The sequence below is a fragment of the Aegilops tauschii genome, chromosome 6 (assembly GCF_002575655.3).
Source record: "Aegilops tauschii subsp. strangulata cultivar AL8/78 chromosome 6, Aet v6.0, whole genome shotgun sequence".
Taxonomy (NCBI): domain Eukaryota; kingdom Viridiplantae; phylum Streptophyta; class Magnoliopsida; order Poales; family Poaceae; genus Aegilops; species Aegilops tauschii.
The window spans coordinates 165,757,184-165,829,272 of record NC_053040.3 but is presented as its reverse complement, the minus strand read 5'-3'; the positions used below and the strand labels follow the sequence as shown (position 1 = coordinate 165,829,272).

The 72,089-nt window shown below is 45.1% G+C and overlaps 1 protein-coding gene across 1 annotated transcript; it reads left to right on the top strand.

The window, feature by feature from the left end:
* Positions 1-35,714: 35,714 nt before the first annotated feature.
* LOC109754623 (subtilisin-like protease SBT3.9) lies at positions 35,715-42,490 on the top strand. Its single transcript, XM_020313541.4, has 10 exons — positions 35,715-36,325; positions 36,427-36,518; positions 36,649-36,746; positions 36,838-37,002; positions 37,111-37,727; positions 40,582-40,649; positions 40,754-41,020; positions 41,108-41,224; positions 41,289-41,461; positions 41,542-42,490. The coding sequence occupies exons 1-10, from the start codon at positions 36,110-36,112 to the stop codon at positions 42,078-42,080; spliced, it is 2,352 nt and encodes a 783-aa protein (XP_020169130.1). The 5' UTR covers positions 35,715-36,109; the 3' UTR covers positions 42,081-42,490.
* Positions 42,491-72,089: the final 29,599 nt, after the last annotated feature.

Genomic DNA, 72,089 nt, shown 5'->3' with positions numbered 1-72,089 from the left:
TCCTAATATTTTCCAAGAACGAAGAAGAACATGCTGAACATCTTCGTCTTGTGCTGGAAAAGCTACGAGAACATCAACTATATGCCAAGTTCTCTAAATGTGAATTCTGGCTACCGGAAGTAACCTATCTGGGGCATGTCATCTCTAAGGATGGTATTGCCGTCAACCCCGAGCGAGTTCAGGCTATTCTTGATTGGACTCCTCCAAAGAACGTTAAGCAAGTCAGAAGTTTTCTCGGTCTCGCCAGCTATTGCCGTCGATTCGTCGAGAACTTCTCTAAGATCGCCAGGCCTCTGACTAACCTGTTGCATAAGGGTGTCAAGTTCCAATGGACAGACAAATGTCAGGAAAGTTTCCAGGCACTCAAAGACAAGTTGACTTCTGCCCCAGTTCTAGCTCCACCTGATACTAAGAAGGACTTCGTCATTTACTGCGACGCTTCCCGTCAAGGGTTAGGCTGTGTCCTAATGCAAGACCGCAAAGTGATTGCTTATGCCTCTCGACAATTGCGCCCTCACGAAGAGAACTACCCAGTTCACGACCTCGAACTTGCTGCAGTCATTCATGCGCTGAAGCAGTGGCGACATTACCTTCTCGGTAATCGTTGCGAGATCTTCACTGACCACCAAAGTCTGAAGTATCTGTTTACTCAACCAGATCTGAACCTCCGTCAACAGAGATGGATGGAGCTCGTTGCAGACTTTGACTTGGGTATTTCCTATACGCCAGGCAAGGCTAATGTAATGGCTGATGCCTTGAGCCGCAAGTCTTACTGCAACCACCTCCAGTTTCACAAAGTTCAGCCCTCGCTTGTTGAAGAATTCAGGAAGCTGAACCTCCATATTGTTCCTCCGGGTGCACTCGCTCCCCCTCCTAAACAATTTGGCAAGGTGAACCTCCACGTTGTTACCCAGGGTTCCCTCAATACCCTAGTTGCTAAACCAGATCTCGAGGACAGCATCAAAAGACTACAGAAGTATGACTCTGAAGCCTACAAGATTAAGCGCTACCTCGCAGAAGGAAAGCCCTCATTCTTCACCATTTCTGAAGATGGCGCCCTATACTTCAAGGGCCGCCTAGTGGTGCCATGTGCAGAGAAAAACCTGGATATGACACAGGAAGTTATGAAAGAAGCTCATGATACGCCTCTGTGTATCCATCCTGGTAGTACAAAGATGTATCAAGATATCCGTCAGAGATTCTGGTGGACTAATATGAAGCAAGACATTGCTCGTTATGTTGCTGAGTGTGACGTTTGCCGTCGTATCAAAGCAGAACATCAAAGGCCTGCTGGAACTCTGCAACCTATCTCTATTCCTGAATGGAAATGGGACCATGTTGAGATGGACTTCGTCACTGGATTTCCCAAATCGCAGAAAGGTAATGATGCTATTCTTGTCGTCATTGACCGGCTTTCCAAAGTTGCACATTTCCTGGCAGTCAAAGAAACGATCACTGCTAGCCAGTTGGCAACGCTCTATATGTCCAGGATTGTTTCACTCCATGGTATTCCATTGGTTATCAGTTCAGACCGTGGCAGCTTATTCACTTCAAGATTCTGGGCAAGTTTCCAAGAAGCTATGGGCACTCATCTGTCATTTAGTACTGCGTTTCATCCTCAATCGCAAGGACAAGTTGAACGCGTCAATCAAGTTCTCGAAGACATGCTTCGAGCTTGCGTTATTTCCTTCGGCAAGAAATGGGAGGAATCTCTCCCGTATGCTGAGTTCTCTTATAATAATAGCTATCAAGCTAGTCTGAAGATGGCCCCCTTCGAAGTGTTATATGGACGAAAGTGTCGAACCCCCTGAACTGGTCAGAAACTGGGGAACGTCCACTCTTCGGTCCGGATATTATCCAAGATGCCGAAGAACAAGTCCGCATTATTCGCGAGAATCTCAAGACTGCTCAGTCACGTCAGAAGAGTCAGTATGACCGTCATCATAAAGACATGGTCTATCAACCTGGCGAAAAGGCTTATCTTCGAGTCACACCTATGAAGGGTGCTCACCGCTTCGGGATCAAGGGCAAACTAGCTCCTCGCTATATTGGCCCATTCACTATTCTCGAAAGGCGTGGAAAAGTGGCATACCAACTGGAGCTACCGCCGAACCTTTCTCAGGTTCACGATGTGTTCCATGTGTCCCAGCTCCGCCGTTGCTTCAAGGATCCAATCCGAGCTGTGGATCATGAAGTGCTCGAATTACAGCAAGACCTCTCCTATAAGGAGCATCCGGTCCGCATTCTCGACCAAGCTGAACGCCGCACACGTCAGAAGGCGATCAAGTTTCTCAAAGTCCAGTGGTCGCACCATTCTGAAGATGAGGCCACTTGGGAACGAGAGGATCGTCTGCGCGATGAATACCCCGCACTGTTTCCTTCTACCTCCTAAATCTCGGGACGAGATTTCTTGTAGTGGAGGAGATTTGTAACACTCTGAGAATCATGCTATAGTAACCCCCTGTGATTAAGCTAATCATGTTGCTAAACAGGGCTTGATCACATTTGAACCACAACCTTGTCAAACTCCTAGTTCAAACTTCAATTAAATTTAAAAGTGGAAAATAAAAGTTTTCAAAAATTCAAACAAAAATGTTCAGTGGGTGCTAAATAATACACTGGTAATTATGGTGGAGGAATCACATTTTTATAAAATACCTAATTACTTTTAAAAGAAATAAAACAGAAAAGAAAATAAACAAATAAAAGGAAAACAGAAAACAGATCACAGAAAGAAAAAAGAAAAAAGAAAAAGGAAAAGCCCTTTTCCCCCCCACTGGACCCGTGGCCCGTCTGGACCGAACCCCGGCCCAAACTGGGCCGCCACCCGCGCCCCGACCCCGGCCCAGCCCAACTCACCCCCGCGTCCCCTTCCTGTTCCCCCGACCGGGTCGGAACAGGGGCGCGCTGCCGCCCGACCACCTTGCCGGCACCGACGCCGGAGGGGATAAGGGCGCCAGCCCCCGCGCCTCCTCGGGTCTGTCTCCCACTCACCCCGCTCACTCTCGGCCCCTGCGCCTCCCTCATCCCCTCTCCTTCGCGCCGCTCCGTGCTCCCCCCCCATCATCCCGAGCGCCTCCGTCGCCGTCCGCCGTCGCAACCGCGCAACCAACCTCGCCTCGCCTCGCCAACCTGTCCAGCAGCTCCGCCGTCGTCGGCTTCCTCGTCCCCGTCCACGAACGCAAGCCGGGGAGCACCGCAGGCAGCGGATCGAGCCGCCCCCTTCCGCCTCGGGCGTCGGTGACCGCCGTCGTCTCCGGCCACCTCTGCGCTTCTAAGCTGTCGCAGGCTTTACGTAGCCGCTCGGTGAGCTCCTCCCTCCCTCCATTCTCCTCCTCGCACTGCGTGAGCCTCCCTAGCTAGCTCGTCGCCGTTGCTTTGAGCTCGCCGCCGCATATCACCTCGCCGCCGTGGCTACCGTGGCCTGAGCTCGCGTCCGAGCTCGTAGTCAAACTCCTGGAGCTCCCAGGAGCCCAACGAGCCCACGCCCGTGCCTCCCCGTGCCTCCTAGCATAGCCTCCGTTGAGCGCCCGAACGCGCTGCCGCCTGCGCTCGTCGCCGGCGTGCCTCCGGTGACCAAATGGTCACGGGCCAGCGCCCGTTGCATTCGCCTCCTAACGCACGTCCCACCTAGCCTCTCCGTTCGCTCGCTAGCATGCTGCGTCGCCCTTTCCTCTGGCGTCCGACTCCGGTCGTCCGCCGATGAGCTCGCCGCGCTCGATTCCGGTCACCCCTGCCGCCACAACCACCACCGTTGGATGCGGCGCAGCCGTAGCTTTCGAACGCGACCAAAAACTCCCTGAACGGTGCCCTGTACGTGGATTCCGGCGAGGTCCCGAGCGCCTCCGCCGTGTTTTCGGTCGCCGGCGTTGCTCCGGCGCCGGCCGCCGACGTGGCACACCTGGGGCCACCCCTGGGTCACTGCCAGTGGCCCCACGGGCCCCAGTTGACTGGGTTGACCCAGTCAACTGCTGACTGGGCAGGCCCAGTCACTGACATGCGGGCCCCGCCGCAGAAATTAAAAAAAATAAAGAAAAAGAAAATGTTTTATAAATAAAAATAATTAGTTTAGCTAAACACTCACTGACATGTGGGGCCCATCCCTCTAATTATACTGTTAGATTAGTTTAATTAAGTATTAGACTAACAAAGGCTGACATGTGGGTCCCACTGGACCCACCTGTCTGGTTTGACTGGTCAGCCGACCTGTTGACTTGCTGACGTCAGCATTGCCTCATGCTGACGTCATAATTCATTTTTCTTAATATAAATAATTCCAAAAATTCAAATAAACTTTGAAAATTCATATCTTTTAAACCGTAACTCGGATGAAAATGTTTTCTATATGAAAGTTGCTCAGAACGACGAGACGAATCCGACTACGCAGTCCGTTCATCCACCGCACCTCCCTAACCTATCGAACTAGCAACTTTCCCCCTCCGATCCGTCTGTCCAAAAACGCGGAACATCGGGCATACCTCCCGGATGTCCCCCCCCTTCACCGGTACCACCTACTGTCGCGTTAGGGCACCCCTAGCACCGCTCATTGTCATGTCACGCATCGTCATGCTTATGTTTGCATTGTATTTACTGTTTCTTCCCCCTCTTCTCTCCGGTAGACTACGAGACCGACACTGCTGCTGCCCAGTTCGACTACGGAGTCGACGACCCCTCCTACTTGCCAGAGCAACCAGGCAAGCCCCCCCTTGATCACCAGATATCGCCTACTCTCCTCTATACTGCTTGCATTAGAGTAGTGTAGCATGTTACTGCTTTTCGATATCCTATTCTGATGCATAGCCTATCCTTGCTACTACTGTTGATACCTTTACCTGCAATCCTACATGCTTAGTATAGGATGCTAGATTTCCATCAGTGGCCCTACATTCTTGTCCGTCTGCTGTGCTACACTATCGGGCCGTGATCACCTGGGCGGTGATCGCGGGTATATACTTATATACTATATACATGACACATGTGATGACTAAAGTCGGGTCGGCTCGTAGGAGTACCCCGCAAGTGGATCTTTGTGGCGGAGCGACAGGGCAGGTTGAGACCGCCTAGGTAAGAGGTGGGCCTGGCCCTGGTCGGCGTTCGCGGATACTTAACACGCTTAACGAGATCTTGGTATTTGATCTGAGTCTGGCCATTTGGTCTATACGCACTAACCATCTACGTGGGAGTAGTTATGGGTATCCCGACGTCGTGGTATCAGCCGAAGCTCTTTTGACGTCAGTGACTGAGTGGCGCGCGCCGTGTTGGACCGCTTTGACGTAACCGCCGTGATCGTGTGGGTTGCTAGGTCTGCTCGCGGCCGCGTTCGCAACGTGCAGGTGTGCATAGGGCGATGGGCCCAGACCCCTGCGCGCATAGGTTTAGACCGGCGTGCTGACCTCTCTGTTGAGCCTAGGTGGGGCTGCGACGTGTTGATCTTACGAGGCCGGGCATGACCCAGAAAAGTGTGTCCAGCCAATTGGGATTGAGCGTGTTGGGTTATGTGGTGCACCCCTGCAGGGAAGTTTATCTATTCGAATAGCCGTGTCCCTCGGTAAAAGGACGACCCGGAGTTGTACCTTGAGCTTATGACAACTAGAACTGGATACTGAATAAAATACACCCTTCCAAGTGCCAGATACAACCCGGTGATCGCTCTCTAACAGGGCGACGAGGAGGGGATTGCCGGGTAGGATTATGCTATGCGATGCTACTTGGAGGACTTCAATCTACTCTCTTCTTTATGCTGCAAGATGGAGATGTCCAGAAGCGTAGTCTTCGACAGGACTAGCTATCCCCCTTTTAATTCTGGCATTCTGCAGTTCAGTCCACTGATATGCCTCTTTACACATATACCCATGCATATGTAGTGTAGCTCCTTGCTTGCGAGTACTTTGGATGAGTACTCACGGTTGCTTTTCTCCCTCCTTTCCCCTTTCTATACCGGATTGTCGCAACCAGATGCTGGAGTTCAGGAGCCAGACGCCACCGTCGACGACGACACCTACGGCACTGGAGGTGCCTACTACTACGTGCAGGCCGCTGACGACGACCAGGAGTAGTTAGGAGGTCCCAGGCAGGAGGCCTTGCCTTTTCGATCGTTGCTACTTTTGTGCTAGCCTTCTTAAGGCAAAACTTGTTTAACTTATGTCTGTACTCAGATATTGTTGCTTCCGCTGACTCGTCTGTGATCGAGCACTTGTATTCGAGCCCTCGAGGCCCCTGGCTTGTATTATGATGCTTGTATGACTTATTTATGTTTTAGAGTTGTGTTGTGATATCTTCCCGTGAGTCCCTGATCTTGGTCGTACCCATTTGCGTGCATGATTAGTGTACGGTCAAATCGGGGGCGTCACAAGTTGGTATCAGAGCCGACTGCCTGTAGGAACCCCCCTTCCACACTCCTTGGCCGAAGTCGAGTCTAGACATTGCAAAACTTATACTAACATGGCTGTGCGGCTTACGGGCCCACGTCGCCATTGGGTGGTACTAGGATCTTTTACTCCTCGATCTTTACTCTGGGACTCTGAACTCTCTTCTACTCGGGTTAAACGAATTTACTAACTCTGACACTAGGATCCCGTGACCGCGTTCACCCCAAAGATGGATAAGCCTTAGTTGTTTCTTAGAATACCGCGCAAAACTGATTCCGAACGACAGTTACAGACTATTTCTTGTGTAGTTGCATTCGATTTTTTCCATTGTACTTCACTAAACATCTCCATATGAGATTCAATTACTTGTAGGGAAATGCAAGAGACCTCAGTTATGATGATGCACTAGGTCCATAGCTGGGACTTTGTGTATGTTCTCGAAATGCATTTGTCGAGTGCTCATTAAGAAAGTTTCTATACAAGTTTCTGAACGAACTCCCTAAGATAAGTTCTCCAAAAGTTCCCTATGAAAGAATCATTTGAAGCATATGGTCGTCACAAATGTTTTGACTACTTGTGGAGCCAAAACGGACACCGTATGAGTCAGATATCCATGTTTCAGTTAATACTGCGCAAAACTGATTCCGAACGACAGTTACAAACTAGTTCTTGTGTAGTTGCATTCGATTTTTTCCATTGTACTTCACTAAGCATCTCCATATGAGATCCGATTACTTGTAGGGAAATGCAAGAGACCTTAGTTATGATGATGCACTAGGTCCATAGCTGGAAATTTGTGTATGTTCTCTAAATGCGTTTGTCGAGTGCTCATTAAGAAATTTTCTATACAAATTTCTGAACGAACTCCTTAAGAACAGTTCTCCAAAAGTTCCCTATGAAAGAATCCTTTGAAGCATCTAGTCGTCACAAACGTTTTGACTACTTGTGGAGCAGAAACGAACTCCGTATGAGTCAGATATCCATGTTTCAGTTAACACTGCGCAAAACTGATTCCGAACGAGAGTTACAGACTAGTTCTTGTGTAGTTGCATTCGATTTTTTCCATTGTACTTCACTAAACATCTCCATATGAAATCCAATTACTTGTAGGGAAATGCAAGAGACCTCGGTTATGATGATGCACTAGGTCCATAGCTGGGACTTTGTGTATGTTCTCGAAATGCGTTTGTCGAGTGCTCATTAAGAAAGTTTCTATAGAAGTTTCTGAACGAACTCCTTAAGAAAAGTTCTCCAAAAGTTCTCTATGAAAGAATCATTTGAAGCATCTGGTCGTCACAAACGTTTTGACTACTTGTGGAGCCAAAATGGACTCCGTATGAGTCAGATATCCATGTTTCAGTTAACACTGCGCAAAACTGATTCCGAACGACACTTACAGACTAGTTCTTCTGTAGTTGCATTCGAGTTTTTTCCATTCTACTTCACTAAACATCTCCATATGAGATCCAATTACTTGTAGGGAAATGCAAGAGACCTCAGTTATGATGATGCACTAGGTCCATAGCTGGGACTTTGTGTATGTTCTCGAAATGCGTTTGTCGAGTGCTCATTAAGAAAGTTCCTATACAAGTTTCTGAACGAACTCCTTAAGAAAAGTTCCCTATGAAAGAATCCTTTGAAGCATATGGTCGTCACAAACGTTTTGACTACTTGTGGAGCCAAAACGGACTCCGTATGAGTCAGATATCCATGTTTCAGTTAACACCGCGCAAAACTGATTCCGAACGACAGCTACAGACTATTTCTTGTGTAGTTGCATTCGATTTTTTCCATTGTACTTCACTAAACATCTCCATATGAAATCCAATTACTTGTAGGGAAATGCAAGAGAGCTCAGTTATGATGATGCACATGGTCCATAGCTGGGACTTTGTGTATGTTCTCGAAATGCATTTGTCGAGTGCTCATTAAGAAAGTTTCTATACAAGTTTCTGAACGAACTCCTTAAGATAAGTTCTCCAAAAGTTCCCTATGAAAGAATCATTGGAAGCATATGGTCGTCACAAATGTTTTGACTACTTGTGCAGCCAAAACGGACTCCGTATGAGTCAGATATCCATGTTTCAGTTAATACTGCGCAAAACTGATTCCGACGACAGTTACAAACTAGTTCTTGTGTAGTTGCATTCGATTTTTTCCATTGTACTTCACTAAACATCTCCATATGAGATCCGATTACTTGTAGGGAAATGCAAGAGACCTCAGTTATGATGATGCACTAGGTCCATAGCTGGGACTTTGTGTATGTTCTCGAAATGCGTTTGTCGAGTGCTCATTAAGAAAGTTTCTATACAAGTTTCTGAACGAACTCCTTAAGAACAGTTCTCCAAAAGTGCCCTATGAAAGAATCCTTTGAAGCATATGGTCTTCACAAATGTTTTGACTACTTCTGGAGCCAAAACGGACTCCGTATGAGTCAGATATCCCTGTTTCAGTTAACACCGCGCAAAACTGATTCCGAACAACAGTTACAGACTAGTTCTTGTGTAGTTGCATTCGATATTTTCCATTGTACTTCACTAAACATCTCCATATGAGATCCGATTACTAGTAGGGAAATGCAAGAGACCTAAGTTATGATGATGCACTAGATCCATAGCTGGGACTTTGTATATGTTCTCGAAATGCGTTTGTCGAGTGCTCATTAAGAAAGTTTCTTTAGAAGTTTCTGAATGAACTCCTTAAGAAAAGTTCTCAAAAAATTCTCTATGACAGAATCATTTGAAGCATGTTGTCTTCACAAACGTTTTGACTACTTGTGGAGCCAAAACGGACTCCGTATGAGTCAGATATCCATGTTTCAGTTAACACTGCGCAAAACTGATTCCGAACGACAGTAACAGACTATTTCTTGTGTAGTTGCATTCGATTTTTTCCATTGTACTTCACTAAACATCTCCATATGAGATCCAATTACTTGTAGGGAAATGCAAGAGACCTCAGTTATGATGATGCACTAGGTCCATAGTTGGGACTTTGTGTATGTTCTCGAAATGCGTTTGTCGAGTGCTCATTAAGAATGTTTCTATACAAGTTTCTGAACGAACTCCCTAAGAAAAGTTCTCCAAAAGTTCCCTATGAAAGAATCATTTGAAGTATATGGTCGTCACAAATGTTTTGACTACTTGTGGAGCCAAAACGGACACCGTATGAGTCAGATATCCATGTTTCAGTTAATACTGCGCAAAACTGATTCCGAACGACAGTTACAAACTAGTTCTTGTGTAGTTGCATTCGATTTTTTCCATTGTACTTCACTAAGCATCTCCATATGAGATCCGATTACTTGTAGGGAAATGCAAGAGACCTTAGTTATGATGATGCACTAGGTCCATAGCTGGAAATTTGTGTATGTTCTCTAAATGCGTTTGTCGAGTGCTCATTAAGAAATTTTCTATACAAATTTCTGAACGAACTCCTTAAGAACAGTTCTCCAAAAGTTCCCTATGAAAGAATCCTTTGAAGCATCTAGTCGTCACAAACGTTTTGACTACTTGTGGAGCAGAAACGAACTCCGTATGAGTCAGATATCCATGTTTCAGTTAACACTGCGCAAAACTGATTCCGAACGAGAGTTACAGACTAGTTCTTGTGTAGTTGCATTCGATTTTTTCCATTGTACTTCACTAAACATCTCCATATGAAATCCAATTACTTGTAGGGAAATGCAAGAGACCTCGGTTATGATGATGCACTAGGTCCATAGCTGGGACTTTGTGTATGTTCTCGAAATGCGTTTGTCGAGTGCTCATTAAGAAAGTTTCTATAGAAGTTTCTGAACGAACTCCTTAAGAAAAGTTCTCCAAAAGTTCTCTATGAAAGAATCATTTGAAGCATCTGGTCGTCACAAACGTTTTGACTACTTGTGGAGCCAAAATGGACTCCGTATGAGTCAGATATCCATGTTTCAGTTAACACTGCGCAAAACTGATTCCGAACGACACTTACAGACTAGTTCTTCTGTAGTTGCATTCGAGTTTTTTCCATTCTACTTCACTAAACATCTCCATATGAGATCCAATTACTTGTAGGGAAATGCAAGAGACCTCAGTTATGATGATGCACTAGGTCCATAGCTGGGCCTTTGTGTATGTTCTCGAAATGCGTTTGTCGAGTGCTCATTAAGAAAGTTCCTATACAAGTTTCTGAACGAACTCCTTAAGAAAAGTTCCCTATGAAAGAATCCTTTGAAGCATATGGTCGTCACAAACGTTTTGACTACTTGTGGAGCCAAAACGGACTCCGTATGAGTCAGATATCCATGTTTCAGTTAACACCGCGCAAAACTGATTCCGAACGACAGCTACAGACTATTTCTTGTGTAGTTGCATTCGATTTTTTCCATTGTACTTCACTAAACATCTCCATATGAAATCCAATTACTTGTAGGGAAATGCAAGAGAGCTCAGTTATGATGATGCACATGGTCCATAGCTGGGACTTTGTGTATGTTCTCGAAATGCATTTGTCGAGTGCTCATTAAGAAAGTTTCTATACAAGTTTCTGAACGAACTCCTTAAGATAAGTTCTCCAAAAGTTCCCTATGAAAGAATCATTGGAAGCATATGGTCGTCACAAATGTTTTGACTACTTGTGCAGCCAAAACGGACTCCGTATGAGTCAGATATCCATGTTTCAGTTAATACTGCGCAAAACTGATTCCGACGACAGTTACAAACTAGTTCTTGTGTAGTTGCATTCGATTTTTTCCATTGTACTTCACTAAACATCTCCATATGAGATCCGATTACTTGTAGGGAAATGCAAGAGACCTCAGTTATGATGATGCACTAGGTCCATAGCTGGGACTTTGTGTATGTTCTCGAAATGCGTTTGTCGAGTGCTCATTAAGAAAGTTTCTATACAAGTTTCTGAACGAACTCCTTAAGAACAGTTCTCCAAAAGTGCCCTATGAAAGAATCCTTTGAAGCATATGGTCTTCACAAATGTTTTGACTACTTCTGGAGCCAAAACGGACTCCGTATGAGTCAGATATCCCTGTTTCAGTTAACACCGCGCAAAACTGATTCCGAACAACAGTTACAGACTAGTTCTTGTGTAGTTGCATTCGATATTTTCCATTGTACTTCACTAAACATCTCCATATGAGATCCGATTACTAGTAGGGAAATGCAAGAGACCTAAGTTATGATGATGCACTAGATCCATAGCTGGGACTTTGTATATGTTCTCGAAATGCGTTTGTCGAGTGCTCATTAAGAAAGTTTCTTTAGAAGTTTCTGAATGAACTCCTTAAGAAAAGTTCTCAAAAAATTCTCTATGACAGAATCATTTGAAGCATGTTGTCTTCACAAACGTTTTGACTACTTGTGGAGCCAAAACGGACTCCGTATGAGTCAGATATCCATGTTTCAGTTAACACTGCGCAAAACTGATTCCGAACGACAGTAACAGACTAGTTCTTGTGTAGTTGCATTCGATTTTTTCCATTGTACTTCCCTAAACATATCCATATGAGATCCAATTACTTATAGGGAAATGCAAGAGACCTCAGTTATGATGATGCACTAGGTCCATAGTTGGGACTTTGTGTATGTTCTCGAAATGCGTTTGTCGAGTGCTCATTAAGAATGTTTCTATACAAATTTCTGAACGAACTCCTTAAGAAAAGTTCTCCAAAATTTACTTATGAAAGAATCCTTTGAAGTATATGGTCGTCACAAACATTTTGACTACTTGTGGAGCCAAAACGGACTCCGTATGAGTCAGATATCCCTGTTTCAGTTAACACCGCGCAAAACTGATTCCGAACAACAGTTACAGACTAGTTCTTGTGTAGTTGCATTCGATATTTTCCATTGTACTTCACTAAACATCTCCATATGAGATCCGATTACTAGTAGGGAAATGCAAGAGACCTAAGTTATGATGATGCACTAGATCCATAGCTGGGACTTTGTATATGTTCTCGAAATGCGTTTGTCGAGTGCTCATTAAGAAAGTTTCTTTAGAAGTTTCTGAATGAACTCCTTAAGAAAAGTTCTCAAAAAATTCTCTATGACAGAATCATTTGAAGCATGTTGTCTTCACAAACGTTTTGACTACTTGTGGAGCCAAAACGGACTCCGTATGAGTCAGATATCCATGTTTCAGTTAACACTGCGCAAAACTGATTCCGAACGACAGTAACAGACTAGTTCTTGTGTAGTTGCATTCGATTTTTTCCATTGTACTTCCCTAAACATATCCATATGAGATCCAATTACTTGTAGGGAAATGCAAGAGACCTTAGTTATGATGATGCACTAGGTCCATAGCTGGGACTTTGTGTATGTTCTCGAAATGCGTTTGTCGAGTGCTCATTAAGAAAGTTTCTATACAAGTTTCTGAACGAACTCCTTAAGAACAGTTCTCCAAAAGTGCCCTATGAAAGAATCCTTTGAAGCATATGGTCTTCACAAATGTTTTGACTACTTCTGGAGCCAAAACGGACTCCGTATGAGTCAGATATCCCTGTTTCAGTTAACACCGCGCAAAACTGATTCCGAACAACAGTTACAGACTAGTTCTTGTGTAGTTGCATTCGATATTTTCCATTGTACTTCACTAAACATCTCCATATGAGATCCGATTACTAGTAGGGAAATGCAAGAGACCTAAGTTATGATGATGCACTAGATCCATAGCTGGGACTTTGTATATGTTCTCGAAATGCGTTTGTCGAGTGCTCATTAAGAAAGTTTCTTTAGAAGTTTCTGAATGAACTCCTTAAGAAAAGTTCTCAAAAAATTCTCTATGACAGAATCATTTGAAGCATGTTGTCTTCACAAACGTTTTGACTACTTGTGGAGCCAAAACGGACTCCGTATGAGTCAGATATCCATGTTTCAGTTAACACTGCGCAAAACTGATTCCGAACGACAGTAACAGACTAGTTCTTGTGTAGTTGCATTCGATTTTTTCCATTGTACTTCCCTAAACATATCCATATGAGATCCAATTACTTGTAGGGAAATGCAAGAGACCTCAGTTATGATGATGCACTAGGTCCATAGTTGGGACTTTGTGTATGTTCTCGAAATGCGTTTGTCGAGTGCTCATTAAGAATGTTTCTATACAAATTTCTGAACGAACTCCTTAAGAAAAGTTCTCCAAAATTTACTTATGAAAGAATCCTTTGAAGTATATGGTCGTCACAAACATTTTGACTACTTGTGGAGCCAAAACGGACTCCGTATGAGTCAGATATCCCTGTTTCAGTTAACACCGCGCAAAACTGATTCCGAACAACAGTTACAGACTAGTTCTTGTGTAGTTGCATTCGATATTTTCCATTGTACTTCACTAAACATCTCCATATGAGATCCGATTACTAGTAGGGAAATGCAGGAGACCTAAGTTATGATGATGCACTAGATCCATAGCTGGGACTTTGTATATGTTCTCGAAATGCGTTTGTCGAGTGCTCATTAAGAAAGTTTCTTTAGAAGTTTCTGAATGAACTCCTTAAGAAAAGTTCTCAAAAAATTCTCTATGACAGAATCATTTGAAGCATGTTGTCTTCACAAACGTTTTGACTACTTGTGGAGCCAAAACGGACTCCGTATGAGTCAGATATCCATGTTTCAGTTAACACTGCGCAAAACTGATTCCGAACGACAGTAACAGACTAGTTCTTGTGTAGTTGCATTCGATTTTTTCCATTGTACTTCCCTAAACATATCCATATGAGATCCAATTACTTGTAGGGAAATGCAAGAGACCTCAGTTATGATGATGCACTAGGTCCATAGCTGGGACTTTGTGTATGTTCTCGAAATGCGTTTGTCGAGTGCTCATTAAGAAAGTTTCTATACAAGTTTCTGAACGAACTCCTTAAGAACAGTTCTCCAAAAGTGCCCTATGAAAGAATCCTTTGAAGCATATGGTCTTCACAAATGTTTTGACTACTTCTGGAGCCAAAACGGACTCCGTATGAGTCAGATATCCCTGTTTCAGTTAACACCGCGCAAAACTGATTCCGAACAACAGTTACAGACTAGTTCTTGTGTAGTTGCATTCGATATTTTCCATTGTACTTCACTAAACATCTCCATATGAGATCCGATTACTAGTAGGGAAATGCAGGAGACCTAAGTTATGATGATGCACTAGATCCATAGCTGGGACTTTGTATATGTTCTCGAAATGCGTTTGTCGAGTGCTCATTAAGAAAGTTTCTTTAGAAGTTTCTGAATGAACTCCTTAAGAAAAGTTCTCAAAAAATTCTCTATGACAGAATCATTTGAAGCATGTTGTCTTCACAAACGTTTTGACTACTTGTGGAGCCAAAACGGACTCCGTATGAGTCAGATATCCATGTTTCAGTTAACACTGCGCAAAACTGATTCCGAACGACAGTAACAGACTAGTTCTTGTGTAGTTGCATTCGATTTTTTCCATTGTACTTCCCTAAACATATCCATATGAGATCCAATTACTTGTAGGGAAATGCAAGAGACCTCAGTTATGATGATGCACTAGGTCCATAGTTGGGACTTTGTGTATGTTCTCGAAATGCGTTTGTCGAGTGCTCATTAAGAATGTTTCTATACAAATTTCTGAACGAACTCCTTAAGAAAAGTTCTCCAAAATTTACTTATGAAAGAATCCTTTGAAGTATATGGTCGTCACAAACATTTTGACTACTTGTGGAGCCAAAACGGACTCCGTATGAGTCAGATATCCCTGTTTCAGTTAACACCGCGCAAAACTGATTCCGAACAACAGTTACAGACTAGTTCTTGTGTAGTTGCATTCGATATTTTCCATTGTACTTCACTAAACATCTCCATATGAGATCCGATTACTAGTAGGGAAATGCAGGAGACCTAAGTTATGATGATGCACTAGATCCATAGCTGGGACTTTGTATATGTTCTCGAAATGCGTTTGTCGAGTGCTCATTAAGAAAGTTTCTTTAGAAGTTTCTGAATGAACTCCTTAAGAAAAGTTCTCAAAAAATTCTCTATGACAGAATCATTTGAAGCATGTTGTCTTCACAAACGTTTTGACTACTTGTGGAGCCAAAACGGACTCCGTATGAGTCAGATATCCATGTTTCAGTTAACACTGCGCAAAACTGATTCCGAACGACAGTAACAGACTAGTTCTTGTGTAGTTGCATTCGATTTTTTCCATTGTACTTCCCTAAACATATCCATATGAGATCCAATTACTTGTAGGGAAATGCAAGAGACCTCAGTTATGATGATGCACTAGGTCCATAGTTGGGACTTTGTGTATGTTCTCGAAATGCGTTTGTCGAGTGCTCATTAAGAATGTTTCTATACAAATTTCTGAACGAACTCCTTAAGAAAAGTTCTCCAAAATTTACTTATGAAAGAATCCTTTGAAGTATATGGTCGTCACAAACATTTTGACTACTTGTGGAGCCAAAACGGACTCCGTATGAGTCAGATATCCCTGTTTCAGTTAACACCGCGCAAAACTGATTCCGAACAACAGTTACAGACTAGTTCTTGTGTAGTTGCATTCGATATTTTCCATTGTACTTCACTAAACATCTCCATATGAGATCCGATTACTAGTAGGGAAATGCAAGAGACCTAAGTTATGATGATGCACTAGATCCATAGCTGGGACTTTGTATATGTTCTCGAAATGCGTTTGTCGAGTGCTCATTAAGAAAGTTTCTTTAGAAGTTTCTGAATGAACTCCTTAAGAAAAGTTCTCAAAAAATTCTCTATGACAGAATCATTTGAAGCATGTTGTCTTCACAAACGTTTTGACTACTTGTGGAGCCAAAACGGACTCCGTATGAGTCAGATATCCATGTTTCAGTTAACACTGCGCAAAACTGATTCCGAACGACAGTAACAGACTATTTCTTGTGTAGTTGCATTCGATTTTTTCCATTGTACTTCACTAAACATCTCCATATGAGATTCAATTACTTGTAGGGAAATGCAAGAGACCTCAGTTATGATGATGCACTAGGTCCATAGCTGGGACTTTGTGTATGTTCTCGAAATGCATTTGTCGAGTGCTCATTAAGAAAGTTTCTATACAAGTTTCTGAACGAACTCCCTAAGATAAGTTCTCCAAAAGTTCCCTATGAAAGAATCATTTGAAGCATATGGTCGTCACAAATGTTTTGACTACTTGTGGAGCCAAAACGGACACCGTATGAGTCAGATATCCATGTTTCAGTTAATACTGCGCAAAACTGATTCCGAACGACAGTTACAAACTAGTTCTTGTGTAGTTGCATTCGATTTTTTCCATTGTACTTCACTAAGCATCTCCATATGAGATCCGATTACTTGTAGGGAAATGCAAGAGACCTTAGTTATGATGATGCACTAGGTCCATAGCTGGAAATTTGTGTATGTTCTCTAAATGCGTTTGTCGAGTGCTCATTAAGAAATTTTCTATACAAATTTCTGAACGAACTCCTTAAGAACAGTTCTCCAAAAGTTCCCTATGAAAGAATCCTTTGAAGCATCTAGTCGTCACAAACGTTTTGACTACTTGTGGAGCAGAAACGAACTCCGTATGAGTCAGATATCCATGTTTCAGTTAACACTGCGCAAAACTGATTCCGAACGAGAGTTACAGACTAGTTCTTGTGTAGTTGCATTCGATTTTTTCCATTGTACTTCACTAAACATCTCCATATGAAATCCAATTACTTGTAGGGAAATGCAAGAGACCTCGGTTATGATGATGCACTAGGTCCATAGCTGGGACTTTGTGTATGTTCTCGAAATGCGTTTGTCGAATGCTCATTAAGAAAGTTTCTATAGAAGTTTCTGAACGAACTCCTTAAGAAAAGTTCTCCAAAAGTTCTCTATGAAAGAATCATTTGAAGCATCTGGTCGTCACAAACGTTTTGACTACTTGTGGAGCCAAAATGGACTCCGTATGAGTCAGATATCCATGTTTCAGTTAACACTGCGCAAAACTGATTCCGAACGACACTTACAGACTAGTTCTTCTGTAGTTGCATTCGAGTTTTTTCCATTCTACTTCACTAAACATCTCCATATGAGATCCAATTACTTGTAGGGAAATGCAAGAGACCTCAGTTATGATGATGCACTAGGTCCATAGCTGGGACTTTGTGTATGTTCTCGAAATGCGTTTGTCGAGTGCTCATTAAGAAAGTTCCTATACAAGTTTCTGAACGAACTCCTTAAGAAAAGTTCTCCAAAAGTTCCCTATGAAAGAATCATTGGAAGCATATGGTCGTCACAAATGTTTTGACTACTTGTGCAGCCAAAACGGACTCCGTATGAGTCAGATATCCATGTTTCAGTTAATACTGCGCAAAACTGATTCCGACGACAGTTACAAACTAGTTCTTGTGTAGTTGCATTCGATTTTTTCCATTGTACTTCACTAAACATCTCCATATGAAATCCAATTACTTGTAGGGAAATGCAAGAGAGCTCAGTTATGATGATGCACATGGTCCATAGCTGGGACTTTGTGTATGTTCTCGAAATGCATTTGTCGAGTGCTCATTAAGAAAGTTTCTATACAAGTTTCTGAACGAACTCCTTAAGATAAGTTCTCCAAAAGTTCCCTATGAAAGAATCATTGGAAGCATATGGTCGTCACAAATGTTTTGACTACTTGTGCAGCCAAAACGGACTCCGTATGAGTCAGATATCCATGTTTCAGTTAATACTGCGCAAAACTGATTCCGACGACAGTTACAAACTAGTTCTTGTGTAGTTGCATTCGATTTTTTCCATTGTACTTCACTAAACATCTCCATATGAGATCCGATTACTTGTAGGGAAATGCAAGAGACCTCAGTTATGATGATGCACTAGGTCCATAGCTGGGACTTTGTGTATGTTCTCGAAATGCGTTTGTCGAGTGCTCATTAAGAAAGTTTCTATACAAGTTTCTGAACGAACTCCTTAAGAACAGTTCTCCAAAAGTGCCCTATGAAAGAATCCTTTGAAGCATATGGTCTTCACAAATGTTTTGACTACTTCTGGAGCCAAAACGGACTCCGTATGAGTCAGATATCCCTGTTTCAGTTAACACCGCGCAAAACTGATTCCGAACAACAGTTACAGACTAGTTCTTGTGTAGTTGCATTCGATATTTTCCATTGTACTTCACTAAACTTCTCCATATGAGATCCGATTACTAGTAGGGAAATGCAAGAGACCTAAGTTATGATGATGCACTAGATCCATCGCTGGGACTTTGTATATGTTCTCGAAATGCGTTTGTCGAGTGCTCAGTAAGAAAGTTTCTTTAGAAGTTTCTGAATGAACTCCTTAAGAAAAGTTCTCAAAAAATTCTCTATGACAGAATCATTTGAAGCATGTTGTCTTCACAAACGTTTTGACTACTTGTGGAGCCAAAACGGACTCCGTATGAGTCAGATATCCATGTTTCAGTTAACACTGCGCAAAACTGATTCCGAACGACAGTAACAGACTAGTTCTTGTGTAGTTGCATTCGATTTTTTCCATTGTACTTCCCTAAACATATCCATATGAGATCCAATTACTTGTAGGGAAATGCAAGAGACCTCAGTTATGATGATGCACTAGGTCCATAGTTGGGACTCTGTGTATGTTCTCGAAATGCGTTTGTCGAGTGCTCATTAAGAATGTTTCTATACAAATTTCTGAACGAACTCCTTAAGAAAAGTTCTCCAAAATTTACTTATGAAAGAATCCTTTGAAGTATATGGTCGTCACAAACATTTTGACTACTTGTGGAGCCAAAACGGACTCCGTATGAGTCAGATATCCATGTTTCAGTTAACACTGCGCAAAACTGATTCCAAACGACAGTTACAAACTAGTTCTTGTGTAGTTGCATTCGATTTTTTCCATTGTACTTCACTAAACATCTCCATATGAGATCTGATTACTTGTAGGGAAATGCAAGAGACCTCAGTTATGATGATGCACTAGGTCCATAGCTGGGACTTTGTGTATGTTCTCGAAATGCGTTTGTCGAGTGCTCATTAAGAAAGTTTCTATACTAGTTTCTGAACGAACTCCTTAAGAAAAGTTCCCAATGAAAGAACTCTTTGAAGCATATGGTCGTCACAAACGTTTTGACTACTTGTGGAGCCAAAACGGACTCTGTATGAGTCAGATATCCATGTTTCAGTTAACACTGCGCAAAACTGATTCCGAACGACAGTTACAGACTAGTTCTGGTGTAGTTGCATTCGATTTTTTCCATTCTACTTCACTAAACATCTCCATATGAGATCCAATTACTTGTAGGGAAATTCAAGAGACCTCAGTTATGATGATGCACTAGGTCCATAGCCGGGACTTTGTGTATGTTCTCGAAATGCGTTTCTCGAGTGCTCATTAAGAAAGTTGCTATACAAGTTTCTGAACGAACTCCTTAAGAAAAGTTCTCCAAAAGTTCCCTATGAAAGAATCATTTGAAGCATCTGGTCGTCACAAACGTTTTGACTACTTGTGGAGCCAAAACGGACTCCGTATGAGTCAGATATCCTTGTTTTAGTTGACACCGCGCAAAACTAATTTCGAACGACAGTTACAGACTAGTTCTTGTGTAGTTGCATTCGATATTTTCCATTCTACTTCACTAAACATCTCCATATGAGATCCGATTACTTGTAGGGAAATGCAAGAGACCTCAGTTATGATGATGCACTAGGTCCATAGCTGGGACTTTGTGTATGTTCTCGAAATGCGTTTGTCAAGTGCTCATTAAGAAAGTTTCTATACAAGTTTCTGAACGAACTCCTTAAGAACAGTTCTCCAAAAGTTCTCTATGAAAGAATCATTTGAAGCAGCTGGTCATCACAAACGTTTTGACGACTTGTGGAGCCGAAACGGACTCCGTATGAGTCAGATATCCATGTTTCAGTTAACACTGCGCAAAACTGATTCCGAACGACAGTTACAGACTAGTTCTTGTGTAGTTGCATTCGATTTTTTCCATTCTACGTCACTAAAAATCTCCATATGAGATCCAATAATTGTAGGGAAATGCAAGAGACCTCAGTTATGATGATGCACTAGGTCCATAGCTGGGACTTTGTGTATGTTCTCGAAATGCGTTTGTCGAGTGCTCATTAAGAAAGTTTCTATAGAAGTTTCTGAACGAACTCCGTCAGAAAAGTTCTCCAAAAGTTCTCTATGAAAGAATCATTTGAAGCATCTGGTCGTAACAAACGTTTTGACTACTTGTGGTGCCAAAATGGACTCCGTATGAGTCAGATATCCATGTTTCAGTTAACACTGCGCAAAACTGATTCCGAACGACACTTACAGACTAGTTCTTCTGTAGTTGCATTCGATTTTTTCCATTCTACTTCACTAAACATCTCCATATGAGATCCAATTACTTGTAGGTAAATGCAAGAGACCTCAATTATGATGATGCACTAGGTCCATAGCTGGGACTTTGTGTATGTTCTCGAAATGCGTTTGTCGAGTGATCATTAAGAAAGTTTCTATACAAGTTTCTGAACGAACTCCTTAAGAAAAGTTCCCTATGAAAGAATCCTTTGAAGCATATGGTCGTCACAAACGTTTTGACTACTTGTGGATCCAAAACGGACTCCGTATGAGTCAGATATCCATGTTTCAGTTAATACCGCGCAAAACTTATTCCGAACGACAGTTACAGACTAGTTCTTGTGTAGTTGCATTCGATATTTTCCATTGTACTTCAGTAAACATCTCCATATGAGATCCGATTACTAGTAGGGAAATGCAAGAGACCTAAGTTATGATGATGCACTAGATCCATAGCTGGGACTTTGTATATGTTCTCGAAATGCGTTTGTCGAGTGCTCATTAAGAAAGTTTCTTTAGAAGTTTCTGAATGAACTCCTTAAGAAAAGTTCTCAAAAAATTCTCTATGACAGAATGATTTGAAGCATCTTGTCTTCACAAACGTTTTGACTACTTGTGGAGCCAAAACGGACTCCGTATGAGTCAGATATCCATGTTTCAGTTAACACTGCGCAAAACTGATTCCGAACGACAATAACAGACTAGTTCTTGTGTAGTTGCATTCGATTATTTCCATTGTACTTCCCTAAACATATCCATATGAGATCCAATTACTTGTAGGGAAATGCAAGAGACCTCAGTTATGATGATGCACTATGTCCATAGTTGGGACTTTGTGTATGTTCTCGAAATGCGTTTGTCGAGTGCTCATTAAGAATGTTTCTATACAAATTTCTGAACGAACTCCTTAAGAAAAGTTCTCCAAAATTTACTTATGAAAGAATCCTTTGAAGTATATGGTCGTCACAAACATTTTGACTACTTGTGGAGCCAAAACGGACTCCGTATGAGTCAGATATCCATGTTTCAGTTAACACTGCAAAAAACTGATTCCAAACGACAGTTACAAACTAGTTCTTGTGTAGTTGCATTCGATTTTTTCCATTGTACTTCACTAAACATCTCCATATGAGATCCGATTACTTGTAGGGAAATGCAAGAGACCTCAGTTATGATGATGCACTAGGTCCATAGCTGGGACTTTGTGTATGTTCTCGAAATGCGTTTGTCGAGTGCTCATTAAGAAAGTTTCTATACTAGTTTCTGAACGAACTCCTTAAGAAAAGTTCCCAATGAAAGAACTCTTTGAAGCATATGGTCGTCACAAACGTTTTGACTACTTGTGGAGCCAAAACGGACTCTGTATGAGTCAGATATCCATGTTTCAGTTAACACTGCGCAAAACTGATTCCGAACGACAGTTACAGACTAGTTCTGGTGTAGTTGCATTCGATTTTTTCCATTCTACTTCACTAAACATCTCCATATGAGATCCAATTACTTGTAGGGAAATTCAAGAAACCTCAGTTATGATGATGCACTAGGTCCATAGCCGGGACTTTGTGTATGTTCTCGAAATGCGTTTCTCGAGTGCTCATTAAGAAAGTTGCTATACAAGTTTCTGAACGAACTCCTTAAGAAAAGTTCTCCAAAAGTTCCCTATGAAAGAATCATTTGAAGCATCTGGTCGTCACAAACGTTTTGACTACTTGTGGAGCCAAAACGGACTCCGTATGAGTCAGATATCCATGTTTTAGTTGACACCGCGCAAAACTAATTCCGAACGACAGTTACAGACTAGTTCTTGTGTAGTTGCATTCGATATTTTCCATTCTACTTCACTAAACATCTCCATATGAGATCCGATTACTTGTAGGGAAATGCAAGAGACCTCAGTTATGATGATGCACTAGGTCCATAGCTGGGACTTTGTGTATGTTCTCGAAATGCGTTTGTCGAGTGCTCATTAAGAAAGTTTCTATACAAGTTTCTGAACGAACTCCTTAAGAACAGTTCTCCAAAAGTTCTCTATGAAAGAATCATTTGAAGCAGCTGGTCGTCACAAACGTTTTGACGACTTGTGGAGCCGAAACGGACTCCGTATGAGTCAGATATCCATGTTTCAGTTAACACTGCGCAAAACTGATTCCGAACGACAGTTACAGACTAGTTCTTGTGTAGTTGCATTCGATTTTTTCCATTCTACGTCACTAAAAATCTCCATATGAGATCCAATAATTGTAGGGAAATGCAAGAGACCTCAGTTATGATGATGCACTAGGTCCATAGCTGGGACTTTGTGTATGTTCTCGAAATGCGTTTGTCGAGTGCTCATTAAGAAAGTTTCTATAGAAGTTTCTGAACGAACTCCGTCAGAAAAGTTCTCCAAAAGTTCTCTATGAAAGAATCATTTGAAGCATCTGGTCGGAACAAACGTTTTGACTACTTGTGGAGCCAAAATGGACTCCGTATGAGTCAGATATCCATGTTTCAGTTAACACTGCGCAAAACTGATTCCGAACGACACTTACAGACTAGTTCTTCTGTAGTTGCATTCGATTTTTTCCGTTCTACTTCACTAAACATCTCCATATGAGATCCAATTACTTGTAGGTAAATGCAAGAGACCTCAGTTATGATGATGCACTAGGTCCATAGCTGGGACTTTGTGTATGTTCTCGAAATGCGTTTGTCGAGTGATCATTAAGAAAGTTTCTATACAAGTTTCTGAACGAACTCCTTAAGAAAAGTTCACTATGAAAGAATCCTTTGAATCATATGGTCGTCACAAATGTTTTGACTACTTGTGGATCCAAAACGGACTCCGTATGAGTCAGATATCCATGTTTCAGTTAATACCGCGCAAAACTGATTCCGAACGACAGTTACAGACTATTTCTTGTGTAGTTGCATTCGATTTTTTCCATTGTACTTCACTAAACATCTCCATATGAGATTCAATTACTTGTAGGGAAATGCAAGAGACCTCAGTTATGATGATGCACTAGGTCCATAGCTGGGACTTTGTGTATGTTCTCGAAATGCATTTGTCGAGTGCTCATTAAGAAAGTTTCTATACAAGTTTCTGAACGAACTCCTTAAGATAAGTTCTCCAAAAGTTCCCTATGAAAGAATCATTTGAAGCATATGGTCGTCACAAATGTTTTCACTACTTGTGGAGCCAAAACGGACACCGTATGAGTCAGATATCCATGTTTCAGTTAATACTGCGTAAAACTGATTCCGAACGACAGTTGCAAACTAGTTCTTGTGTAGTTGCATTCGATTTTTTCCATTGTACTTCACTAAGCATCTCCATATGAGATCCGATTACTTGTAGGGAAATGCAAGAGACCTTAGTTATGATGATGCACTAGGTCCATAGCTGGAAATTTGTGTATGTTCTCTAAATGCGTTTGTCGAGTGCTCATTAAGAAATTTTCTATACAAATTTCTGAACGAACTCCTTAAGAACAGTTCTCCAAAAGTTCCCTATGAAAGAATCCTTTGAAGCATCTAGTCGTCACAAACGTTTTGACTACTTGTGGAGCCAAAACGAACTCCGTATGAGTCAGATATCCATGTTTCAGTTAACACTGCGCAAAACTGATTCCGAACGAGAGTTACAAACTAGTTCTTGTGTAGTTGCATTCGATTTTTTCCATTGTACTTCACTAAACATCTCCATATGAAATCCAATTACTTGTAGGGAAATGCAAGAGACCTCGGTTATGATGATTTACTAGGTCCATAGCTGGGACTTTGTGTATGTTCTCGAAATGCGTTTGTCGAGTGCTCATTAAGAAAGTTTCTATAGAAGTTTCTGAACGAACTCCTTAAGAAAAGTTCTCCAAAAGTTCTCTATGAAAGAATCATTTGAAGCATCTGGTCGCCACAAACGTTTTGACTACTTGTGGAGCCAAAATGGACTCCGTATGAGTCAGATATCCATGTTTCAGTTAACACTGCGCAAAACTGATTCCGAACGACACTTACAGACTAGTTCTTCTGTAGTTGCATTCGAGTTTTTTCCATTCTACTTCACTAAACATCTCCATATGAGATCCAATTACTTGTAGGGAAATGCAAGAGACCTCAGTTATGATGATGCACTAGGTCCATAGCTGGGACTTTGTGTATGTTCTCGAAATGCGTTTGTCGAGTGCTCATTAAGAAAGTTCCTATACAAGTTTCTGAACGAACTCCTTAAGAAAAGTTCCCTATGAAAGAATCCTTTGAAGCATATGGTCGTCACAAACGTTTTGACTACTTGTGGAGCCAAAACGGACTCCGTATGAGTCAGATATCCATGTTTCAGTAAACACCGCGCAGAACTGATTCCGAACGACAGTTACAAACTATTTCTTGTGTAGTTGCATTCGATTTTTTCCATTTTACTTCACTAAACATCTCCATATGAGATCCAATTACTTGTAGGGAAATGCAAGAGACCTTAGTTATGATGATGCGCTAGGTCCATGGCTGGGACTTTGTGTATGTTCTCGAAATGCATTTTTCGAGTGCTCCTTAAGAACAGTTCTCCAAAAGTTCCGTATGAAAGAAACCTTTGAAGCATATGGTCTTCACGAATGTTTTGACTAATTGTGGAGTAAAACGGACTCCGTATGAGTCAGATATCCATGTTTCAGTTAACACTGCGCAAAACTGATTCCGAACGACAGTTACAGACTAGTTCTTGTGTAGTTGCATTCGATTTTTTCCATTGTACTTGACTAAACATCTCCATATCAGATCCGATTACTTGTAGGGAAATGCAAGAGAACTCAATTATGATGATGCACTAGGTCCATAGCTGGAACTTTGTGTATGTTCTCAAAATGCGTTTGTCGAGTGCTCATTAAGAAAGATTCTATACAAGTTTCTGAACGAACTCCTTAAGAAAAGTTCTCCAAAAGTTCCATATGAAAGAATCATTTGAAGCATCTGGTCGTCACAAACGTTTTCACTACTTGTGGAGCCAAAACGGACTCCGTATGAGTCAGATATCCATGTTTCAGTTAACACTTCGCAAAACTGATGCCGAACGACAGTTACAGACTAGTTCTTGTCTAGTTGCATTCAATTTTTTCCATTCTACTTCACTAAACATCACCATATGAGATCCAATTACTTGTAGGGAAATGCAAGAGACCACAGTTATGATGATGCCTAGGTCCATAGCTGGGACTTTGTGTATGTTCTCGAAATGCGTTTGTCGAGTGCTCATTAAGAAAGATTCTATACAAGTTTCTGAACGAACTCCTTAAGAAAAGTTCTCCAAAAGTTCCGTATGAAAGAATCCTTTGAAGAATATGGTCGTCACAAACGGTTTGACTACTTGTGGAGCCAAAAAGGACTCCGTATGAGTCAGATATCCATGTTTCAGTTAACAATGCGCAAAACTGATTCCGAACGAAAGTTACAAACTAGTTCTTGTGTAGTGGCGTTCGATTTTTTCCATTGTACTTCACTAAACATCTCCATATGAGATCCGATTACTTGTAGGGAAATGCAAGAGACCTCAGTTATGATGATGCACTAGGTCCATAGCTGGAACTTTGTGTATGTTCTCGAAATGCGTTTGTCAAGTGCTCATTAAGAAAGTTTCTATACAAGTTTCTGAACGGACTCCTTAAGAAATGTTCTCCAAAAGTTCACTATGAAAGAATCCTTTGAAGCATCTAGTTGTCACAAACATTTTGCCTACTTGTGGAGGCAAAACAGACTACGTATGAGTCAGATATCCATGTTTCTGTTAACACTGCGCAAAACTGATTCCGAACGACAGTTACACACTAGTTCTTGTGTAGTTGCATTCGATTTTTTCCATTCTACTTCACTAAAAATCTCCATATGAGATCCAATTACTTGTAGGGAAATGCAAGAGACCTCAGTTATGATGATGCACTAGGTCCATAGCTGGGACTTTGTGTATGTTCTCGAAATGCGTTTGTCGAGTGCTCATTAAGAAAGTCCCTATACAAGTTTCTGAACGAACTCCTGAAGAAAAGTTCTCCAAAAGTTCCCTATGAAAGAATCATTTGAAGCATATGGTCGTCACAAACATTTTGACTACTTGTGGAGCCAAAATGGACTCCGTATGAGTCAGATATCCATGTTTCAGTTAACACCGCGCAAAACTGATTCCGAACGACAGTTACAGACTATTTCTTGTGTAGTTGCATTCGATTTTTTCCATTGTACTTCACTAAACATCTCCATATGAGATCCAATTACTTGTAGGGAAATGCAAGAGACCTCAGTTATGATGATGCACTAGATCCATAGCTGGGACTTTGTGTATGTTCTCGAAATGCATTTGTCGAGTGCTCATTAAGAAAGTTTCTATACAAGTTCTGAACGAACTCCTTAAGAAAAGTTCTCCAAAAGTTCTGTATGAAAGAATCCTTTGAAGCATATGGTCGTCACAAACGTTTTGACTACTTGTGGAGCCAAAACGGACTCTGTATGAGTCAGATATCCATGTTTAAGTTAACACTGCGCAAAACTGATTCCGAACGATACTTACAGACTAGTTTTTGTGTAGTTGCATTCGATTTTTTCCATTGTACTTCACTAAACATCTCCATATGAGATCCGATTACTTGTAGGGAAATGCAAGAGACCTCAGTTATGATGATGCACTAGGTCCATAGATGGAACTTTGTGTATGTTCTCAAAATGCGTTTGTCGAGTGCTCATTAAGAAAGTTTCTATATGATGGGAATCGTAGCATAATTTTAAAATTTTCCTACGCTCACCAAGATGCATCTATGGAGTATACTAGCAACGAGGCGAAAGGAGTGCATCTACATACCCTTGTAGATCGCGAGCGGAAGCGTTCCAATGAACGTGGATGATGGAGTCGTACTCGCCGTGATCCAAATCACCGATGACTGAGTGCCGAACGGACGGCACCTCCGCGTTCAACACACGTACGGTGCAGCGACGTCTCCTCCTTCTTGATCCATCAACGGGGAAGGAGAGGTTGATGGAGATCCAGCAGCACGACGGCGTGGTGGTGGATGTAGCGGGTCTCCGGCAGGGCTTCGCCGAGCTTCTGCGAGACGGAGAGGTGTAATAGGGGGAGAGGGAGGCGCCCAAGGCTGTCGGTTGCTGCCCTCCCTCCCCCTCCCTTTTATATAGGCCCCTGGGGGGGCGCCGGCCCTGGGAGATGGGATCTCCAAGGGGGGGCGCCGGCCAAAGGGGGGGAAGGGGTTGCCTTGCCCCCCAAGGCAAGGGGGAAGCCCCCCCACCCTAGGGTTCCCAACCCTAGGCGCATGGGGGGAGGCCCAAGGGGGGCGCCCCAGCCCACTAAGGGCTGGTTCCCTTCCACTTTCAGCCCACGGGGACCTCCGGGATAGGTGGCCCCACCCGGTGGACCCCCGGGACCCTTCCGGTGGTCCCGGTACAATACCGGTATCCCCCAAAACTTTCCCGGTGGGCGAAACTTGACTTCCTATATATTATTCTTCACCTCCGGACCATTCCGGAACCTCTCGTGACGTCCGGGATCTCATCCGGGACTCCGAACAACTTTCGGGTTTCCGCATACACATATCTCTACAACCCTAGCGTCACCGAACCTTAAGTGTGTAGACCCTACGGGTTCGGGAGACATGCAGACATGACCGAGACGCCTCTCCGGTCAATAACCAACAGCGGGATCTGGATACCCATGTTGGCTCCCACATGTTCCACGATGATCTCATCGGATGAACCACGGTGTCGAGGATTCAATCAATCTCGTATGCAATTCCCTTTGTCAATCGGTATGTTACTTGCCCGAGATTCGATCGTCGGTATCCCAATACCTTGTTCAATCTCGTTACCGGCAAGTCTCTTTACTCGTACCGCAATGCATGATCCCGTGACTAACGCCTTAGTCACATTGAGCTCATTATGATGATGCATTACCGAGTGGGCATAGAGATACCTCTCCGTCACACGGAGTGACAAATCCCAGTCTCGATCCGTGCCAACCCAACAGACACTTTCGGAGATACCCGTAGTGCACCTTTATAGTCACCCAGTTACGTTGTGACGTTTGGCACACCCAAAGCACTCCTACGGTATCCGGGAGTTGCACGATCTCATGGTCTAAGGAAAAGATACTTGACATTGGAAAAGCTCTAGCAAACGATACTACACGATCTTTTATGCTATGCTTAGGATTGGGTCTTGTCCATCACATCATTCTCCTAATGATGTGATCCCGTTATCAATGACATCCAATGTCCATAGTCAGGAAACCATGACTATCTGTTGATCAACGAGCTAGTCAACTAGAGGCTTACTAGGGACACGTTGTGGTCTATGCATTCACACATGTATTACGATTTCTGGACAATACAATTATAGCATGAATAATAGACTATTGTCATGAACAAAGAAATATAATAATAACCATTTATTATTGCCTCTAGGGCATATTTCCAACACTATACAAGTTTCTGAACGAACTCCTTAAGAACAGTTCTCCAAAAGTTCCCTATGAAAGAATCCTTTGAAGCATCTAGTCGTCACGAACGTTTTGACTACTTGTGGAGCCAAAACGGACTCCGTATGAGTCAGATATCCATGTTTCAGTTAACACTGCGCAAAACTGATTCCAAACGACAGTTACAAACTAGTTCTTGTGTAGTTGCATTCGATTTTTTCCATTGTACTTCACTAAACATCTCCATATGAGATCCGATTACTTGTAGGGAAATGCAAGATACCTCAGTTATGATGATGCACTAGGTCCATAGCTGGGACTTTGTGTATGTTCTCGAAATGCGTTTGTCAAGTGCTCGTTAAGAAAGTTTCTATACAAGTTTCTGAACAAACTCCTTAAGAAAAGTTTTCCAAAATTTCCCTATGAAAAAATCCTTTGAAGCATCTGGTCATCACAAACGTTTTGACTACTTGTGGAGCCAAAACGGACTCCGTATGAGTCAGATATCCATGTTTCAGTTAACACTGCGCAAAACTGATTCGGAACGACAGTTACAGACTAGTTCTCGTGTAGTTGCATTCGATTTTTTCCATTCTACTTCCCTAACATCTCCATATCAGATCCAATTACTTGTGGGGAAATGCAAGAGACCTCAGTTATGATGATGCACTAGGTCCATAGCTGGGACTTTGTGTATGTTCTCGAAATGCGTTTGTCGAGTGCTCATTAAGAAAGTTTGTATACAAGTTTCTGAACGAACTCCTTAAGAAAAGTTCTCCAAAAGTTCCCTATGAAAGAATCCTTTGAAGCATATGGTCTTCACAAACGTTTTGACTACTTGTGGAGCCAAAACGGACTCCGTATGAGTCAGATATCCATGTTTTAGTTAACACTGCGCAAAACTGATTCCAAACGACAGTTACAGACTAGTGCTTGTGTACTTGCATTCGATTTTTTCCATTGTACTTCACTAAACATCTCCATATGAGATCCGATTACTTGTAGGGAAATGCAAGAGACCTCAGTTATGATGATGCACTAGGTCCATAGCTGGGACTTTGTGTATGTTCTCGAAATGCGTTTGTCGAGTGCTCATTAAGAAAGTTTCTATACAAGTTTATGAACAAACTCCTTAAGAAAATTTCTCCAAAAGTTCCCTATGAAAGAATCCTTTGAAGCATATGGTCGTCACAAATGTTTTGACTACTTGTGGAGCCAAAACGGACTCCATATGAGTTAGATATCCATGTTTCAGTTTACACCGCGCAAAACTGATTCCGAACGACAGTTACAGACTATTTCTTTAGTAGTTGCATTCGATTTTTTCCATTGTACTTCACTAAACATCTCCATATGAGATCCAATTACTTGTAGGGAAATGCAAGAGACCTCAGTTATGATGATGCACTAGGTCCATAGCTGGGACTTTGTGTATGTTCTCGAAATGCTTTTGTCGAGTGCTCATTAAGAAAGTTTCTATACAAGTTTCTGAATGAACTCCTTAAGAAAATTTCTCCAAAAGTTCCATATGAAAGAATCCTTTGAAGCATATGGTCGTCACAAACGTTTTGACTACTTGTGGAGCCAAAACGGACTCCGTATGAGTAGGATATCCATGTTTCAGTTAACACTGCGCAAAACTGATTCCGAACGACAGTTACAGACTAGTTCTTGTGTAGTTGCATTCGATTTTTTCCATTGTACTTCACTAAACATCTCCATATGAGATCCGATTACTTGTAGGGAAATGCAAGAGACCTCAGTTATGATGATGCACTAGGTCCATAGCTGGAACTTTGTGTATGTTCTCAAAATGCGTTTGTCGAGTGCTCATTAAGAAAGTTTCTATACAAGTTTCTGAACGAACTCCTGAAGAAAAGTTCTCCAAAAGTTCCCTATGAAAGAATCCTTTGAAGCATATGGTCGTCACAAACGTTTTGACTACTTGTGGAGCCAAAACGGACTCCGTATGAGTCAGATATCCATGTTTCAGTTAACACCGCGCAAAACTGATTCCGAACGACAGTTACAGACTATTTCCTGTGTAGTTGCATTCGATTTTTTCCATTGTACTTCACTAAACATCTCCATATGAGATCCAATTACTTGTAGGGAAATGCAAGAGACCTCAGTTATGATGATGCACTAGGTCCATAGCTGGGACTTTGTGTATGTTCTCGAAACGCGTTTGTCAAGTGCTCATTAAGAAAGTTTCTATACAAGTTTCTGAACGAACTCCTTAAGAAAAGTTTTCCAAAATTTCCCTAAGAAAAAATCCTTTGAAGCATCTGGTTGTCACCAACGTTTTGACTACTTGTGGAGCCAAAACGGACTCCGTATGAGTCAGATATCCATGTTTCAGTTAACATTGCGCAAAACTGATTCGGAACGACAGTTACAGACTAGTTCTTGTGTAGTTGCATTCGATTTATTCCATTCTACTTCCCTAAAATCTCCATATCAGATCCAATTACTTGTGGGGAAATGCAAGAGACCTCAGTTATGATGATGCACTAGGTCCATAGCTGGGACTTTGTGTATGTTCTTGAAATGCGTTTGTCGAGTGCTCATTAAGAAAGTTTCTATACAAGTTTCTGAACGAACTCCTTAAGAAAAGTTCTCCAAAAGTTCCCTATGAAAAATATCCTTTGAAGCATATGGTCGTCACAAACTTTTTGACTACTTGTGGAGCCAAAACGGAATCCGTATGAGTCAGATATCCATGTTTCAGTTAACACTGCGCAAAACTGATTCCGAACGACAGTTACAGACTAGTTATTGTGTAGTTGCATTCGATTTTTCCATTGTACTTCACTAAACATCTCCATATGAGATCCGATTACTTGTGGGGAAATGCAAGAGACCTCAGTTATGATGATGCACTAGGTCCATAGCTGGGACTTTGTGTATGTTCTCGAAATGCGTTTGTCGAGTGCTCATTAGGAAAGTTTCTATACTAGTTTCTGAACGAACTCCTTAAGAAAAGTTTCCAAAAGTTCCCTATGAAATAATCCTTTGAAGCATCTGGTCGTCACCAACGTTTTGACTACTTGTGGAGCCAAAACGGACTCCGTATGAGTCAGATATCCATGTTTCAGTTAACACTGCGCAAAACTGATTCCGAACGACAGTTACAGACTAGTTCTTGTGTAGTTGCATTCGATTTTTTTCATTCTACGTCACTAAACATCTCCATATGAGATCCTATTACTTGTAGGGAAATGCAAGAGACCTCAGTTATGATGATGCACTGGGTCCATAGCCGGGACTTTGTGTATGTTCTGGAAATGCGTTTGTCGAGTGCTCATTTAGAAAGTTTCTATACAAGTTTCTGAACGAACTCCTTAAGAAAAGTTCTCCAAAAGCTCCCTATCAAAGAATCCTTTGAAGCATATGGTCTTCACAAACTTTTTGACTACTTGTGGAGCCAAAACGGGCTCCGTATGAGTCAGATATCCATGTTTCAGTTAACACCGCGCAAAAGTGATTCCGAACGACAGTTACAGACTAATTCTTGTGTAGTTGCATTCGATTTTTTCCATTCTACTTCACTAAACATCTCCATATGAGATCCGATTACTTGTAGGGAAATGCAAGAGACCTCAGTTATGATGATGCACTAGGTCCATAGCTGGGACTTTGTGTATGTTCTCGAAATGCGTTTGTCGAGTGCTCATTAAGAAAGTTTCTATACAAGTTTCTGTACGAACTCCTTAAGAAAAGTTCTTCAAAAGTTCCCTATGAAAGAATCCTTTGAAGCATATGGTCGTCACAAACGTTTTGACTACTTGTGGAGCCAAAACGGACTCCGTATGAGTCAGATATCCATGTTTCAGTTAACACCACGCAAAACTAATTCGGAACGACAGTTACAGACTATTTCCTGTGTAGTTGCATTCGATTTTTTCCATTGTACTTCACTAAACATCTCCATATGAGATCCAATTACTTGTAGGGAAATGCAATAGACCTCAGTTATGATGATGCACTAGGTCCATAGCTGGGACTTTGTGTATGTTCTCGAAATGCGTTTGTCGAGTGCTCATTAAGAAAGTTTCTATACTAGTTTCTAAACGAACTCCTTAAGAAAAGTTCTCCAAAAGTTCCCTATGAAATAATCCTTTGAAGCATCTGGTCGTCACAAACGTTTTGACTACTTGTGGAGCCAAAACGGACTCCGTATGAGTCAGATATCCATGTTTCAGTTAACACTGCGCAAAACTGATTCCGAACGACAGTTACAGACTAGTTCTTGTGTAGTTGCATTCGATTTTTTCCATTCTACGTCACTAAACATCTCCATATGAGATCCTATTACTTGTGGGGAAATGCAAGAGACCTCAGTTATGATGATGCACTAGGTCCATAGCTGGGACTTTGTGTATGTTCTCGAAATGCGTTTGTCGAGTGCTCATTAAGAAAGTTTCTATAGAAGTTTCTGAACAAACTCCTTAAGAAAAGTTCTCCAAAAGTTCCCTAAGAAAAAATCCTTTGAAGCATCTGGTCGTCACCAACGTTTTGACTACTTGTGGAGCCAAAACGGACTCCGTATGAGTCAGATATCCATGTTTCAGTTAACACTGCGCAAAACTGATTCCGAACGACAGTTACAGACTAGTTCTTGTGTAGTTGCATTTGATTTTTTCCATTCTACTTCACTAAGCATCTCCATATGAGATCCGATTACTTGTAGGGAATTGCAAGAGACCTCAGTTATGATGATGCACTAGGTCCATAGCTGGGACTTTGAGTATGTTCTCGAAATGCGTTTGTCGAGTGCTCATTAAGAAAGTTTCTATACAAATTTCTGAACGAACTCCTTAAGAAAAGTTCTCCTAAAGTTCCGTATGAAACAATTCTTTGAAGCATATGGTCGTCACAAACGTTTTGACTACTTGTGGAGCCAAAACGGACTCCGTATGAGTCAGATATCCATGTTTCAGTTAACACTGCGCAAAACTGATTCCGAACGACGGTTACAGACTAGTTCTTGTGTAGTTGCATTCGATTTTTTCCATTCAACTTCACTAAACATCTCGATATGAGATCCAATTACTTGTAGGGAAATGCAAGAGGCCTCAGTTATGATGATGCACTAGGTCCATAGCTGGGACTTTGTGTATGTTCTCGAAATGCGTTTGTCGAGTGCTCATTAATAAAGTTTCTATACAAGTTTCTGAACGAACTCCTTAAGAAAAGTTCTCCAAAAGTTCCCTATGAAAGAATCCTTTGAAGCATATGGTCGTCACAAACGTTTTGACTACTTGTGGAGCCAAAACGGACTCCGTATGAGTCAGATATCAATGTTTCAGTTAACACCACGCAAAACTGATTCCGAACGACAGTTACAGACTATTTTCTGTGTATTTGCATTCGATTTTTTACATTGTACTTCACTAAACATCTCCATATGAGATCCAATTACTTGTAGGGAAATGCAAGAGACCTCAGTTATGATGATGCACTAGGTCCATAGCTGTGACTTTGTGTATGTTCTCGAAATACGTTTGTCGAGTGCTCATTAAGAAAGTTTTTATACAAATTTCTGAACGAACTCCTTAAGAAAAGTTTTCCAAAAGTTCCCTATGAAAGAATCCTTTGAAGCATATGGTCGTCACAAACGTTTTGACTACTTGTGAAGCCAAAACGGACTCCGTATGAGTCAGATATCCATGTTTCAGTTAACACTGCGCAAAACTGATTCGGAACGACAGTTACAGACTAGTTCTTGTGTAGTTGCATTTGATTTTTTCCGTTGTACTTCACTAAACATCTCCATATGAGATCCGATTACTTGTAGGAAAATGCAAGAGACCTCAGTTATGATGATGCACTAGGTCCATAGCTGGGACTTTGTGTATGTTTTCGAAATGCGTTTGTCGAGTGCTCATTAAGAAAGTTTCTATACAAGTTTCTAAACGAACTTCTTAAGAACAGTTCTCCAAAAGTTCCCTATGAAAGTATCCTTTGAAGCATCTAGTCGTCACAAATGGTTTGACTACTTGTGGAGTCAAAACGGACTCCGTATGAGTCAGATATCCATGTTTCAGTTAACACTGCGCAAAACTGATTCCGAACGACAGTTACAGACTAGTTCTTGTGTAGTTGCATTCGTTTTTTTCCATTCTACTTCACTGAACATCTTCATATGAGATCCAATTACTTGTAGGTAAATGCAAAAGACCTCAGTTATGATGATGCACTAGTATGAGCATCTACGAGAGACAAAGCCGACACATCATCTTGAGATTGAGAGAGTCGTCACAGCCTCACATGCGCCTTCATAGTCTCACTGAATGCACATTGTCAGAAGACTGAAATAAATCTAGGAAAATACGAGCATCAGCGTCAAGTTTAGTACTTGAACCATAGTGGGGTAGGGATAGCACTATCCTCGTAGCCATCCAACCACAGGTTAGTTCGCCTCCCCATTTTCAAGGGGATTAGGCACGGGATCCCGTATCACCCTGTCTTTTTGACATAATTGCTAATGAACTAGCCATACTCGTCAAGAAAGCTCATGAACAACCGAACAAGGGTTGATTAAAGGCTTGCTTCTCATTTGTTGAAAAATGGTCTAGCTACTTTATAATACGATGATGGTAGCATTTTTTTTTGCGTTGTTGATTCCATCTTCCTTGGCCATTCCATGTCATCCGTGATGCAATGGAATAGCTTCAAAAGACGCGCTTAGAACGTTGTCCAAGGCACCCTACGTCGGCCTTTAAAGAAAATAGAAAATGCATGTACGTCATCGCAAACTGATAGTATTGCCTTATCTGTAAACTTGTCTATAAGAGAAACGAATCAGCCAAACCATTCGTCGCTCTCGTGGAATGTTTCATTATTCTGCCAAAAGTCTGCCAAACTCTATGAAATTCCCTTTCACGTACGATTATCAACTTTCTTATGAGTTATGAAACTACACGTCGACCAGGTCATTAAATCAGAGTCCTGGATACCATATTCGGTTTCATGGTTATCTGATCGGGGACATGGTAGTTTTTCTCACGTGTTCTTCTATGTACTGTTTATCTGCACCCCATGGCTGGACATGTATGGGGCTGTATTTATACATACACATGAGAGAACAAAAGGACACTCACTTGACAAACATAACACTTGTCCCCAAACCAGACATGGATATGAGAAGAGCTTTTGCCTGCACCATGCTACTGGCGGCAATGTCGCCTCTTTCGGCGTCGAGCAAAGTAAGATATGCTTGATTCCTCTTTCAAAAGACTTCCTTTCCGCAACTCCCGATCGTCTTGTTCTGATATGAGTTCTTGAAACATCGTGCGACGAATTCCAGCTCTACATAGTGTACATGGGGGGGAAGAAACATGACGATCCATCCATGGTCACCGAGTCGCACCACGACGTACTAACTTCCGTCTTTGGAAGGTATTAGCTAGTCCCTTCGTTCCATAATAAGTGTCGTGGTTTTAGGGAGTAGCTAGTAGTTCATAGTGCCTGATATACATATTACAACGAGACTGATATGATTTGCTCACCTTTTCTCCGTTGGCAACAGCAAAGACGAAGCCATGAAGTCGATAGTCTACAGCTACAGGCACGGATTTTCTGGCTTCGCCGCCATGCTCACCGAATCTCAAGCTGCCACACTTGCAAGTAATAATTATTCATAAGATGGCACCAGCAAGTAATAATTATTCATAAGATGCATAATCTAAAGAAACTAATCAACACGCATCCACTGTAGAATGTTCTGATGTTGTCAGTGTGAGGCCCAACATTTACCACGAGGCGCACACAACTCGGAGCTGGGACTTCCTCGGCCTTGACTACGACCAACCGCGGGAGGATTCAGGCCTCCTGCAAAAGGCAAAGTACGGTGAAGATGTCATCATCGGGGTGATCGATTCAGGTTTGCAACCACATTTCTAGCTTAAAATCACCATCCCCGCATCCAAATGAAAAACAAAAGGACTCAGAGAGTCGGGGACATGATCAATCGGCTCCATGCCTGCTGCAGGGATATGGCCTGAATCACGAAGCTTCGACGACAGCGGCTACGGTCCGGTACCGGCGAGGTGGAAAGGCACATGCCAAGCCGGCCAGCAGTTCGACGCCACGAGTTGCAACAGAAAGATCATCGGCGCACGATGGTTCAGCGATGACATGAGTGATGAGGAGCTCAAGGCCGAGTACATGTCGCCCAGGGACCTCAGCGGCCACGGCACGCACGTCGCCTCGACGATCGCCGGCGGACAGGTTTCGAACGTGAGCTACGGAGGCCTTGCCGCCGGGGTGGCACGCGGCGGGGCGCCACGCGCCAGACTGGCAATCTACAAGGTGCTGTGGGGGCCACGTGGATCGGGCTCCCACGCGGGGGTCCTTGCGGCCCTCGACCACGCCATAGACGATGGCGTGGATGTCCTGTCACTCTCGCTGGGACAGGCAGGCAGCGAGCTCTTTGAGACGCTGCACGCCGTCGAGAGAGGGATCTCCGTCGTGTTCTCTGCCGGGAACGGCGGACCTGTGCCGCAAACGGCGTGGAATGCAGTGCCTTGGGTCACCACGGTTGCTGCGAGCACCATAGACCGGACTTTCCCTACACTGATATCGCTCGGGAATAAACAAATGTTGATGGTAAGTATTGTGCAAACAATTTTAGGTTTAATTATTATTGAGGACTGTTTTTATTACCGGTTCTAATGAATGATTCAATGCCTGCTAATGGTTCTGGGTAAATTCAGATTTTGGCAAATATATGCATACATATTTCTATGCCTAAAATTGTCAAAAATGTTTTCATGCAATTTTAGGCTTCATGGTATGTATAATTTAATCGGACCTCTAAAAATCTCAGACAACTCTGAAATAAAAAATCATTGTTATCAAAATGAATTTTGTATATTCCTTGGCGTCATGATTTATTAGATATATTAGTAGGTCTAGAGCCTTACAACATCATTTTTGCTAGCGCATGGCTAATAGTATAATAGTATAGCGAACCGATGGCTATAGAAATCTGTCATGTCATCTATAGTAATCATCTATAGTTACATATATAGTAGTGTGGGTTAAGGTTGGCTATTACATCAGTATTTTTGTTACCTACTCTTTTTTTTCTTTCTTCACATTTATTGTATTTGTATAGAGTATGCATATAGCTAGGCTTTTGCACGAGAGTCTATTTCCTTTACATTTTAATATCTCTCTTCTTCACATATGCAAAAGGTACCATGTAAGCAGACTATAAGCCCACTATTATACTTGCTTTTAGGTGCTACTAGTATAATATATAAAACGTTAGCTAGTCATCAACTCATACAACTTTTTTAGAATAAAGGGCGATTTATTAACTTAAAATATAGCATCAAACGGATACTAAGCATAATGAGTAACACCCGACCTCTGCATAGGTAGGAATGCACAGCCAATCGCAGATAGTTTGATAAGCGAAAAAAATAAAAGCCAACATATTGGCACTAGTAATTGGGTAGATATCCTTCTCTACGTATGACTACGGCACAACTAACGATATTTTTCAAACTTCTTCTATAGATATATAATCCTTTCGTTTCATATTACGTGTCTCTGATTTAGAACAAATCAACGATTATTATTATGGAACGAAAAGCGTACTTATAAAGATGAAAGAATATTCACGCTACATGATTTTATAATACTTATTTATTTTTGAATTTCTCTATTTGCAAGAATTTATCAAGTGACTATGAATGTTAAACTTCAAATATCTAAGACCTTAGTTTACTTCCACATATTGATGTTCATAGAAATATTAATTATGTCATCTAAATTTTGGAGATATGTAGATCAATCCAATGAGGTTGATTTTAAGCAACTAGCTGCTAAGAGCATCTCCAATCGGACCTCTCAGATTGTCCCTATATATCCGAGCTGACAGCCCAGACAGTGCTCGAATAGAAGAGAGAAAGAAATAGTCTTTCCAATCGGACACCCCAAATCATCCTCGTATATCTGGTTTGTCCGCGAAACCCCAAACCCAACCTCTATATGGGGAGGAAATGAGTGTTGCCCGGTCACCCCAACACGTCGAACCTGACCCACTTTAGACCCCTCTCTCTCTCTCTCTCTCTCTCTCTCTCTCTCTCTCTCTCTCTCTCTCTCTCAATCAATCAATAATATTCATGTGCCCGAACAATTTTGGGGACACGACTGTGTGCATGGCCAAATAGGGGTTCGGGTCGGACAAGCCCGGACATTGTTCAGATGTGCCCACGGACAAATAGGGGGTCAAATTAGTTCGGTCCAATTGGAGATGCTCTAATGGAAGCAACATATAGAATGTTCATTGTGGCTCTTTTTGCATATGAAGATATATTTGGAAATGTCAACATAATCCTTTATCTTCTTTATAAGCTTTGCAAGGAAAAACATTATCCATAATTTATGCAATAAAGGTGGCAAAACTAACGGACAAACAACAGAACTATTTTTATATTTGTTATTATACCCCCTTCCCCTTGATAAATGTTTACTTGGTATGACCTCGACACTAGGAATTTCCTATACAGTGTCAGTTGCACCCATTAAGGTGTTAATCGCAAACCGGCGCACCCCCCCCCCCCCTCCGAGATGGGCCGGCCCGTTTAGCCTTTTCTTTTTCTTTTTCCTATTAAAACCGCAAAAACCTGCACGCGATGAGTTGAACCCGGGATCTCCTTTGTACTTCATAAACTACAGCAACCACCCGGGCCACGACGCCAGTTGTGATCACTTCTCCCTTTTCTTTTTTATCTTTTGCTCTTTTTTTATTTTCTTAAATCCATGATTTAAAAAAAAAATTAATGACTTTTTTCAAAATCAATGAAAATTTCACATTTATGAACTTTTTTCAGAATTTATGAACATTTTTCAAAATCGATGAAATGTTTCAAATTTGTAATTTTTGTATTGAAAATCGATGATTTTTTTTTTCAAAGTCAATGAACTTCTCCTAAATTTTGTTAAATTTTTTAAAAAGTTGATGAAGTTTTTTTCCAAAATTGATGTTTTTTTCAAATGGATGAACTATTTTTCAAAATCGATCAACCTTTTTCAAATTTGTGAACATTTTTGAAAATCAATTAGAAAAATCAAATTTGTGATTTTTTTGAAATTGATGAACCTTTTTCAAAGCGCGGCTACTGTTTGTTCTTAAATAGTTCACCCTACAATCATCGAGTAGCCCCTTGTAGCTCTAGTGGTTAGGTGACCTACAGTGGAGCTAAATGGCGCAAGGTCGGTTCCTCACGGGAGCCACTTTTTTCTTTTTTTTCTTGGGGGGGGGGGGGGGGGGGGGGGGGGTAATACATTTTCTCTATGCTGCGTGTTTGTGGGCCGGCCCACCTGGTCTGGCAGTGAGCGCCAGATGCCTGAACCGGCCCGTATAGGAGCTCCCTCGACACTATCTCCTCTCATAGTTAACACTACATCAGGTTCAGATGAACTCTTTCGTGTTTGACTTCAAACGCAGGGGCAATCTCTTCACAACAATGCATCTATGAACATCAGTGACTTTAAGGCCCTTGTTTACACGAGGAGGTAATGAAATAAAGCATCACTTGACACATTTTGGTTTCCCGTTTTGTTCTTTGTCTAAAATCACAATGATTATGAACAGTGTTCAATTTATTTGTTTTATGCAGCTGTAGCATGCAGTCGCTTGCGTCAAGCAACATCACGGGTAAAATTGTTCTGTGCTATGCACCGGCAGAGGCAGCCATTACACCACCTCGACTAGCACTTCCTATTGTCATAAATCGTACAATGGAAGCCGGCGCGAAGGGCCTTATCTTTGCACAATATGATGCCAACATCCTCGACATCTTGACCATGTGTAAAGGCAACATGGCATGTGTAGTGGTGGACTTCGAAATCGCGCACACAATTCTCACATATTTGGATAAAACAAAGTGAGTATATGTCGCATTGTCCAACAAAATAGGGGCCGTGATTTTTTTTCCTTGTAAGAAGTTCATATTTGGCATACGACTTGATAGAAATCCAGTGATGAAGGTGTCTCGTGCTATGAGTGTTATTGGGAACCAAGTGTTGTCGCCGATGGTCGCCTCATTCTCATCAAGAGGCCCGAGTGCCGCGTTCCCAAGAATACTCAAGGTATCATCTTTATAACATGAAACAACATTATACAGTAGGTTAAACGATGTTAAACATCCCTGCGCCGGATGTTGCCGCACCCGGGGTCAGCATCTTGGCAGCCAAGGGCAACACTTATGTGTTCATGTCCGGGACATCCATGGCGTGTCCGCATGTATCCGCGGTGGTCGCACTGCTTAAGTCAGCTCACCCGGATTGGTCTCCTGCCATGATAAAGTCTGCCATCATCACCACAGGTATGCCCATGAGAACGATACAAGAAATTCTTCTAAACATCGTAGTATGACTAAACCTTGTGTGTGTGGCATGGTTGCAGCTTCCGTGATCGATCATTTCGGTGTGCTGATCCAAGCAGAGGGTGTCCCGAGGAAACTAGCCGACCCATTCGACTTTGGCGGTGGCCATATAGATCCAGATAAGGCCGTTGACCCTGGCTTGGTTTACGACATGAATGCAAGAGATTACAACAAGTTCTTAAATTGCACCGATGAATTGTTAGACAACTGTAAGTCCTATATCAGCAATCTTAACCTCCCATCAATCGCCATGCCAGACCTCAAAGACAATATCACAGTCCGGCGCACTGTCATGAATGTCGGGCCAGTTGAAGCAACTTACCGAGTGACGGTTGAGGCTCCCACAGGGGTAATCGTAACTGTGGAGCCATCTATGATCAGTTTTACAAGAGGTGGTAGCAAAAGCATGATGTTTACGGTGATGTTCACATCAAGGAAGAGAGTGCAAGGTGGGTACACCATTGGGAGTTTGACATGGTCGGATGAAAATACCCACTCAGTGAGAATACCTATTGCAGTGCAAACTGTAGTACAAGACTTTGTGAGAGATACATCATAAATTCAACTATGTATATACCTTATTCATGCACTCGAATGATTGTCATATGAATTGTCGAAAAACATTGAATATCCTATATATACATCATTAGGAAATGTACTACTTATATTTTAATTCTTGGTTGTGAAGAGACTGCTATATCTTTCTGCTTTACAGTTGGTTTAAGTGCTCACTTATGTAGATTATAACAAAATAGCAAAATTCAGAAAATTAGTCCCTTGTTTTAAATCTGTAAAATCGATTATCTTTACTTGGGTTTTGGGAGTCTATTTTTTTCTTATTTAGTACGGCACTTACTACAATTGTACCAAACGAGAGAATCCAACATTTTCATCTGTCTTCTAACAGTTTGAGGAAAAATTATAATTGCAACATGAAAACAAACAAAACTAAACTCAAAGAGTCAAACCATCGAGCCAAAAACATGAATTCTGAAGAAAAGAAAAATCTAATAAGATCTTTACATATATGTACCCTCTCATAAATTATGACTTTCTATGTAGATCAAAAGTAGAGATTTAAGCGTAATAGTCACCGTGGGGAAGAAGCGCCTCCTCTCCGTTTACCTCCTCTACCGCCAGCTTTTATTTCTAGTTGCATCGTTGGTGATCAACATTCAATAGAAGTTGAAAGAAAAATAAATCAAACTTTCAACTAAAATGAAAAATCTCCGTACAACTTTTTCTTGAAACTGACACGGGAAAAGAATCTCTATCTGAATATATTTAGAAAGAAAAAACTTTGAAGAGGTTTACAAGGATCAAAACGGGCGTGAGGATAGGAAGTCCCACCACAAACCGGCCTGCTCCTTGAGGGCAATGCTAGACCTACGTAATACTTGTTACGTGATTTGCGTAAATAGCAACGTCGAGCATCATTAGTGGATCATTAGGCAAGAAGGGGCCCACCCCCTAAAAATCAGGGGGGCCGAGAAGATTAGGCAGGCAGGTTACGTAGGTCTTCGTAGCTGGTTAACGTAGATGTAGGATTATCGGCTCCTTGATGTCTCTCGAATGAAGCCTATGAGACTTGGTTGTTAGATCGGTGATAACCACCTCCATAAATTTAGCATCTCAACTAAAAAGCTACAGTTTTGTACCTACAACTTGAAACCTAAGAAATGTATGCAACTTTTGACTATATCAGACAAGTTTGTACAAAATTGAACTAGGTTACATAAAAATTAGTATACAAATTTTGGTTGAAAGCATACAAGTTTCTACAATTCCCGCGGAAGATGCAACCAGGTTCCAACTCGAGAAAAGAAGACGGAGGGGACGAGAGGACGTTTTGGTGGAGGAAAAGAAAGGTTTGTAGACCAAGCTCAAACATTATTCAATGCCAACAATAGGAAGACCAAAACGAGGCCAAATCAACTAGAATTTAGAACTAATATCTGAACTTGAACGATATTAACAAGAAACAAGAGCAACTGGCAAATTTCGTCATCAGCTAGCGGGGATCATCGTGACACGCTCACTCTCTCATACCTTTCCTTTTTCTGTTTCTTTCTTCTGGGCAGCAACACAACTACACAAGCAACGCAAATGCAAGAAGATACTACAACCATGCGCTTAGAAGTCAGGCTTGGATCCTCTCAGTGGCCGAGGATGGTCATGTGGGTGTCGAACGACGGCAGCTCGTCGTCCTCGTCGGTATCTCCATCGCCGTCGCGGTCGACCTTGCCGGCACCAGGAATGGAGACCGACGTCAGGGACGGCAGCTTCGTGCCGAGCCCGCCCTCCTCCTCCGTGTCCTCCGGCGCCTTGGGTTCCCCCAGCTTGCACGTCTTGTCCTTGAGCGGGTTGCACGCGAAGCCGCCGGGGGCGGGGGCCGCCGCGCCGGCGCCGGCTCCGGCGGCGGCGGCGGCCCCGGCGGCGGCCGCATGCCTGGTAGCGAGCAGCGCGCACGCGAGCACCGCGGCGGCGAGCATCAGCGACACGCGCGCCATGACCGTGCTGGTTATGCTGTAGGCGGCGGGTGGTGTGGAGGCGGCAGGAACGTGGGGTACGTGCAGGAGCTTTTCCTTTTCGCTGGAGTCTGGCGAGCGGGAGGAGAGGCGCGGCGGCGCGCGCTTTAAAAGGCGGCGATGGGTTGCCGGATTTAGCCTGGAGTCACGACGGTTGCGGGCGTTGCTCGGTGTGTGTGGCTGGGCACCGTCCCCACGGTTGCGCTGGGAGCGGGTGTTCAGGAGCTGATCAAGAACATGCAACAGACTACAGACGTTTCTCTCAGAAACCTGACTCTTTTTTTATTTTTGCGGGGCTCAGAAACCTGACTCTGGATCGGTCTTCGCATGCTAGGACGCCAAGAATATTTAAAGTGTTGAACATATATTCGGGTCATTTGTATTTGGTAGTTTAGGATTTGTAATTCGTCTCCTACCTTATTTTCAGGAGAGGTTTTTTGCCCTTAAAATCTTGTATTCAATATATACTAACCCTTGAGGCTCAATAATACATCCATCATATTACACAACAATCTCTCTCTCTATCCCTTCTAACATGGTATCAGACATCGATCCAAACCCTAGACGCCCCCCCCCCTCCCCCGACGCTTCTGCTCCGCGCCGCCCCCGGGGCGGTCGGCCTCCATGACCGCCACCGGGGGCCACGCCGCCCGTACCTAGGGTTCGTTCGCCGATTGTATTGACCGGCTACCCTAGAGAGTCTTTTTCCCGAGCCCTTGCTTCAGGTTTTTCTCCCTCTCTCGCCGGTCGTTTTGATCAGCGTTTTCTTTTTGGTTTTTCGTTCTATGCTTGATCGGTTTGCTTCACCCGCAGCCGCCGTCGCCACCAACACGCCTCTACTTCGACCCCGGCGCAACCGGCCGGCCTCTCCTCCGACCCGACGGCCACGCGTGCCGAGGTGGCCCGTCAGGTCCAGCCACCGTCCGGGCATCGGCCCGCCCGTCGTCCTGCGTCGGCCGTTGTCGCCCTGCTCTGACCAGACTCCTGCATCGGCCCAACCTGGCGGCTTCGTGCGATGCGGCGGCCCATCACAGCCGCCGTCCGCGCACCGGCCCACCCGTCGATCCACGCCGTCCATCTCCACCCGCCTCCGTCGCGTTTGCATGGCGGCCCTACGGTGTGGCTCGCCGGCCTCGTCCCCCACTACTAGGGAAAAGTCTGGCAGTAGCGCGGGTTTTCGGTCTATCAATAGCGCGGGTAACCGCGCTACTGCTACGTTGCTACACCTAAAGGTTAGCAGTAGCATTTGTTAGCCCGTGCTACTGCTATATCTACTTAGTAGTAGCGCGTCCTGTAAAAGGCGCTACTGGTAATTACTACTAGCGCGTCTCACTGCCCGCGCTAGTACTATTATTCCGTATTCTATTTCTTTTTTATTTTATGTCGTATTCATACACCTTTATACAAGTTTTCATACAGTAGCAATTTAGAGATTATAATGAGTTATTAAATCACTGGGTGAAAGAACCGCGGATTAGTTTCAAGTGGATGGATCCTAAGTGACCAAGTCACACTTGAAACTAATCCGCATCATCCATGACTTGGTCACTTAGGATCCATCCACTTGAAACTAATCCGTGGTTCTTTCACCCAGTGATATAATAACTCATCATCATCATCATCATCATCATCATCATCATATTAATATAAAAACTCTTGCATCATATCATCACCAACAACACTAGCTAATAATCATCATAGTCATTACCACCAACACTATTTAATCATCATAGTCATAGTGTAGCTATCTAATCACCACCAACACTAGCTAATAATAATCATCATATATAGTCATTACCACCAACACTAGCTATTTAATCATCATAGTCATAGTGTAGCACATCATTATATTCAAACTCATTGTAGCTAGCTAATCACTCCTGCTGCTCTCTTTCAGGTAAAATAGCATAGAACATGTGTAGCACTCCCGATTCATCATATTGGAGCATGCAGATGAACCTGTCTCCTAATTGTGGGTCGCGCTTCTGATTGTTGCCCCCTAGTACTTCTCTGCGATCCTTCACAATTTTGCTCCAGTCTTTGACTATTAAGACTTACTCGCTTTTACAAATCCGGAATGCACTCATGTGCAATGTAGGATGTCTTGGTCGTAAGCTAACCATTTTCATGCCACCTTTAGCCTCAATCCAATGAGGCACAACTATCATCGGGAGTCCCTATTGAAGAACATCATAGTACATACTTAGCAATGAAGTTTAGCTTAAAAAATAATGTATGCAAAAGAAGCACTGAGGACAAATAGTAAAAATCTTACCATCTTTCCTAAATAGATGTGACCGTAGTTCAATACGCACGCTAGTGGTCGCACGTTTTGAGTACTAAGATTTTGAAGTTCAGGAAAATAATTTGTCTTGACAGTATCAAGATCCTCAAGCCATGAAACATAATGACTTATCTCCTCGCAGTTTAGTTTAGCCCCGGGACAGTAGTAGGTCATGTCTACCAAGCGCCGGACATATTTGCTTGAATGGAAATAAGCTGTTAATAGAAATTAGTTGTCAACTATTTTTAAATAAACAATATCCAAGACATAAATATGGTTGAGAAACTCACATAATGGTAGAACTGGAGGCGTCTGCACATCGATCCAGATGTCGATATTACCTTCAATATCATCTTCCGGACGAATATCAAAGGTGATAAGCATATCAGGCTCAAATGCATAAGCCGTGCATAGTGCTCTCCAATTGTTGCATTCAAAATAGGTGTATGTGTCTGCATTGTATAATTTTGCGGCAAAAATATAACCATGCTCGGTCCTCAAGTGAACTCACTTTACCTCCATAGTTTCCATAGGACTGAAACCAATCTTATCCAAGACATAATTTCTTGCATGGCAGGGGATACGCTGGCAGAATAGTAAAAAAATAAATTATAAGTTGAAGCAAAAGAAGCAGAAGTCATGCTTAATTATGAAAAAAGACTTGTCGTTGTGACTTACTAGATCCACTTCGAAGGTCTCATCCAGCTTGATGCTGAAGCGCCTACCACCAACTAAGAAATTTCTGTTGCACAGGACGCGCTTGTCTTCACAGTATTCGCACATACCGAAATCCTTTTCGTCGTCAGACATTTCCTATGTTCATAGTTGAAACATTAATTGAAAATCGATCGAAGGCAACTACTAGGAAACTCAACACACATATCACTATTACTCAACATGCAACGGGTTGACTTTAGGTCTGTCGAGTCTTCCTTCCTAAACTATCATCTCACGTATATGGTGGGCATTCCCTCTCTGATATTGCGATCGCCGGTGATGGTCGCTACTCCTCCTTTCCCTAGTGCATTACAAATATCTAGCACAAGGAAAAGAAAGAGAAGCGACCCCCACGACAACAGTCGGCATTCTTCTTCTCTCATATATGGTGGACACTCCGTCACTGATTTTTGATCGTCGATGATGGTCGCTACTCCTTCTTCCCCTAGTGCATAACAAAGGTCTAGCACAAAGAGAAGAAGGAGAAGCGACCCCCACAACAACAGTCGGCATTCTTCTTCTCTCATATACGGTGGAGACTATTCCTCACCGATTTTTTTGACTGTCATGTATGGAGCCCCGACAGACTTAAAGTCAACTCAAAATGTCGTTTAATTCTCTTTCTAGAAAATCTGGAGCACTCGATATTTCCTACATATTCTAGCACAAGTCATGCTTAAATTCACGGAAAAATCCGGCATGACCTTTCCTAAAATAGGACATATCGAGCGTCTGAAATTTGCCGGAACGGAAATGAATCAACACTCCGGCAAAACATAGGCCACTCGGATTTTCCCTGCGGTACAAAGATGTCCCTTCTCTCATATATCCGAATAAATTATCATAAGCATTCGGACCCAAACATTTCAATATATCTTATAACCCGAACATTTCATTTGGTTAAGAAGCATAACTAAATACCCTACTTCTACTCTATTCAACACCGAGGAGTAGAGAAGGAGGAGGTGGACTTTTAGCTCACCGACTCGAGTGTAGAGGAAGTAGAGGTAGCTCGGATGACGATCACTCCAAGGAGACACGACTCTACAAAGCCTGCATATCCCACCAAGTAAAATTTTAATTAGATCATCAAATCTCATATAGCATTCTATGATGACAAAGTGATAATGACATAAATTCAACTAGTTCAACTAAGCACTTACTAAAAATAAACTAGTTCTATTAATTTTCTTACTAAAAATAAACTCTTTCTATTGTAAAATTTTAATTAGATCATCAAATTCCTATTCACTAGTTTTCTATTACTAAAATTTAGTAAGATTCTGTGTACTAAAATTTTCTATTACTAAAATTACTTATATACCTAATTACAAACTTGTAGAGGAAGGGAGGAAGGGAGGGACGGAGGCATGAGGGAGGGAGGGAGGAGAGAGGGAGGAGGCCGAGATGGCGGCAGATGGAAGGGGAGGAAGGAGGGACGAGGGGTGGCGTATGGAGGTGGGGCAATGACTGGAGGGGGAGGAGGAGGGAGGAGGAGGGTGTCGGCATCCTGGGAACGGGGGTCCCCAGACTAGCCTGCCTGCGGCCCATGGCGTGGCTCCACGGGCGGCCCTGTACGGCCCATCTTCACCAGCAAACACTCAAGACCCTCGCGAGGGGCCAAGCCTCGCGAGGCGGACGACGCAAGACCTCCTCGGGGGCGGCCTCACTAGGCTGCCTCGCGAGGGGCAGAGAGATCAAAGCAAGCGGCACCTCGCGAGGTTCCTGTGACGTAAGCCATGACGACCGGGGCCAGGCGGGTGCCAGGTGAAGGAAATATGCCCTAGAGGCAATAATAAAGTATTATTTATTTCCTTATATCATGATAAATGTTTATTATTCATGCTAGAATTGTATTAACCGGAAACATAATACATGTGTGAATACATAGACAAACAGTGTGTCACTAGTATGCCTCTACTTGACTAGCTCGTTAATCAAAGATGGTTATGTTTCCTAGCCATAGACATGAGTTGTCATTTGATTAACGGGATCACCTCATTAGGAGAATGACGTGATTGACCTGACCCATTCCGTTAGCTTAGCACCCGATCGTTTAGTATGTTGCTATTGCTTTCTTCATGACTTATACATGTTCCTATGACTATGAGATTATGCAACTCCCGTTTAGCGGAGGAACACTTTGTGTGCTACCAAACATCACAACGTAAATGGGTGATTATAAAGGTGCTCTACAGGTGTCTCCAAAGGTACTTGTTGGGTTGGCGTATTTCGAGATTAGGATTTGTCACTCCGATTGTCGGAGAGGTATCTCTGGGCCCACTCGGTAATGCACATCACTATAAGCCGTGCAAGCATTGTGACTAATGAGTTAGTTGCGGGATGATGTATTACGGAACGAGTAAAGAGACTTGCCAGTAACGAGATTGAACTAGGTATCGAGATACCGACGATCGAATCTCGGGCAAGTAACATACCGATGACAAAGGGAACAACGTGTGTTGTTATGCGGTTTGACCGATAAAGATCTTCGTAGAATATGTGGGAACCAATATGAGCATCCAGGTTCCGCTATTGGTTATTGACCGGAGAGGTGTCTCGGTCATGTCTACATAGTTCTCGAACCCGTAGGGTCCGCACGCTTAACGTTACGATGACAGTTATATTATGAGTTTATATGTTTTGATGTACCGAAGGTTGTTCGGAGTCCCGGATGTGATCACGGACATGACGAGGAGTCTCGAAATGGTCGAGACATAAAGATTGATATATTGGACGACTATATTCGGACACCAGAAGTGTTCCGGAGAAGTTTCGGATAAAACCGGAGTGCCGGAGGGGTTACCGGAACCCCCCGGGGAAGTATTGGGCCTTAGTGGGCCTTGAGGGGAGAGAGAGGGCAGCAGCCAGGAGGTGGCGCGCCCCCTCCCATGAGGAGTCCTATTAGGACTAGGAGAGGGGGGCGCAGCCCCTCTTTCCCTCTCCCTCTCCCTCTCTTTCCTCCCCCCTCTCTTCCTAGTTGGACTAGGAAAGGGGAGTCCTACTCCTACTAGGAGGAGGACTTCCCCCCTCTCCTTGGCACGCCCAAGGCAGCCGGCCCCCCCTTGCTCCTTTATATACGGGGGCAGGGGGCACCTCTACACACAAGTTGATATACGATATTTTAGCCGTGTGCGGTGCCCCCCTCCACCATATTACACCTCGATAATATCGTTGCGGAGCTTAGGCGAAGCCCTGCGTCGGTAGAATATCATCATCGTCACCACGCCGTCATGCTGACGAAACTCTCCCTCAACACTCGGCTGGATCGGAGTTCGAGGGACGTCATTGAGCTGAACGTGTGCTGAACTCGGAGGTGCCGTACGTTCGGTACTTGATCGGTCGGATCGTGAAGACGTACGACTACATCAACTGCGTTGTGATAACGCTTCCGCTGTCGGTCTACGAGGGTACGTGGACAACACTCTCCCCTCTCGTTGCTATGCATCACCATGATCTTGCGTGTGCGTAGGAATTTTTTTGAAATTACTACGTTCCCCAACACCAGGCGGGCGCCAGCGCGCGCAGTGTCCTCGTTTCCTCTTTGGTGCTAAAGAGGCAAGCGCAGGCGAGGAGTCCCGAGGCATCAGGCAAAGGTTTCCATATCGGTGCAACGAGACCAAGACCAGCAGGACGGCAGGATGGAGGTCACCGTGGAGCCCAGGACGGCGTCACCACCACAGCCTTTGGCAGGCGAAGACCACCTTTAGTCAGGATAACTTGTACTAGTTGTCTCCCTTCAAATTGGTCAGTTGTGGCATCCCTTCCCGCCTAATATTTGGGGAGAGGACCAGGGCCTCTATAAATAGGACTAGCCACCACCTTAGAAGGAGAGGATCATTCAGATCACCCTTGACCACACAAGCTCACCGAGCTCAAGAACACCTCTCCTCAGGAGGCTGTTCTTCCCTTATACCTGTTCATCCTCAGCCCGAGAGACAATCCACCACACCACACTGGAGTAGGGTATTACACCACATCGGTGGCCCGAACCAGTATAAATCTTGTGTCCCCTTGTTCTGCGAGTTCGACGCGCTGAGCTTTGAGATCGCGGTTAGGGCGTGAGCTAGGGGGAGGAGAGATCTTCATGCGCACCCCAGTGTTCGAACCTCAAGGGTTTTGCCGGAACCCGAAATCTGACATTTGATGCGCCAGGTAGGGGTGCGCCGAAGCCTTCCTCCCGCCGATCCGCGTCCCATCGCTCCACCGCATCCATGGCGGACGCGCGTCGAGCCCGCGCTGAGCGCCGGGCCGCCCTCGCCGCCCGTGTCGCTCAGACAGCCCCTGTCGGCCGGCCTCCCCGTCGCTCGCCGCCAACGCCGCCACCGGTCCGGTGGGAAACGAGCAGCAAGCGTCCTCACTGCACCCTTCCGTGCGGCGGGATGGCCGCACCGCCACTCCGTCACTGACCCCAGCCGGCTCGTCGTCTCACGCTCGTCGCGCTCCCACGGACGCGCAGGCCGCGCTGCTCATGGCACGCGATCTCCTGCGCTACCGCCCGGTTGACGATCTCTATGAGGACTGGTTGGACCGCATCGCCGAGCTCGTCAGCGCCGCTGGGGGCTCCCGCACACCCTCCCTCTTGCTGCCTCGCCCTCCACCAGCTGCGGGCGACGTAGCTCACGGAGCACCTTCACCACATCCGCACCAAGACGGCGCTCTGGCGGCAAGGCGCGCGCCCCCCCGGCGTGACCCACCGCATCGGGCGCCCGCATGAGAGGAAGGAAGTTGCCAAGAAGTTCCCCGGCCGCAAGAAAACACTGCTGCACTCCCGACGCCACCACGGCAAGATCGTGCGCCGCCTACGGCAGCGGTGCGCGGACACCAAGGGCATGCCCCACCTCTGCAAAGGGCCCCGGTGGCCACGGCAGGCTGCCGCGCCTTTACTCCGGAGCTGCGTGGCGTCGTCTGGCCGGGCAAGTTCAAGCCGGATTTGCCTCCTCACTACGATGGCACCCCCAACCCTGCGGAGTTCTTGTAGCTCTACGAGCTGAGCATCGAGGCGGCCAATGGCGACGAGAAAGTCATTGCGAATTGGTTCCCCATGGCTCTCAAGGATGGTGCTCGCTCGTGGCACCTGAACCTGCCCCCGGGCTCGATCTCCTCCTGGGATGAGATGCGCGACCGCTTCGTTGCCAACTTTCAGGGCACTCGCGACCGCCCTCCGGCCGTGGGTGACTTGCGCCGCGTCAAGCAACAGCCAGGGGAGACCTTGCAGAAGTACATCCAGCGCTTCAATAACGTTTGTCTCAAGATCCCGAAGGTGACGAACGAGGCCATCATTTCGGCGTTTTCTGATGGCGCCCGCGACGTCTAGATGAAGGAGGAGCTCGCCATCCACGAGGAGTTATGCACGGATCTGGAGCTGTTCAACCTGGCGACCAAGTGCGCAAGAGGTGAGGAGGGGCGCCTTTCCCTCCTCGAGCTCCCAGCTACCGACCCAGAGGAGAAGAAAGCCAAGGCCAAATACGTGAAGCGCAAGGGGGTGGCCGTGCTCGCAGCGGAGCCAGATACGAAGCGCGGCCGGGACCATCCCGAGTCGTCCAAAGGCAGCTGACCATTATGCGCCTTCCACAACGTACACATCCACAACACCAACGACTGTCAAGAGCTCCGGGACATTCGAGATGGACGCTTCGGTCGACGCCCCGAGCGCAACGACCGGGGCTACGGCCGAGGAGGAGGACGACGCGGAGGACACTGGGACGATCGCGGCCCCCGCCAGGAGTGGCGCGACTGGCCTCGCGAGGACCGTTGGCAGGACCAGCCTCGTGAGGGCGCCTGGAGGGATCAGCCTCGCGAGGACCGCCCTCAGAGCAATGCCGGTCTTCCTCCACTGCCGCCGCCACCAAGAAGGAACGACAACCACCATCAGGACGAGGGGCTGGGGGCTTCCAGGAACCGCGTGCCATTGCCTGCATCTTGGGCGGAGTTCAGGCCCCAGCATATCAGCGTATCTTCAAGCAGTTTGCTCGCGAGGTGAACGCAGCCCTTCCCAGGCTTGAGGCCATGCACCCTCTCAGATGGTCCAAGTGCGCCATCACTTTCAGCTCGGCGGACCAGCTCAAGTGCGCGGCCACTGCTGGCGCCCTCCCGATGCTTTGCTCACCCGTCATCAGCAACGTACAAGTCACCAAGACCCTCATCGACGGCGGCTCAGGGCTTAACGTCTTGTCCGTCGAGACATTCGACAGCCTCCAAGTGCCATACGATCAGCTTCAGCCTACCAAGCCCTTCTCAGGAGTGACCGACGGCTCCACTACCCTGATAGGGCAGGTCTGCCTACCTGTCACCTTCGGGCAGCGTGACAACTACCACACCGAGCTCATCGACTTTGACGTTGCTCACATCCGTCTGCCGTACAATGCCATCCTCGGGTATCCGGCCCTAGCCAAGTTCATGGTGGTGACCCACGACGGCTACAACGTCCTCAAGATGCCGGGAAGTGGCGGGATCATCACAGTCCCCTGCGAAGAAAGAGATGCGGTGTGCTCCCTCGAGCGCGCATTCCAAGCCGCGGCAATCGAAGACCCCGACAACCAAGGCACCATATACCCTCCTGGGGCCATCCCCAAGAAGAAGAAGCAACTACTCCGTACAGGGCGTCAGGGGAGCTGCGCCTCTAGCGGTGCCACATATGGATCGGTACCCGCGCTTGGGGCGCCTCCCTCCCTCACATAGGAAGGCGCGCCCGGCGCCCTCCTCGGGCAAGGCTCGGGGGCTCTCTTCTGGAGGGCCTCAGACCTGGCCAACATCACGAGGGAGGCGCTTGGGTACCACGTGGAGGCATGCTTTGCGGCACGTTTCCCTCAGGAGGACACCGGGAGAGGAGTGCCCGGCGTTCAAGGAGTTCATCGCCAAGACCACTCAGGAGCTACAGGATGCAAGGGCCATGCACGACGATCGCCGCCCACCTGGCGCAGCTCCCCATCCAGGCGAGGATGGCGGGCTGCGCGTCTGCATCGACATCCCAGGGCTTAACAGGGCCGCATCTCAGGAGCGCTTCTGGCCTTCGCGCGTGGGACGTTGTGAGGGCCCACCTCAGAGCTATGTTCGCATGCCGTTCGGCCTGCCGAGCATGGCGGCCGCCTTCCAGCACAGCCTGCGGAGCGTCCTGGCGACCCAGGAGGCCAGACATCACGCGGTCCTGGCGGAGATGGAGATGGTCCTCAAGGAACCGCCTGGACCCCCAGAGCCTCCCGAGGCTCAGGGCCCCGGTGGCTCATGAGGAGCAACCCCTTCGCCACACATCTTCAGCTACCCCAACATCCCTTCGACAACGGAACGAGGTGACATTTTCCAAGTTTATTTAGCTGGGAGCACCCCTCGGGCTGCATCATTCCCAGGCCGCGTGGGCCTGTCCCTGTGGCATGTATCCTTTTGCATCTTTAGCCTACTCTGCTGGGGGCGCCCCTCGGGCTGCATCATCCCCAGGCCGCTCGGGTCCGACCCAGTGGCATGTATCATTCTTGCATTTACCTAAGCTAGTTCGCTTTCCATGCATAATCTATCTATAGTTATCACCTGCTTGATTGTCACTCATCATGACCGCCCGCGTCGCCGGCCTGCCCCATGCTCATCCCGCAATGGGAGCTACTCACGCTGGCACGGTGCTTGTGCTCGGGTCCGTCCTGCAACGCCGACAAATCTGAGCGGTCGAGCTCTGACTTGCGGCACGCCCCGCGCACGTCACCTCACCAGGCCCTCAGTGCCTTCATCTTCTTGCGGAGCGACCAGCGGTAGACCGGCAATCGTAGTGGCAATCTATGTCCCTCCTCGCACTAACCTACAGGAACCTCCTGAGGACAACAACAGGCGGTACCGCGGGCTCCCTCTTCTCCCATGCAATTCGCTTGCATGTTAAAAGGGGGGCTCCTGAGCATCGTGACTCAGGAGCTCTTACTGGCTCTCCAGCCCTCACCCCTGGCCTTGACCATGGCATCGCGACCTGGAATACCAGCGGTGGCTGAGCTCGCTCGAGGGCTGGGACCTGAGGATGTAGAGCACATAGAAGAGCGTGGAGAAGAGGGGGAGGCTCGCAAGGGCTAACCTGGCTACACTACGGCTGTCGACGCGCGAGTCTGGCGGAGCGCAAGGAACCGACTCTCGACTGCCAAGATAAGTTTCGCGCCCGGGTCGACCAAGCATTACGGCATAGGACTCTCACTTGTTGCAGCCTTGTTGCGGCAACATCGCTCCCTTTTCCTACCTCTTGGTGGCTGCTTGCGCGCTAAAGGGGACTTCTTGAGCATCGCGCCTCAGGAGCTCTTACTGGACCTCGGGCCACTCACCTCTTGGCTTTGACCACGGCATCGCGACCTGGCATACCAGCGACGGCTGCAGCCTGCCTGGGGATCGGGACCTGTCGGCGTAGAGCACCAAGCTGCCGCGAGGTTGGAAAGGGGAGACCGAGCCGAAACAGGACATGCGTTCGCAAATTTTCATAATGAGGATAATATCAACAAAAGACATTACAGACCCTTTACACGCCCCCACGGGGTCCATCTCGATTCCTCGCAGGGAACAAAAGAGGGGAGTTTCTAGGAGCCCTATCTACACGCGCCAACACGGCCGACGCCATCATCAACAGTGGGCCACGGGAGGCCGGCGCCAACCCCATCCAGACCAGCGACGGCAGCGGCCAGACGCTGAGGCCTTGCTCCGAGCGCGGCGAGAGCTCGGGGCACGTAGCTGTCGTCACTCGTCTCCGGAGTCTTGTAGGGCTCAGGAGAGTCACTGGACTCCCAAGCGTCGCTGCTGCTGGGGGAGCTGCTAGCGAAGCCAGCGGCATGCTCGTCGATGGTCGCTGTGCCGCCCCGACGACCCCCTCTGGGGCAGCACTCCAGGCGACGGCCTTCCTCGTCGAAGCCCTTGAAGAACATGGTGGAAGCGCCATCGTACTCAAAATGGATGGCGAGGGCGCCTTCCGCACGGCAAACTCAAGCAACCCCGCCCCAGCCGCGGGTCATGAAGATCTTGCCTGGGGAGACGGCTTCAACCTCCGCTCCGATCGCCGGGGCGTCGCAGTCGGCCTGCTGCAGCCAAAGCTCGAGGGGGCTCCTCGACGGCATCTCGGTGGAGAAGAACTGCGGAAAGTGAATCCAAGTGCGCGGAGGCATCACCGCCCACATCACGAGTTCGCGCGAGGAGTTCGCGGCATGGGCTCCTGGGGCGACTGCGTGCGTCACTACGGCGTGGCGACCACGGCCACGGCATGGGCGGCGCCGCTCGCCGCCTCTCCCTTCAGAGCCCTCGGCTTGGGCGTACAGAGGCAGCGGATACCCAGGAGGTGGCCGCTCGCACCAAGGCCTCGACATCTCCGGTCTCACGACTACGTCGCGGCGGTGGGCCAGCCTCTTCTTCGGCGGAAGTGGCCCGGGCTCGTCGCGGGGGGTCTTTCCCTTCTCTGCGGCCGAGAACCTCTGAATCGGCGCCATGGGAGTCGCTACTAGCAATGAAGAAAGGGAGAAGAAGCGAGCGGAGCAGGAAGAGATGAGCGACGGGGGCTCCGCCCCCTCCTCATTTATAGCGGAAGAAGGCGAACCGGCCATCCCCACGATCACAGGTAATGATGATTTTTCTCTGCATGCAGGAGGGACTCGTCAAGTCGGCAGTTGCCGAGGCAGCGTGGGGAAGCGGAGACGCCCACGTCCAATCAATCGCCACGCGTCAAGCAAGGCCGCAGGCTGTTGGGGCCCGCGGCGCTCCGCACTTGCCCTTTGGTTCGCCTCGAAGCCAAGTCCGAGTGCGCCTTGGGCCCGGGGGCTACTGTCGGCGTCCTGGGAACGGGGGTCCCCAGACTTGCCTGCCTGCGGCCCACGGCGTGGCTCGACGGGCAGCCCTGTATGGCCCATCTTCACCAGCAAACACTCAAGACCCTCGCGAGGGGCCAAGCCTCGCAAGGCGGACGACGCAAGACCTCCTCGGGGGCGGCCTCACCAGGCTGGCTCGCGAGGGGCGGAGAGATCAAGGCAAGGGGCACCTCGCGAGGTTCCTGTGACGTAAGCCATGGCGACCGGGGACAGGCGGGCGCCAGCGCGCACAGTGTCCTCGTTTCCTCTTTGGTGCTGAAGAGGCAAGCGCAGGCGAGGAGTCCCGAGGCATCAGGCAAAGGTTTCCATATCGGTGCAACGAGACCAAGACCAGCATGACGGCAGGACGGAGGTCACCGTGGAGCCCAGGACAGCGTCACCACCAGAGCCTTTGGCAGGCGAAGACCACCTTTAGTCAGGATAACTTGTACTAGTTGTCTCCCTTCAAATTGGGCAGTTGTGGCATCCCTTCCCGCCTAATATTTGGGGAGAGGACCAGGGCCTCTATAAATAGGACTAGCCACCACCTTAGAAGGAGAGGATCATTCAGATCACCCTTGACCACACAAGCTCCCCGAGCTCAAGAACACCCCTCCTCAGGAGGCTGTTCTTCCCTTGTAACTGTTCATCCTCAGCCCGAGAGGCAATCCACCACACCACACTGGAGTAGGGTATTACATCACATCGGTGGCCCGAACCAGTATAAATCTTGTGTCCCCTTGTTTTGCGAGTTCGACGTGCTGAGCTTTGAGATCGCGGTGAGGGCATGAGCTAGGGGGAGGAGAGATCTTCATGCGCACCCTAGTGTTCAAACCTCAAGGGTTTTGCCGGAACCCGAAATACGATTGAGGGGGAGGAGTGAGGAGGGAGGGAGGGAGGGAGGAGGTGGTGGGAGGAGGGAGGAGGGCCACTGGAGGGAGGAGAGAGGGAGGAGGAGGTGGTGGGAGGAGGGAGGAGGGCCGCCGGAGGGAGGAGAGAGGAGGGCGACCGGAGGGAGGAGGAGGAGGGAGGAGGAGAGAGAGAGATGATACCTTAGGGGCGACGGCAATGCGGCGGCGGGGGAGGGCCGAACGTCAGCGGCGGCAGAACGCACGAGAGAGTGAGACTGGGAGTGGAGAGGGGAGAGTGAGGGGCGACCGGTTGGAGAAGATAGGATGGGCTTAGCAGTAGCGCGCTTTGGGATAAAGCGCTACCGCTAACGCCATAACAGTAACGCCTTTTACCAGAGCAGCGCTATTGCTATCCCTGTAGTAGTAGCACCTTGTGGGAAAGTGCGCTACTGCTAAGGCTAAGCATGTAAAAAAATCAAAAAATACATTGGTCATCAATGATCTTTTTGTGTAGAATCTAAATTATCAATAGGAATCTTCCCCGGTTGGCCACAGATCCTACACATAGAATTCAATGAAGACCAAGTGGTTGTGATGGTTTGAGAAGTAACGTATTTAAGGTGGTAAACACCCTATTCGCGGAGCGAGGTGGGACTAAATTAGTTGCAACGAGTGGACTAAACTTAGCAGCAGCGAGGGTGGGCGAAAAGTGCTGCTGCTAAGTTTAGTAGCAGTAGCGCTCTTAGAAAACATGCGCTACTACTAAACCTACTCCGGCGGCAACGTCGTGGCATTTATAGTAGTAGCACTGTTTTTTGCTAACGCGCTACTGCTACATGGGTAGTAGTAGCACGATATTTTTACGCGCGGTACTGCTAAGTTGCAGTAGCGCCTTATTTTAAACCGCACTGCTGGTAAGATTCTGTGTATAAGGTTTTCCCTAGTAGTGCCCGGCTGCGTCAGGCTCGTCGGCTGCCTCGAGCTTGGGCGTCGCTGCTTCGTTGGTCCCTCGAGCCTCACTGCTCGGGAGCCAGCGCTGCTTTGGCAGCTCGGGTGCCGGTGCTGACGCGCTCGTCTGCACGACTTCCCACACCGTCCGTCATCGTCGGCCTCATCTTGGACTCCGCCGCCACCGCGCCTCCACCGAGCGGCGTCCCCGACCTCGTGCGCGATCGTCTTGATCACTCGCTCGTCACGGCGATCCGCCTCATCTACGCCACGCAACTGACCTGGCCCGTCGGTTGCATGCGCCTCCGCAGGTCCCGTGAACACCGTCCCGAGTTCAGCGCGCCCCTCCATCGATCGAGCAACGGGCTGCCGCTGCGTCGCCCCATCGGCCGCAGCACCGCCGCCCCATGGTTCTTCTCCCGGCTGCACTGACCCGCGTCACCGCTGCGTCACCCCTTCGGGTCATAGTGTCGCGGCCCGCGGTCCACCGCCGCCCCGAGGCCGTCCGCTCCAGGCCGCCCCGTGGCTGCACCGACCCTCGCGCCGCTGCTGCATCGCCCCGTCAGGCCGTAGCGAGTGTAGCACGCTGTCCAAGCCGCCCTCTGATACATCTCCAACGTATCTATAATCTTTGATTGTTCCATGCTATTATATTATCTGTTTTGGATGTTTTATATGCATTAATATGCTATTTTATATGATTTTTGGGACTAACCTATTAACCTAGAGCCCACTGCCAGTTTCTATTTTTTCCTTGGTTTAGAGTTTCGTAGAAAAGGAATACCAAACGGAGTCCAAACAGAATAAAATTTTCGCCATGATTTTTCTTGGACCAGAAGACACCCAAGAGACTTGGAGTACAAGTCAGAGGAACCTCGAGGCGGCCACAAGGGTGGAGGGCGCGCCCCCTGACCTTGTGGGCCCCACGTAGCTCCCCTGACCTAATTCTTTCGCCTATATATACTCTTATACCCCAAAACATCTAGGGGAGCCACGAAACCACTTTTCCACCGCCGCAACCTTCTGTACCCGTGAGATCCCATCTTGGGGCCTTTTCTGGCATCCTACCGGAGGGGAATCGATCACGGAGGGCTTCTACATCAACAAGATTGCCTCTGCAATGAAGCGTGAGTAGTTTACTTCAGACCTACGGGTCCATAGCTAGTAGCTAGATGGCTTCTTCTCTCTCTTTGATTCTCAATACAAAGTTCTCCTTGATGTTCTTCGAGATCTATTCGATGTAATACTCTTTTGCGTTGTGTTTGCCGAGATCCGATGAATTGTGGATTTATGATCAGTTTATCTATGAATATTATTTGAATCTCCTCTGAATTCTTATATGCATGATTTGATATCTTTGCAAGTCTCTTCGAACTATCGATTTGGTTTGACCAACTAGATTGGTTTTTCTTGCAATGGGAGAAGTGCTTAGCTTTGCGTTGAATCTTGCGGTGTCCTTTCCTAGTGACAGTAGGGGCAGCAAGGCACATATTGTATTGTTTCCATCGAGGATAACAAGATGGGGTTTTCATCATATTGCTTGAGTTAATCCCACTACATCATGTCATCTTTCTTAATGCATTACTCCGTTCTTATGAACTTAATACTCTAGATGCATGCTGGATAGCGGTCGATGTATGGAGTAATAGTAGTAGATGCAGAATCGTTTCGGTCGACTTGACACAGACGTGATGCCTATATTCATGATCTGCCTTAGATATCGTCATAACTTTGCGCTTTTCTATCTATTGCTCGGCAGTAATTTGTTCACCCACCGTAACAATTTCTATCTTGAGAGAAGCCTCTAGTGAAAACTATGGCCCCTGGGTCTATTTTACATCATATAAGTTTCCAATCTACAATCTCTAGTTTCCTATTCTCTTACTTTTCAATCTTTACTTTCCGTTCCATAAACCAAAAATACCAAAAATATTACTTTACCGTTTATCCATCTCTATCAGATCTCACTTTGCGAATAACCGTGAAGGGATTGACAACCCCTTTGTCGCGTTGGTTGCAAGTTGGTGTTTGTTTGTGCAGGTATTCAGTGGCTTGTTGCGTAGTTTACTACTGGATTGATACTTTGGTTCTCAAAACCGAGGGAAATACTTACGCTAATTTGCTGCATCACCCTTTCCTCTTCAAGGGAAAAACCAATGCAAGCTCAAGTGGTAGCAATAAGGATTTCTGGCGCTGTTGCTGGGGAGATCTACACCAAGCCAAGACATACCAAGTACCCATCATAAACTCTCATCTCTCGCATTACATTATTCGACATTCGCCTCTCATTTTCCTCTCCCCCACTTCTAAAACGATTTTCGAAAAGATTTGCCTTTTCTTCGCCCCTCTTCCGTTCGTCTTCTTTGTTTGCCTTTTGTGTGCTTATTTCGCTTCGATGGCTAGTACTCCTATCCTTGTTAGCACTCCTGATAATGAGGTTCTCAACTTCAAACAAAAGGAAGGAGAGAATTTAAAAGATGCTTGGTATAGAATTTGCAATGCTCAAAATAGATCTACTCGAAAGCAATCTACTTCCGTTCTTCTTCGCAGTTTTTACGTAGGCATTACTCCTTGGAATAAATATGTTCTAGATACCATTACCGGTGGAAATTTCTTGGGGAGCCATACTTTTGATTCTTATAATTCCATGATAGATTTGCTAGGCCCACCACCTCTTTTGGTTAATGGAACTGTTTTAACCTTGGAACATGTAACGCAGAGATGGGATATTATTGAAAATAAAATTGCTACTGTTGAGTTGATTGAAAATTTGGATAAAAATATTCATAATTAGATTATTCAATATGGATCTAAGGTAGGAGTTACTCTAAAGAATCTTAGGGAAAAGGAACCCATGGTTAATGAAAAGATAGATCAAGATTCCACTAGAATTGGCAAACTAGAAGATATTATTACCAACTTGGGTTACGCTTTTTCCTCCGTTAAAACTACTCCCAATCTTCCTCCTACTAAGATTGCCAAATTTACTTATGTTCCTAAAAATAAGGGTGAATATTCTAGTAAGAACAATGAAGATCTCAAATCAATTAGTGTTCACCCCAATTTTCTCGACATTATTAAGGAACCTATTATCACGAATGAATTTCTTGATTTCTTGCCTAGGAGTTTGATCATTTATAAAACTAAAGAATCTCCTAATAATCATGAGTGTGTGATTAAGGGATTGCATGCCAAAGAAGATTACACTTAGATCTATTCGTGTTTTTATGCCTAGCTAGGGGCGTTAAACAATAGCGCTTGTTGGGAGGAAACCCAATTTTATTTTTGTTGTTGCTTTTTAGGTCCTGTTTTGCTTTGAATAAATCATCTAGCCTCTGGTTAGATGTGTTTTTGCTTAAATTAGTGTTTGTGCCAAGTAATACCTATGGGATAACCTACGGTGATAGTTAATTTGATCTTGCTGAAAAATAGAAACTTTTGCGCTCACGAAAACAATTCTCATTTTTAGCCAGAGAGTGCTCTTTAGTTCTTTCTTTTTGTAGAAGATTAATAAACAAAATTTCTAGGACTTCCTATTTTCTCAGGAGTTTTGGAGTTACAGAAGTATTCGAAATATCCAGATTGCTACAGACTGTTCTGTTTTTGACAGATTCTGTTTTTTGCGTGTTGTTTGCTTAATTTGATGCATCTATGGCTAGTATCGGGGGGGGGGGGGTATGAACCATGGAAAAGTTGGAATAAAATAGATATTACACAAATTTAAATAAAAAATGAGTTCACAACAGTACCAAAAGTGGTGATTTATTTTCTTATACTAACGGAGCTTACGAGATTTTCTGTTGGAGTTTTGTGTTGTGAAGTTTTCAAGTTTTTGGTAAGGATTTGATGGACTTTGGTATAAGGAGTGGCAAGATCCTAAGCTTGGGGATGCCCAAGGCACCCCAAGGTAATATTCAAGGATGTCAAAAAGCCTAAGCTTGGGGATGCCCCGGGAAGGCAACCCCTCTTTTGTCTTCGTCTATCGGTAACTTTACTTGAGGCTATATTTTTCTTCACCACATGAGATGTGTTTTGCTTGGAGCGTCTTGTATGATTTGAGTCTTTGCTTTTTAGTTTGCCGCAATCATCCTTGCTGTACACAACTTTTGAGAGAGACACGCATGAATCATGATTTATTAGAATGCTCTATGTGCTTCACTTATATCTTTTGAGCTAGGCAAAAATTGCTCTAGTGCTTCACTTATATATTTTTAGAGCACGGTGGTGGTTTTATTTTTATAGAAATTGATGAACTCTCGTACTTCACTTATAATATTTTGAGAGTCTCTAAACTGCATGGTAATTTGCTTTGGTTATAAAATTAGTCCTAATATGATAGGCATCCAAGAGGGATATAATAAAAACTTTCATATAAAGTGCATTGAATACTATGAGAAGTTTGATTCCTTATGATTGTTTTGAGATATGAAGATGGTGATATTAGAGTCATGCTAGTAAGTAGTTGTGAATTTGAGAAATACTTGTGTTAAAGTTTGTGAGTCCCGTAGCATGCACGTATGGTGAACCGTTATGTGATGAAGTCGGAGCATGATTTATTTTTTGATTGCCTTCCTTATGAGTGGCGGTCGGGGACGAGCGTTGGTCTTTTCCTACCAATCTATCCCCCTAGGAGCATGCGCGTAGTACTTTGTTTTGATGAATAATAGATTTTTGCAATAAGTATGTGAGTTCTTTATGACTAATGTTGAGTCCATGGATTATACACACTCTAACCCTTCCATCGTTTCTCTGTGAGCAAGTTCCAGAACCACCAGATCCAATCTAGACACCATCATGGAGGGGTTCATCATCCTCATTGGTGCCTCTTTGATGATGCGTGAGTAGTTCATTGTAGACCTACGGGTCCATAGTTAGTAGCTAGATGGCTTCCTCTTTCTCTTTTGATTCTCAATACAGTGGTCTCTTGGAGATCTATTTGATGTAACTCTTTTTGCGGTGTGTTTGTTGGGAACCGATGAACTTTGAGTTTATGATCAGATCTATTTTATCGATGAACGTTATTTGAGTTTTGATCTCTTATATGCATGATTACTTATTGCCTCGTATTTCTTCTTTGAATCTTTGGTTTAGTTAGGCCGACTAGATCGATTTTTCTTGGCATGGGAAGAGGTGCTTTGTGATGGGTTCGTTCATGCGGTGTTCTTTCCCAGTGACAGAAGGGGCAGCAAGACACGTATTGATCATTGCCATTAAGGATAGCAAGATGGGGTCTATTCCTACATGAATAGATCTTGTCTACATCATGTCATCGTTCTTATTGCATTAATCCATTTCTCCATAAACTTAATACACTAGATGCATGCTGGATAGCGGTCGATGTGTGGAGTAATAGTAGTAGATGCAGGCAGGAGTCGACCTACTAATCTTGGACGTGATGCCTATATAATGATCATTGCCTGGATATCGTCATAATTATTTGAAGTTCTATCAATTGACCAACAATAATTTGTTTACCTACCGTATGTTATTTTTCTCGAGAGAAGCCACTAGTGAAATCTATGGCCCCCGGGTCTATTCTTCTTCATATTTGTTTTCCGATCTATTATTTGCCACTTTTATTTTCAGATCTATATTACCAAAAACCCAAAAATACCTTGCTGCACCTTTTCTTTCTTTATTTTATTTTGTTTTATTGCGAGATCTATTTATCCAATATACCACAAATCAATCTTTGTTTTTACCCGGGAGGGATTGACAACCCCTCTTATGCGTCGGGTTGCAAGTATTTGTTCTTTGTGTGTAGGTACCATTTACATAGTGTTGCTTGGTTCTCCTACTGGTTCGATAACCTTGGTTTCATAACTGAGGGAAATACCTACTGTAGCTATGCTGCATCATCCCTTCCTCTTTGGGGAAATACCGACGTAGTTCAAGCGACATCACTCTTTATCCCTTCTAACAACATGGACGAGCCGTCTGCACGTGGGTCAAGTCACCTTCGGGGTCCAGCATCGTTGATACGTCTCCATCATATCTACTTTTCCAAACTCTTTTGCCCTTATTTTGGATTCTAATTTGCATAATTTGAATGGAACTAACCCGAACTGACGCTGTTATCAGCAGAATTGCCTTGGTGTTATTTTTGTGCAGAAATAAATGTTCTCAGAATGACCTGAAACATCACGGACAATATTTTTGGAATAAATAAAAAATATTGGCGAAAGAATCAAAAGAGGGAGACCCACCGGCTCTCCACAAGGGTGGAGGGCACGCGCCCCTAGGGCGCGTCCCCCCTGCCTTGTGGGTCCCCTGGACCTCCATCGACCTCAACTCCAACTCCATATATTCGCGTTCAGGGAGAAAAAAATCAGAGAGAAGGATTCATCGCATTTTACGATATGGAGCCGTCGCCACCTCCTGTTCTTCCTCTGGAGGGCAGATCTGGAGTCTGTTTTGGGCTCTAGAGAGGGGAAATCGTCGCCATCTTCATCATCAACCATCCTCCATCACCAATTTCATGATGCTCACCGCCGTGCGTGAGTAATCCCATCGTAAGCTTGTTGGACGGTGATGGGTTGGATGAAATTTACCATATAATCGAGTTAATTTTGTTAGGGTTTGATCCCTAGTATCCACTATGGTCTAAGATTGATGTTGCTATGACTTTTTTTATGCTTAGTGCTTGTCACTAGGGCCCAAGTGCCATGATTTCAGATCTGAACCTATTATGTTTTCATGAATATATTTGTGTTCTTGATCCTATCTTGCAAGTTATAGTCACCTACTACGTGTTATGATCCGGCAACCCCGGAGTGACAATAGTCGGGACACTTCACGGTGATGACCGTAGTTTGAGGAGTTCATGTATTCACTAAGTGCTAATGCTTTGGTCCGGTTCTCTATTAAAAGGAGGCCTTAATATCCCTTAGTTTCCATTAGGACCCCGCTGCCATGGGAGGGTAGGACAAAAGATGTCATGCAAATTCTTTTCCATAAGCACGCATGACTATATACGGAATACATGCCTACATTATATTGATGAATAAGAGCTAGTTCTGTGTCACTCTAGGTTATAACTATTGCATGATCCATTGCCTATGAGCTTTTCACATATTGATCTTTGCTTCGTTACTTTGTCGTTGCCACTGTTACAATTGCTACGAAACTATTACTGTTACTTTTGCCACCGTTACCGTTACTTCCATACTACTTTGGTACTAAATATTTTGCTGCAGATATTAAGTCTTTCAGGTGTGGTTGAATTGAAAACTCAGCTGCTAATACTTGAGAATGTTCTTTGGCTCCCCTTGTGTCGAATCAATAAATTTGGGTTGAATACTCTACCCTTGAAAACTGATGTGATCCCCTATACTTGTGGGTTATCAAGACCTTTTTCTGGCACCGTTGCCGAGGAGCATAGCTCTATTATCTAAGTCATTTGGGATTTATATCTGTTGATCACTATGAAGAATTTGAAAGATACTAGAACCAAGATCTATCCCTCAACTACGAGGGGAGGTAAGGAACTGCCATCTAGCTCTGCACTTGATTCACCTTCTGTTTTGAGTAAACTTGCAACACCTAAACCTGCTATTGATTCTAATATGTTGCATGTTATTGACGATGCCACTTCTGCTATGCATGATGCTTATGATGATACTACTTCTTTGGTTGATAATACTGTGCCACTAGTTGAATTTCTTGATGAACAACTTGCTAGGGTTAGAGATAATGAAATTATTAAAATTGATGATATTATTGAAACTGAAGATTATGATTCTCCCCCTAGATATGAACTTCCTGTTGTACCTGAGGGTTATATTATGGATGAAGAAACTGCTAGAGACTTTTTTGCTTGTAATGATAGAGATGATCTTAAGAAAGTGTAAGCTAACCTAAAAGAAAAGTCTTTGAATGCTAGAATGCAATATGATCCTAAGTTTGCTACTTTACCTATCTTTGTTACTAATAAGGATTATGAATTCTCTATCGATCCTGAGTTAATTACTTTGGTCGAATCTAATCCTTTCTATGGTTATGAATCTGAAACTGTTGCAGCACATCTTACTAAATTGAATGATATAGCCACCCTATTTGCTCATGAGGAAAAAATTCGCTATTACTATATTCTTAAGTTGTTTCCTTTCTCGTTAAAGCGCGATGCTAAGTTATGGTTTAATTCTCTTGCTCCTGGTTGTGTGCGTAGTACCCAGGATATGATCTATTACTTCTCTGAAAAATATTTCCCTGCTCATAAGAAACAATCTGCCTTAAAGGAAATATTTAACTTTGTGCAAATTGAAGACGAGAGTCTCCCACAAGCTTGGGGGAGGCTTCTCCAATTACTTAATGCTTTGCCTGATCATCCTCTCAAGAAAAATGAAATACTTGATATCTTTTATAATGGACTAACCGATGCTTCCAGAGACCACCTGGATAGTTGTGCTGGTTGTGTTTTCAGGGAACAAACTATTGACCAAGCTGAATTGCTATTGAATAATATATTGAGTAATGATAATGATTGGACACTTCCTGAACCAACTCCTAATCCAACTCCGAAGAAAAGAGGTATTCTATTTCTCTGTCCTGAAGATATGCAAGAGGCAAAGAAATCTATGAAAGAAAAAGGTATTAAAACTGAAGATGTTAAGAATCTATTGGCTATAGAAGAAATACATGATCTTGATAACCCGACACAGGTAGTAGAGGTAAACTCTCTTTATAGATTTGATGAAGGTGATATTCCTCATAATAATTCTGCTAGTTAATACTTAGATGAGTTTGATAATTTTATTGTTAACACTACTACTGGATACTGCTAACGTGGCACTACGATCAGAGACCCTTTGCCAAAACTGTGTGCGATGCATTAATTGCAAACAGTGGTGTAAAAAAACATTCAAAAAAGGTGCAAAACGTTTGTGATGGTGGAGCCATCAAACACGGTTCAGATTTTAGTTGCATGTGCGATGCAGGGCACACGGTTAATACATTCAAACTGTTTGCGATGAGGCAGAACAACAGAAACGGGCAGCCATATCAATGTGTGTGCGATGCAGGGCACACGGTTAATCCATTCGAACTATTTGCGATGAGGTAGAACAACAGAAACGGGCAGCCATATCAATGTGTGTGCGATATACGACATACGATTCACTGGGACGAACTGTTTTCGATTAGGGAACACAACAGAAATGGTTCAACTTAACAAGATGTGTGTGATATGCGGCATACAGTTCACATGGATGAACTGTTTGCGATGAGCCAAAAGAACACAAACGAGTCATGTAAACAAGATGTGTGTCATACCTGGCAAACAGCCGACTCGGATGAACTGTTTGCGATGAGAAATTACAACACAGACGGTTAATACAGTTAGTTCGTGTCGGGACCCCGATTCCAAGTCACACCGATCTAGCCTGTAACACCTCATATCACTTTGCGGCCTCACGCACGGTACTCCCACGGGTGTCGCCTTACCATGGCCCGGGACCGTTTGCGCCTTTTGGCTCACGTATATGACAATGTCGCTAGCATCCATATGACAGAGAACCCGGGCCGACATGGCTAGTCGTGAACCCAAAGAGGCACTAACGTATGGGGACAGGCATACATGAATCAACATCGAACGTGTCGGTCAGCAGCGTGCGAATCCAGGCTGTAGCACTAGGCTAACAGGACTCCGGGAACCCGGGCTGTAGCAGGCTAGGCAGGACTCCGGATGTCACCGCGTGACATTTCCCCGAAGGGACAGACACAGGAACAATATGAAACACATGCCGGCCAGTCAAGTGTCCAGAGCAGTAGTGCTGGGCTAGCAGGACTCCGGTGAACCGGGCTGTAGCAGACTACTATGGCTCAAGGAGGCACTAGACTACATTTCCCCATAAGAGAGGCTGCTAAGGATAGACAACTAGATTGTCGGATCCCACACATACCAAGCATTTCAATCATACACACAATATGCTCAATATGTGCAAATACAACATGGCATCACAACAAGACTCTACGACTCAGAGTATTTATTCATTAGGCTCCGAAGAGCGAGATATTACAAACATGGGTCTCATGACCCAACATTCAGAGCATACAAACCAAAACACATGCGGAAGCTTAACATGTCTGAGTACAGACATCTACAAATGAAAAAGGCTGAGAAGCCTGACTATCTACCAGATCCTGCCGAGGGCACAAGATCGTAGTTGAGGTATCAAGCTAAACGTCGAAGTCCACACGGGACTACTAGCGAGATTGACGTCTCTCTGCAAAACATAAAATAAGCAAACGTGAGTACAAATGTACCCAGCAAGACTTACATCAGAACTATCTACATATGCATCGGTATCAACAAAGGGGGTGGTGGAGTTTAACTGCAGCAAGCCAGCTTTGACTCGGTGGCTATCCTGAACTACGACTGCAAGTAACTCTTTTGAGGTGGCGCACACGAGTCCACATATTCACCATATCAATACACCACTATGGATCCGCTCCCGTCTCCCTACGAGACGCCATCCATAGCACTCACGCTTATCTTGCGCATTTTAGAGTATCCACTTTCACTTGTCTATGAACTGTTATAGGCAACCCAGAAGTCCTTTTCCGCGGACACGGCTATTCGAATAGATCATATTAACCCTGCAGGGGTGTACTTCGTCACACACGCTCTCGCCACTTACCACCATGTACACGTCGTGTACCTCGGCAACCTTCAAGCGGAAGCCTGGCGAGGGAGTCGGCCACGACCTGACTAACCACACAAGTCTCTCATCCAGGTTTATCGCCTATTCGGGTTCCATCCGCAAGGAGATCCGGCCGGGGTGTCGCTCACGGCCCCAAACGATGTGAACAGGGTTCCCAAGCCCACCTCGACGGATGGATCTACGCTTGGTACACCGTGCCACGGTGTCTAGTCTGTCCCAAGCCCACCTGTACCGGGTACCACTTGGTAGACTACTAACACAACCTACAAACACCAGAAACTAGTTGCAACTCCTGGACAGAGATCGAGGCGGTTAATAAGCCGAGAGGGGTCGAGTTACCGGAACCCAATGTGTGGTATTAACTGTTCATGGATCACAAACACAGAACTCAGTTCCTGAGGATGGCTTCAATGAGACAACCCACCATGTACTCCTACATGGCCTCTCACCGCTACCTTTACCAAATCGTGTTCACACACTTAGCTCTCACACAGTAGGACATGTTCACCACATTCCAATTCATTCCCGATGAATCAGACCTGACACAACTCTAAGCAATAGCAGGCATGACAAACAAGCATGAATGAGTAGGCACATCAGGGCTCAAACAACTCCTACTCATGCTAGTGGGTTTCAACTATTTACTGTGGCAATGACAGGTCATGCAGAGGATAAAGGGGTTCAGCTACCGCAGCAAGTAACAGATAGATCGTTGTTGTCCTAATGCAGTAAAAGAGAGCATGAGCGAGAGAGTGGGATTGTATCGGAATGAACAAGGGGGTTTTGCTTGCCTGGCACTTCTGAAGATAGCATTGAGTCTTCATTAGTGTCAACGATCACAACGCCGGAACATCGTCTACCGAGAGGGGACAAATACCGGCAAACAGAGAAGAAACACGATCAATGCAATGCACAATATGATGCATGATCATGACATGGCAATATGTTGTGGTTTGGGCTAATGTAACTAGCAGCAAGTTAAATGGAGTTGGCTTGAATCAAAGATTCAAATTCAAACTCCATATGTGATTTCTTAAATGCCATTTAATTGAATTCTCCTAAACAGTAGTCATAATTTGTTCTAACATGCATGGAAATGGTACAGATGGATAGATTGGATTTTTCTGATCATTTTTCATATATAAATGTTTTCCATCTGAGTTATAGATTATTTTCTATGATTTTTAGAAGTTTATAGGATTTTCTGGAATTTCCTGAATAAGAATAAATCCAGAAAATAATTAACTGCATCAGCACTGCGTCACTGTGACGTCAGCAGGTCAACAGACCGGGTCCAGGTCAAACCTGACCAGTGGGGTCCACTGGTCAGTGAGACAGACACTAATCCCGCGTTGACTAGCACTTTGACCTGCTGCGGGGCCCGCTGTCAGTGACTCTAGGGGGTTTAGTTAGTGCTAATGACGGTGCCACGTCACCAACCACCGGAGTTGGACGCCGGCGACCAAACCCCACGGCGGAGGATCGCCGGAGTTGCTCGGGACGGCGCTACAGGGGTCAGCTCGACGCGCTGGAGGCACCAGAGGGATGCTCATCCTCGCGCGCATCCAGGGGATCACGCGGGAGGCTGCGGGGTGGCCGGAGACGATGGCCACGGCAACCATGGCAGTGGCCGGAGCTCGGCTAGATGCGGGCGCGGGGCTGCAGCTCGATTCCAAGCGAACGGAGAGCACAAGCAGAAGCTACGGGGCCCTAGGAGCTCGACCAGGTGCTCGGACGCGTCGTTGGCCCTCCGTAATGACGACGGCGCCAAACGCGGCGGCGGCGAGCTTCGGCCGCGGTGGCCAGGGGGCTAGAGGAGGGATTCGACGGCGGGGAGAGAGGGGTCGGGAGCAGGAGCTCACAGGGAGGCGACGCAGTAGGTCAGTGGGCTCGGGGACGTCCTTGACGGCGCGAATCGACGACGAAGAGCTCGGGTGCCCGAGGTTGAAGACGAGGTTGGTGAGGCCGTTGCAGGGCTGCCGGCGATGCGTGGCTCAGCGGAGAGGACGGGGACGTCACGGTGGAGCTTCTGGGCGCGTTGGTGAGGCGAGGGGAAGGCGGTGGCCGCGGTGGTGGCGATCGGCGGCGACGGCTCGCTCGGGTGGCTGCGGCGCGAGCGCTGGGGGGGAGAGGGAGGAACCAGAGGGGGGGAGATGCAGGGGGTGTCGTGGCGCTCCGAGGGAGATCCAGGGCGACGAGGGAGCACGCAGGCAGGGTGGAGGTGGCCGGCGTGTGGCTGCGCGCGCCGGGCACGCGCGCTCCAGTCCTTCTGGCGTGAGCTGGAAGAGGACAAGGGAGAGAGATGGGCTGGGCCAACAGTGTTGGGCCAACACAGTGCAGGCCAGGTAAGTGGCTCAGGTACTCTCCTCTCTCTCTCTTTACTTTATGTTTTCTATTTATTTGATCTGTTTTGAATTAGTAAAATTACTAACTCATTTTGTAAAATCCTGATAAAAATTGTGGGCACTATTTGAATTATTTCCAACAGCCCCCAATTGCTTTCAAGATTATTTGGACATTTAAAATATTTTATAGAATTTAAATGTCCAAATTCAAATACTTATGATTTAATTCAAAAATCCAGAATGTCCTAGAAAAATGTGCACCATTTTTGCCAGGGGTTTTGGCCCAATCCAGAAATGATGAACATTTTGTGAAGGGCATTTTGGGTTCATTGAAACCAATTTTAGTAAACCCTAGTTGGTTTCAGGGGGGTGCTGGGGGTTCTGTCATCCCCATTTCAAGTTTCTGCAAAATTCAAACATGATGCACACATGAAGCTAGCCTA

Excerpts from the sequence above, each read along its gene's own strand:
- LOC109754623 (XM_020313541.4), top strand. The coding sequence starts at position 36,110 with ATGGTAGTTTTTCTCACGTGTTCTTCTATGTACTGTTTATCTGCACCC. Across the intron at positions 40,650-40,753 it reads GCCCTTGTTTACACGAGGAG|CTGTAGCATGCAGTCGCTTG; the intron begins GTAATGAAATAA and ends TGTTTTATGCAG. Across the intron at positions 41,462-41,541 it reads GTCTGCCATCATCACCACAG|CTTCCGTGATCGATCATTTC; the intron begins GTATGCCCATGA and ends GCATGGTTGCAG.